Source organism: Scaptodrosophila lebanonensis, unplaced genomic scaffold (assembly GCF_003285725.1).
Source record: "Scaptodrosophila lebanonensis strain 11010-0011.00,11010-0021.00 unplaced genomic scaffold, SlebRS2 tig00001415-arrow-pilon, whole genome shotgun sequence".
Lineage (NCBI taxonomy): Eukaryota > Metazoa > Arthropoda > Insecta > Diptera > Drosophilidae > Scaptodrosophila > Scaptodrosophila lebanonensis.
Genome location: NW_022060742.1, coordinates 12283076 through 12355164, shown reverse-complemented (window position 1 = coordinate 12355164; position 72089 = coordinate 12283076). Strand labels below are relative to the sequence as shown.

Sequence of the window (72089 nt, the reverse complement as noted above, 5' to 3'; positions counted from 1 at the left end):
CCAAGTCTGACAGAATATGGAAGATGCATGTAGTAAATTGCTATATATATTTTGCTTGAATTAACAATCGACGCAGTACAAATGTTTTTACATAGAGATTTCTATTAAGATTTTATATAAATAGTATTATTTAAAGAATGACTTTTTTTAAATGCATGGAGAACAACTCCAAAATAAATAGAAGATAAAAAACAATGCATTAAATTTATTAAACATATTAATAAACTTCTGATATAAACAAAGTTAATGCTCGAGCGAGCTAATGGTAGTTTTGATAAATCTGGACCGCCAGTTGTTCGACTCGAAGGCCTAACCAGGCAAGGTCGTAATGATTGTGTTCCATGGGTTCATGGGAGTATTTACTCGTCTTTCTTTCCCGTTCCCGTCTTACGAAACGCAAAAATGTTACTAATATGGAGAATCTAACCACCAAATTTATTTATTTCTCGGATCATTTTTTTTTTTCAAGAACAGATGTTTGTTTGGTCACACTACAGATTTTGTATGAGAGATGATATTTAAAAGAATTTTGAATTCTTATTAAAATATTAAATCTAAATACTTGTATTGATTAAAGCTTTAAGAGAAAGTTTGTTCTGAAGAACACACAACAGTTATTATTTATGGTTTAGAAATATAACTTCAGATATGGGAATAAGAACTGAAGAACTTTAATGAAAAGCTTCTATGAAATTATTTACTGTCCAATAAATGACACTGAATTTTGATTAAGGTCTGCGAACATTTAATATGCTTATGTATATATGTACTTGGCCTTATCACATAGAAGCCTACTTAGCCTAAAATCGATTTTAAAATAGCTTGTGCCAAAGAGAACTTTATTTCTTATTACAAATTTTCGTCCTATTTATAAGCAATGACGAAAGTTACCTTGTGAACATAATATCTTATACTGCCACAATCTTGACTTCACCAAAAATGCCTTATTGCTTTCAAGTTAAGTCGAAAGATTTCCTTCTAGCACGTACACGCCCGCCACATATGTTTATGTGTGTGTGTGTGTGGGGGTGGTGCTGTAAGAAAATGGAAAACCATTTAGCCAATTTAAATGTTGTTCGAACAAGCATCAAAAAACAGCAAGAAGTAGAAACAGAAACAAAAACGCCAAGTAATGGCCAAACCACAAAATCAACAAGAAATTGCTAAGAAAAATGATGCAGAGGGCTGAGCTGCAAAAAGAAAAAAACGAAATGAAGGAAAGAAAGAAAAACTTGCGGTTTCCAACGCACAACATGCCAAAGCAGCAAATCACATGCTGCAGCACGTTAAATGTGTGGGCAAGGACGACAGGACACGCTCCTCGCATGCCAACGCATGCAGCACGCCGAGGCCATCCGCTATTCGCTTACTACTGCTACTGCTACTGCTGCTGCTGATGATGATGAGCAGACAGGCGGCAGCAGCAAAAGTAGAAGCAGAAGGAGCAGTGGATACAAACTGCAAACAGCAACAGATACCACGCAGAGCGTCTCGGCACGGGCTCAAGGACAGAGGCATGAGACAGTGCCAGTTCCAATGCCAGTACCAGTACCAGAGCCAGCCAGTCAGTCCGAGTGCGTTGCTTGCTTCTTCATTCTTTCTACACTTCACTTAATTAGATTGCGCTTTGGGTGCATGTTTACTTTTGCCGCACAGCATCAGCAGCAGCAACAGCAGAAGGATCAAACAAAAAACGAAAAAAAAACTTACAAGCAAATGTATCAAGGGAGAGAAATATTCGAAAGGCAACAAGCAGAATGAAAAGACAAGGAAAATGCTTGCGAAAATAGTTATAAAACACATTTGTGAGCGAAAGTGAAGAACAAACTGACTGTGTTCTATATTTCCAACTCAGGGTTTCATAACAAGAGCAACAACAATAACAACAACAACTACTTCTACTACTACGCCCCTAATAACACAATAATAATATTGTTGTGAAATTTTTTCCCCAAGGGGAGATCGTCTTTTATTTTAGTTTTTAATACGTCTTGAAGGCAACTACAGTTACATTGTTTTATCCTTTATTTAAGAGAATTATATACGGGATTAAAGTATTTCAAATATCCTCCAAAAATATTATTTCAAAAGTTAAACTTTATTATATCAAATACTTTAGTAATCAACAATAAAATATTCTCAATTACGATTTGAAACTCTGTTCTTCTTTTGAAAATGTGGTTGACATTCGTTAAGTTCATGTTGCTATAAAAAATGAGTGATGAATATTTTTGATATCTGAGTCCTATGTGCCAAATTACTCAACTTTTAAAAATAAAAATTTATTTTTACATCATTATTTATGAATAGGGCCAGTATTTGTTGTATTTCAGTTTTCAATATTGCTGCCCAAAACAAATTCAATATCCAAGCACTGATTTTTCAATAAAAATATTTTTATTTTGACAGACTGTAAATAATTTATGTAAGAAAATTAATATAAAAGAAAACAATTCAAGATTGCAGGAAAACCCTTACTAGTAAAAAGTTGATTTTTCAATATTAATATTGAATATTTTAAAAGACATAAATATATACAATAATAAATTATATACAATAGTTTATGTAAGAAAATTTATATAATTTATATTTTCAATAAAAAATATTGAATAGTTTGGCAGACAGTATATAATTAATATACAAAACTTACTTGTATATAAAAGAAAAGATGATGATGACCCTTACTTTTAAAATGTTGTAGGAATACCCTAGTGACCGATAACTGAGTTGCGAACGATAACTAAATAGCAATCGATGGCTAGGTGTGGTGACCAAAGATAGGTGATGATAAATTTGAAATTGAAGGAACTTTTAAACATAACTCATTCAAACCAGTCCACAAGTTTGAAGAACTTGATGTTACTTCTCAGAAGACTACTAATTTAATGAAATCAGAATTTGCTTACAAAGAAATGGCAATACAAGGTACATTTTTGATTTAGCTAGATTTACAATAACTGAAGTTTAAGTTTTAGTGAGCGAGACGCTAACCCCAAAAGAATAAGTTTGTTTCGTATAAAATAAATAAAATCTTTGTTGTACAAGTATGATCGAAAGCCTTCAATATAAATATTATAATAATAATTTTGAGCAAATATTTAAAAATGGCTTACATATATTTTATCAAAAAAAAAAAAAAAAGGTTTGACTGTCGTGAATTCTAATACAAATATCTTCTGTTGCTTTCTTTAGAAGTGCCTATTTAAGATAACATGTACAAATTTTTTCTGTGGTAAGTCATTTATTTATTTACATTTCATTGCATTCGACATTTCAAAAAGAAATAAATTTTGGCACATTTCTAATAATCAAACAAATATACCTCTTTCAATTTTTGTAAAGTAGAAGATAAACACATTCCTATTATATTCTTGTTAGTTTTATTTTCCATTTCAAAAACAGCATACAAGAGCAGTCATCACATGTAGTTCTAGTTGTTGTTGTTGTTGTGGAGGATGTTGTTGGTCCCCGCGGGCAACTTGCCTTGATTATGACAGTCAGTTTACATGCCACGACCACCAAGTCCCATGTCCGTTGTTGCTGTTGTTGTTGTTGCTGTAAGTGCTGTTGCTGCTTTTGTTGGTCAATGCTATAATTTGCTACATGGCTTGGGCGCGGACTTGGGCTTGTTGGCCATAACAAGGACATTTCTGTGGCATACACAATTGGGAATATGTTGAGGGGGGCGAGGACGGCGAGAACGATGACGGAGATGGAGACGACGGGAAAACAAGTCAAGAAATCTGTGCACTTGCTCGTTCGCCGCTTGATTTCTCTGTTTGTTTAAACTAACAATTTGGCTGGCTGGCCATTTAAATATCTATGTAGGTTTCAAGTGGGAGGGGAAGTCCCGACCACGTTCTCGCACGCGCCTTACCATGTTCTTGTGTAATTACTTTGGCACTGCACGGACGGATGAGCCGCCCAACTGACTTGTCTTGCCTGCCTGCCTGCCTGCCTGGCTTGCCAGCCTGATAGTTGAGTGATAAGTGTGGTATTTCTCATTGCTTTTGCCCGTTCCTGTTGCTGCTGTTGTAGTTGTTAGCTGGTTTGTTGGCCCGCACTGTGCGAACCACTCACTGGTGGCCAGAATATGCACGGCACATGTTCGCAGCTTTGCTAACTAACTAAGCTCTGAGGGTCGCGTTGGCGTTGTCGTAATTTTCTTAACGTTTGTGCTCGCTGTTTTATTTTCTATACATTTTTTGTCTGTTGTTTGGTCGTGGCCCAAATGTTACTCTAAATTGTTAATTACATTTTTTTCTCACATGTGGGAGAATGTGTGCCAGCTACCAAAATGCACGATACAAGGGCTGCAACATTTTTTATTTTTGGGAGTTCCTTGTTTTTAGCAAGCGGTTGGGGGTTTTTAGAACAGAGTTAGTTTCATGCCAGTCCTGTATAACCAGGAGCTTATTTAATATTATGTGCACATATGTATGTGTGTATTATTCGAAAGCGGTAGACGTTTCGCCAAAGAAAAGAATTAAACTTTGAGGAGCGTAATTTTGTTTCAAAACTTACATTTCTACATATCATTGCGTAGATTCTGTTACTTTACTTGTACAAGTAATTGCTAAGGAAGCAATATATATGTCTTTTTCAGATTTTCGAATATATCTATCCTTCTGGTACGATTTCGTACTTGATACTACGTCTACTAAGATATTGAGAAAGATTTAAGCTGTACTGAGGAAAATAAATTCCCAAAGATTCCGACAAGATGGGACGAGCCTAGCTTTTTCCCCAACAAAGGCTTTTCATGTACAATTAATCTTAACGGTGCCGATGCTTTTCCTTTTGCCAAATCTTTCGCCATAAATACTACAGGGCTTAAGGGAAATTTTAAAAGTATATTACGCAAATATTTGCGATTTGTTCGACACTAAATCAACAAAATATTAAAAGCTACCAAAGACCAACATATTAGTAGATGTTTTTGAAAACTTTGAAAGCTTATTGAAAACTAGCAGAGCGTCCTAAATATTAGGTAGTTATTGTTTATATTACATACAAGTATGTATTTGGTTACCAATTAAATTAAATAAAAATAAATATCGATTTATTTTCTATTTCTGCGCGCTATGAAGACATTTTTATTTATTGTAAGTATTCTGATCGTAATAGGGAACTTATCAAAATAAAACCGATAAGACATATTTGATTACCTGCCATCTACTTCCCGCATTTAAGTGAAAAAAAAAATATTTCAAGTGCTATCGACACAGCAATCAATCGACAATATTTAGATAAAGATTAACTGGCAAAGAGTTAGCTGCCTCTTAGTAAAAGGCCTTGGTGTTATTGGCCAACTCCAAACATTTTGCCGATTATTATTATATATTATACTATATATTAAATACATACATCATTTTGCAGAATTTGTCAATCTCTAAAAGCAATTTGGCAGGGAGATCGAACTAGCACGGAGAAAATAGGCGTAACGGGTTCAACTGCAACCTTTAATCAGAACTTGACGAAAATCTCAACTCTTCCTTATACACAGAAATAATTTGTGGATTTTAGAGTCATTGATAGAAATGACAAAAGAATTTGCCTCCATAAAAAATACATAAATAAATTAACGATAATTTTTTTGTTTATATATCTAAAGCAGAAGCTGTCTTTCACAGGAACTAAATGTTGTGTGTTTTTTATTCCAATTTAATGGATGTTTAATCTCACCATTTACTCATTACTTTACATCTTATTTATGTATTATTTATAGCATTTTTAAACAAAACTTATAGAAAGCTTTAACAAATAATTGAAAGCGAATAAGTCTATTGAAACCACAAATTAAAAGCAATCGCATGTGGACTTTATAGAATTTAAGTAAATGCAGACAGCCATAAAACGTGAAATATACGTTTTATTTTTTTCTTAACTGACAGCTGCCTCATATGCCATTTTGCTCTTTGTACAGGGAGTATCCGCGCTTAAAAACTCACACATTATCAGCCTGCGGCTAGTCCAAGATATACCAATAACCGAAAAAACAACAACAACACATTGTGGCAATTACAATAATCAACGCGCGTTTTAAGCAACGGGCTGTCGGACGATAAGCGATATATGTATTTATGTACGTATATATATATGCATGCTTGTATGTGGCAACAACAACAATTGTAAGTGGTCAGAGCCGAGCCCAAGTGTTGGAAATTTGGGCGTCGTTGTTTCGTCGTCAATCGGCTGCTTGTGGCTCACAGTAAACCGCGATTACAATGAGTTCGTATCCAGACAACTGAAAAAAAAAAAAAACAAACAGAACAGAACAACGCTTTTCTGAAGGGTGCTGGGAAAACTCACTTGTTGGATATATATCTAATATTTTTCATATCAAACCCGGTACCAGAAGGGTGAAAGGTCGATTGTGTGTAACAGGCTGCGGTAGGCGTGGCAAGCTTCATATTATAGACTCATACTAATGGGGCCAGACGAGTTGTTATAAAGCTATTAGACTGTCTTTTTTTACGCCCAAAAATTGGCTTCTAGAGCTTAATAGAAATCAATTTTTTATATGGAAGACAGGCTTTGTAGAACAACACTAGTATTAATATCTTAACCACATCTAAAATGCAAGATAGTGTTTAAGTGCCTTATCATATTCCCACATTTAATCAAAATCGGTTCACTATATCATGCAGTTGCCATAGAACAAATCAGGCAAAAATCACTCAGGGAAATAATTTTGTTTGTTTATTACGATATTGTTCATTAATATTTATACTCTATTATTAATATCTGACTATATGTATTTAAGCAACGTACTTAAACAGAATTTAATACCTAAGAAGTTAAAGAAGCAAAAGTTGCAGCATGTGTCGAATTTCAATAAATTTTTTGTTGATTTCCTGATTGTCTATATATATGCATTAAATTTTTTACACATTACTTTCGAGGACTGTCACGCTAAAATATTGGCTAATGATAATGATCTACTATAGCCAGAGAAGGTTTACTTGGAGTATTGTCTAGTTAAAAATACATTTGTTTCGAATACACACACAATTATATTATTGAAGAACCCACATGTTTTTGAATATATTTCGGCGGTACATATGGCCACGTCTTCTGTTAATTGTTCTTAACGCGTCTGCTTTACATCGTTCTTAACGATATGCGACAATTTTGACCCCAAGAGACCAATATACATACATACAGACACGCACATACAGACACGCACATGCATACACGCGCAGCTGCACATTACGCCACAAATTTATTTGGGTTGGGTCAAAATTTAAATATTTCGAGGCGACGTCAACACCAACAACGACAACAGCCGAAGTAGCGACTGATTTTTCGCGCTGCGATGAAAAAGTCGAAGAAGAAGACGCTAGAAGTGAACAATAACAGCAATAACAGCAACAACAGCACAACAACTACAACAAGAACAACATTAACAAATGAGTCGAATATCGATCGCTCGGTTTTGCTTGAGTGCCATGTGTTGATCGGTCGCTTGGTTGGTCTTGATCCATCCGTCCGTCCAATCGTCCGACGGTCCCACTTGCCTATTTGCCGTTGCTGCCTCTTCTGCTTTTGGTTTTTACTGCCAAATGTCGCCAAGAGGGGCACGCTTGCTTTCAGCTGCCCCCGCCCTCTTCCCCACACTTAGGTCCGCCCAGTATGACAATTGCTTCATCGGAACAAATGTTGGTTGAAATTATTTCCGCCACAATATTTTCGACTTGGTCTTGTTATTGACACAAACAACAACATTGCCGTTGTAGTTGTTGCTGTTGCTGTTTTCTGGATAACGTTTATACATTTTTATTGCCTGATTGACTTGAGTTGGGTTGGGTTGGTCATGGCCTGCGCTTCAATTAGGGTTCGTCGCTTTGCCTTGCCACATCACATTTCTACCGCCTTTTTTGGGTTTTGGGCTTATCGACACAGCGAACTGAATATCATGAAATGATGGAACGGGTAACAGCAACAGCAACAGTTACCGTCGTTATATCATCGTACATTATTATGCTTCTGACCTGTGTCAATATTTATAGACTTTATTTACAGCCAGACTTTCGTTCGTTTCTTGTATTTGCATTGAATTAGTGATTAATTTGCTGATAAGACGAATCGCATGCGCCACCAAACCCTAATTTTATATTCGTCGCAGCCAAGTGCTTCATACGTGGTTGTAGTCCCCGTAATATTCGAATAAATGAGCTCTGTTTTCAAAGAAAGATTCTCAATTATAATTGAAACTATAATCTGTAATAATTCGATTTCGAAAAACATTTTTTTATAAGATCGTGCTTCACTCTAAATAAATAGGATTATAATTATAAACTAACACACTCGAAAGCTTGTAGCGAATCTCTGGAGACTTTGATCTATGCCGTGTTCATTCCTTGCGATCTTACCTTATTAGTATTGCAAGTTAAAGGACAAATTGTAAACAGATCATTAAAAATAATTCAGGAAGTGCATTATAGGCGATTATCAGCTTTATAGCCTAATTATTATAATATAATTGAATTAAAAAATTACATAACTCTATTAAATTTTGAAAAATATAATATCTGAAACAACAAATGAAGAAAATTATTAAGATATTTTATTATTTTGACAATAATATAATGTACGTAAAGAAGTTTGATAATAAAATCTAAAATAAGGTTTAGGCATCATTAATCACTAAGTCAGTCAGAAGCTTTTTCCAGGATAAAAACTCAGATGAGACTAAGTTTGAAAATAAAATCTAAAATAAGGTTTTTGGATCATTAATCATTAAGCCAGACGGTAGCTTTTCCCAGGATAAAAACTCAGGCCATTGCCCCATTCACTTCGAACCAAAATTATTAAACAGAACGTGCTGTTTTTCAAAAAGAATTTTACCCTTAACTGTTGGCGCATTCACCAGACCTCTGTTTCATAACAATATATTCAATATTTATGGCTGAGCCATGTGTGAATCATAAAACACTTGATCTTTTCCTTAGTATACTTACGAGTTTTTGGCAGCGCTATCAAAATACGCATTATCTATTTGTTTTCATATAGTTCATGTCTATATGTATGTATATATGTAAGCTACAAAATTTGTTTAGAGGACTTATCAAGTTCAGAGTTCTTACTGCTTTAGTTCACATCAGAGGCGCAGAGACGAAGTCAATGCCCAAGTTTTCTGCTTCAACCAATTGACCAATTAACCGCGCATTATTGCCACACTACAGCCACATAAAAACACACTCGTAAATATGTATGTACATACTTGTATATACGAGTACATACATATGTATGTAAAGATGTGTATGAACATGAAATCGCTCGCACATAAAAATAAATTTAATCAGCAGTGGCAAACAAATTCCGCTTGAAACAAATTCAATTTGGCTTGAAAAAACAGAAACGCAACCGAGAGCTGAAGTCGCCGTCAGAGACTCGACGCGTCGCAAGAAGAGCGATAAACCAATGCCAGGCAGCAGAGAGCACAGACGGCAGACGTTGTTAGTCCCCCATGCACACTCTCTCTTTCCCTCTCTCTAACTATCTCTTGCTCAGTCAAGTAAGGGGGAGGCTGAGAGGCGACTCGGCCGAAGTCAAACGGGCCACTTGGAAAGACCTTTGCGGCTGCGTGCAACGGTTAACGGAAATGGCTGCTCAGCAATGCGCTCAATTGTTGCGGTTGTTGTTGTTGTTGTTCTTAGTATTGGTTGTATGTGTGTGTGTGTGTGAGTGTGGAGGCAGGGTGCGAGGGTGGGGTCTAAAATTTTTGCTACAGTGGCAGCAGAAATTATCATGACAACATTTGTGCGGGCACGTTGTTGTTGCTTGTATGTACATATAGTATATGTATATGTATTTATATACTCGCATATGTATGTATGTAATACATGTATGCATACTTCAGCGCATTTGCCACTGTCCAGAATACATTAATTGACACTTGGCCGGAAATAGTTCATTAGGCATAAATTACATACAGACAAAGCATTCTTTTCGCTATTTGCCCGAGTTCTGTTGCCGTTGGCTGCGATTATTGTTGTTGCTACTGTTGTTGTCGTCCGTCGATTATGTATTTACTAGATTTCGTCAGCAGCGGCTTAAATGCCTGGGGACGATTGTCGTCGCTTATCGGCTGCGAATGGGCAGAACAAAGCGTAGGGCGCAATAAACAGGCAAAACGTTGCAAGATACAAATGTTGGGCATTAAGGCAGGCGACAGACAATCCGACTTCCATGCATACATTACTACTTATATTCATGCATTAATACCTACATACATAAATGTAGAGTGCATTCTATCTCTATCACACTCGCACACTGCCAACATGTGTGATCCAAATGTTGCGATGTAAATAACTTGCATACAAGCCGCGGCAACTGAGACAACGAATGCGCCTGCGCCTGCGCGGGTGCCGATGCCGATGCCACTCATATGCTACAGTCAGACCCCTTAACGAGGAATGTGGAGATGCGACAAATTGCAATGCATTTGTTGAACACTGAAGTCTCAATAATATACGAGTATAAAAACGCTTCAACCAGCTATTCCCCGTTTCACAGCCAATTTTCACAAAATAGCTACCGTGTTCATAACCAGATTTCAAATATCTAATTTAGGGAAATTTAATAATAATATACATTAAAAAATATGTATTTCTTAAATTGTTGAGAATACAATATACTTGTAGAAATAAATAATTAATAATCATCATTATTATTATAATTATTTCTTGATATGTTTCATATGTAGAGTAATTATATAATAAACAGTAATTATATGAGTTTCTTTAAACATCTTTTATATGCCTACTAGAACTTCCGGGCTCAGAAGTACTTTTTAAAATGTTCATATTTAATATTCGATCCATTAAAGTTTATATAGCTTTAATACAGAAAATCGGCTACAGTTTTACTTTGAATCAATTCAAGGTACAATATAAACAAATTACGTACGAAAAATGTTTTCACATTACAAATGCTTACATTTCATTCAATAACAAATAATAACTTGAAAGTGTGTACAAAAATTAATAAAATTTGAAAATATTTGCATCTTCAAAAAAGTGTAAAATCTAGGATTTTACCAAACCGAAAAATTAAATAAAACAACATTTAAGAGGGAATCTAAGTCGAGTATTGTCGAGTTCTTTAAAAATTCTTATATGGATAAAAAAAGATGACAATACTTGTACTAATTTAAATTTTGATATTTAATGGATCAAAATTTATTGCTATGTACACGTATGAAAACCCGAGTAAAAAATATGGTTTTAATAAAAAGTTTCTTCTTCTAGAATGCTGAGTAATTAAAAGAATAGTTCGATGAAATATGTAATAATATTTTAAGGTTTGTCTAAAAGGATACACTTATCCTGCAGGAATAATTTGATTATCAGATTGGTTTGTTTTAGAAAAGTAGGACTGTGTGTGCGCATGTGTGTTCCAACATAGCCAGCTAAGATAATGAAGTGAACTTCGACACTGCTGTCAGAGCCAGGCAGGCGAACAAGGCAACAAGAATATGAGCAGCGAAAAGAAAATGTTAAAATGTAAAGCACTTACACATACACAAAAAACACTCACAAATACATGCTAACATGAGCGAAATGGGCATAACAATAAATTCAAGTAAAACGCAATTGAAACGGCCGAGCTACTTATGCGTCGCGCAGTTCTTACTTAAGCGGGCTCAAATGCGCTCCGTTTTCCCCCCTAACTCACACACACACTCACACATATATATATATATATACATACAGCCACACATCAACAGACATATATGTACATACACTGCCAGAATGCGAGCGCCCCTCTTCAAGAACGGCAAAGACGGCGGCAACAAAAATGAAATAAGTGCAACAATTGTTGGGTATGTCGAATGCGCTCGGACCGTCGAGCCATGTCGGCCCGGAGACGGCAACGACGGCGGCAGCGACGACTCTGCTCGAACAGCCGCAGTAGCCACAACAAAGTTGCTCTTAATGAAATGTAACCGATAGGCAGGCGGCCATTAACAATACGCTGAATGCGCTACAAAGCGCACAACTTTGGTGAAAAATTACCATGCAGTGCAGTCCTTGTAATGGTGAATGCAACGCGCCACAATGTGTGGCCGAATACCCTTTTTATTCCTTGCGTCGAATGTTTATACCCATCTTTACTTTGTAGTGTTGTTTAAATCCAAATCTATTGTGAGACAGGCAAAAAATGTACGCACAAATTTGTCAAATTTCACGTAGGTTATGGATTGTTAAGCCTACTTTTAAGCCTACTTGAAAAATAAGAGCACTTTGTGTGCAAATTATTTTCAGTCAAATATTTTGCTAACAAAGAATTTTTTCTTAAGTTGACCACATTAAATCGACAGTTTTATTATTATTTTTTGTTGTTGTGGTTATTATAATATAAATCGTCTTTTTGTTGAACATGCTCTTATTCTCAAGTTGTTAAAAAAATTGAGATAAATTTCAGATTTAAAATAAGATATATGTATACATATAAATAAATTAAATATTTATTATTTCGAACTTTAGTAGAGCCCCTAATATTCTTTGAAATTGTTAGTTATAGTTTACATCATTTTGTAAAACGAACACAACGAATAATTAAATTCAAATATTTTAGATCAACGTTTAATTTAACAAACTTCAGTGTAAACTGTTTGCTTATCTTATTATAAAATAAGCTACGTTAACTTTGGTCTGTAAAAACAGGACAATGATGTATGCTAGATGTATGTTTACATAATATACAATATCTACTAGAAAAATCGATTATCAGTTTTCGAATTAAAAATAATTGATACCTCAATTAAACCTAAAATAAACCTTAACATCATAATTGGTTTTTTTCTCTTTCGTATCTCCATCTGAGCTTTAAAAAATTTGTTTGTAGTCACCATTAATAAAATATAAAATACTTTGCTTTATAAGAGTATCTCATACTACATATAGATCTGATTGTCATGGCACCAATAATTCAAATTCGTATTTTCTGAATATTTCAGGGTATCACACTAACGGAACTATCCCATCGCCTAATAGCAACAACCGAAGCTCAATTCGCCAAGCTACAACGAAAATCGGTCGCGAGAACGCGTCGACGGATTTTTCAGTTACACACATTTTTGTGCTTTATGCGCTTCTGCTCGTGCGCTTATGTAGTGAGCCGCTTGTCCGTCGGTCTGTCGCTGTGTCGATCGGTCGAGCGATCTGCCTTTTGTGCTCGTTCTTTTGCTCGCTTTTACTTTCAGTTTGCTATACTCTATCATTAACGGAGCTTATTAGGCTTTGCAATGTTTCAATAAAATTCTTCACGTTTAGTTAAGATTGAAATTTGGTAAGCAAAAAAATAACACTTTCGACTCCTAAATTTAAACATTTTATGATAACTGGGTAAATTTTGAAGACTAAATTAATTTCAACTAATTTAAACCTAGGATTATCATTTATTTACCGTTAAACGAAAACTGTAACTATGTCGTGGGTAGAAGTCGTTAAGTGCCTGATATATGTATGTATGCATTTATATAATCTATAGGCATTATTATAAATCACTGAGCTTTTATAAAAGCGTGTTTACCTCTTAACTATTGTTCTTACATTTTGTTTGGATTAAACCACACCATTTATAGAGCATTTAGTAGTTGAGTAAAAGTTGGTGACAATTTCGTGATTGCAATTAAACGGCGTTTTTCCGTCTGAACGCCAACAGAGAGGGCCAAACTGTCTGGTGAGAAAGAGAGAGTGATCGACACGATAAGGAGGGAGTGGGAGTGGGAGCGGGCGCAGTGATGAGACAATGAGCCGCGTTTGACCCGACAACGGCAAGAATCCAACAACGTGCCTGCCTGGCCGACGAATAATCGGGACCGACCAACCGACGAGGCATCGTTGACGCCAACGCCAACGTCAGCGTCGGCGTAGCTACAAACGCGGCTTATGACGCTGACGCCGACAGCAGAGCTCGGCAGATAACGGGAAACGCTGCACACGTTCTGAATTAGCCCAGGCAAGGCGGTGAACTGCGGGCTATGGCTCTGGCCAGAGAGAGAGCTCTTGCCGCTGAGAGAGAATGAGCGTGATTTTGTTGCTGGCTCATTTCGCCTGCGCCTTCGACTTGGCTGGCTCGTCTACACATATAAGTGTATGTATGTTGGTGTGCGCGACCGCCTCTGCTATGCATGATGTGTCTGCCTGTGTGTACGTGCCTGTGTGTGTGTGAGTCGCGTTTCTGTTTTGGCTTTGGTTGCTGCTCGCCGCATGAAATGCGGGCTTGCTGCCGACGCTGTCGTCGCTGCGGTGGTTGTTATTTTTTTGGTTTTGGTTTTTAGTTGCTGTTTAAACTTGGTCGTGAGAGGGTAGTAGCCGCCGCCCCAGTTGATCTCGCTGGCAATCACCGTCTCTATACATATGATTGAATGTGTGTTTGTGTGTGTATGTGTGTGAAAAAGTGGAATTATTATTGGTGACAAAGTGTGCAAAAGTGTCATATAGGAAGAAGAAGAAGCACTTTCTAATAATCATATTGTTTATCGCTGCCCTACAAACTCTGCAAACATTAATCCCTACATACTGCAGCGCATATTGATGGCACCCGTTAGCAGTGCCAGCAACGCCGCCTCCGGCTCTCCGACCACCTCCTCGCTGCAAGATTTAAGCGCCGCTGCGGCTGCTATTGCTCTGGATATGAAGCCTAAGGTCGAGCTGGCTGCAGTGCCCACTCAGAAGATCAAAAAATGTGCGTAGACTATTAGAAAATTGCTACACTCAGAGAAAAAGAAATCAAAGCAAATCCGTTCGAAATCGAAAACACTTAATAATTTGTTTACAAATAATGAAAATACTTATTGGATGTGTCTAATTGTTTTTGAAATCGTGTTTTTCTCTGAGTGTATGTCACTTGCCCCCTAATCAATGACCCCTCGCAACTTATGCCCAACGTAATTACTATATTTTTCTCTCCCTGTATCTTTACGCTACCACTTGGCCATACAGTGGTGCGTCGCAATGCCTCCGACAAGCTAAAGCTCATACAAATGGTCCACGACAATCCCATATTGTGGGACTCGCGTCTGCCAAACTTTAAGGGCGCCGAGGAGGAGAAGAATCGTGCCTGGGAACACATTGGACGCGAGTTTAATGCGCCCGGACGTCGAGTGGCGCGTGCCTTCAAATCCTTACGCGAATCCTATCGTCGTGAATTGGCCCACGTCAAGATCATGGGCAATGGCTTTAAGCCCAAATGGAGTCTGTACGAAGCAATGGATTTTCTACGCGACGTCATCAGGGAAAGAAAGTGAGTAGAAAGAAAACGTATTTCATAATAATTTTTAATAACTAAGGATGCTTGCCATAAATATAGTATTTTTAATACGCAACAATTTTGAGCTGTTCGCAAGTTCATCACAAATTAGAGTGGTCCCAAAACTTTCATTTCAAATTTCCATTTATTGAAAATAAATTATGCTTCATGTTGATATTAAATTTTTTGTTTTAATATAAATTCAATTCAGTTTTAGTCAACCAAAGAGCTGAGAATATACTATATCTATAGATCAATCATTGTTATATTCTTGCTTCGATTAATTAAATAAGAAACTCTTATATAAATAGTGTATTACAGCACCCTTAAAAAACATAATTCGCAGACTTGACTTTTAAAATGTAACATTTATAAATCTAGTAGTTTTAGTGACATTAATTAGTGTTGATGTTTTCAATTATTTTAAATATTTTAAAATATATGTGAGGTAAGGTATAACAACCAATCCTATTAAAATTATTTACAAATCTTCAAAAATAAACATAAACCAACGATAGTTACTTGTATTTAGAAGGATTTCTATACGAGTACTTAATGGAAAATTGTTTGAACCCAAAAAGCTTACTTTCATACATTAAATACTTAATACATACCCAATCATGTTTTTATAAATCTATAACTCGTTGTTTAATCTGTAAAATATTATTAATTTGCCTGTGTGAGAGGAGCTTTATTTTCCAAAGTAGTCTATTTAAAAAGAACTTCGTACGATAACAAACACGATTATAATTATTTTATAGTCCTAATAATTTTCTTACTTCAAAATAAGGTCCAGCCTAATTGCACTTTCGTTTTCAATTTAGAGCTAAGTCGAATCTTCTGAATCATCTTGACCGTTTCATAAATTATTTTCAACTACCAGTCACCCGCTTCCTAAACACACTTATTTAGATTACATACATACAATTGTAAATATACGCAAGTAGTGCATGCATACATATGTATGTGCATACATACATATGTACACATGTAAATGGCTCATTACCCTTATTAAAAATGCCACAGCTTTATCGCCCTAATTCGAGTTACACTCGTCTGCCACCTGATTGAACAATTCAATCATCGAAATTATAACACTATGTACATACTATATATATATATAGTAGTGTATAGTATGTGTGTAGGTACTCATTTATTATCTATCTACGTAATTTGACTAAAACGTATTACGATGATAAATGTAAAACAAAGCGCCATTGAAGTGCAAAGTGCGGCTTGATTATGAATAACGGCTCTTGTTGTTTTGGCTTTAGTTTTTGTTCTGCACTTTTGTAGTTTGTTTTTTTTTTTTTGCACATGTGAATTAAGTACATACATACACACATCCAATATACATATATATGCATGTATATAAGTTTGTTTGTGCGTATTTTGGTTTTTGGTTTTGTCGTAATCCATAATTTTAACCTTGCCATTGTGTATGTTACGCTGCTTTATCGCCAGCCTTTGGGCTCGGCTTTGATTCATGCACTTTGTTTACCAAGCCAGTCAGTCGTCGACAGTAGTAGCAACAACAACAGCAACAGCAACAAGAATGATAACAACAAAGGGGCACAAATGAATTACAAAAGACAATTTTAATATGCAATTGAAAGTTTCAATTTTGTTTGTACAAAAATTGCGCGTGTCAGTACAAAAAGCAAAATACAGAGAGTGCTTCCTTAGCCCATGCTGTTGATGTTTTTGTTGTTGTTGGTGGTGGTGGTGCTTGTTGTTGTAGCTGTTGCTGATGAATCATCATTAGCGCTGTCAACGTTAGCTTTGTTCAAAGATCTGTTTGAAAATGAAATACATTTTAATGCGCCCTCGACTCTTATATACTGTGTAAAAACGGGTCAATACAAAACTCTTTCAAAATAAAATTTATTATATTATTATTTATTTTTTCTAGAGGGTATTCCTCCGTACTCAAAAATACTTAAATTGGTTACTTCATCGTAATTAAGATAGATGGTAGTAAGAATGATTTAAAAAAAATTTATATGAGGCATTATAAATAGAAAATCATTTAAATCGCAATATCGCCATAAACAAAAAATGATAGAAAATATATAAAATAAATACTAAGCTCGTGATAAACTTGATCTATAATTGGATAAGACAAGACTACACGCCAAGATTGGTGTCAATAGCTGACATAATTCTAAAGTTGTCGATGTTCATACAGTCACCCCTTTTTGCAGTTCATTTCACGCTTTAAACAGGGTATACAAACCTAGCAAAGTACGCAGGTAAAGCCTTTATATTTTCAGATGTCTTTGGATTCAGACAGTAAGAAACAGACTCGTGTCTATGCAACAGATGATTTTACATAATATCCACTCAGTCTCAGCACAGTGTCTTCTGACATTGTTACCCCAACTATTTGTTGCTAATTTTAATGTTTCTTCGAAAAGAGGCGCCTTGGCATTTATGGAGCTCAAGAGTGTCGACTAATGTGTTCTTGGAATTTTGCGTACCCTGGGTTAGGGGTAGGTTAGGGTCAGTGCTGATAATGCAAAGTTTGCGGACGGAATAATTATGGGTATGAGTCAAGCCTATGCTGCACAGAGCTCAAATCACTCAGAAACTAAGTGGCAAACAAATAGATAAGAATTCATACACACAAGCATATGCCCAGAGAAAGAAATTTAATCAATGACCGCCTCTTTCTAATTTCCCGTGTTATTACTTGAGCTATTAATGACTCATTAGAGGTAATTTATGTATGTCAAAGCAGGACCTTTAGCATGGAACACTCATCCTTTGGTTACTCATAGGAAAAAACTAACTATTGGATTGACTAATCCAGAAAAACTGTCGTATTTAATATTTTCGGTACAATTATTTATCAAGATAAACACCAAAATGTCGGGATCTGCTTGCAAATCACTGTGTTGATTAATACTTCACTGATAATGATATGATTTCTCCTTTATAAGGATGTAAAATAACATTTGAATTTGGATTTCGATAAAGTTATAAATAAGAACTCTCATTTATCTTATATTTCATATTTTGGTATTTATTTAAAAGTACACAAGTACAAAAGTAATCTAAATTTGAACACAATTCCTTGAAATAAGTTATTTAAAAAGTCTTTTTTAATATTAAAATATTATTTTTGAATAGATTTATTGTTTAAGACAATATCTATAATGATCTGTTTTAAAAAGTATCTACGTTTTAAAAACCATTTCAATTGCTTTGAAACTGGGGGAAAAACAGGTATAAAACTCTCTGAATAATTGTTTGACAAATTAACAGTAAAATTGGTATCAAGGGACCTTCTAATCCATCAAGCTGATCCTACCAAAACCTTTGATACCATCCACTAATACTAAGGTTTAAAAATACAGCAACAACAACCTTTCATTTAAAATGCAAACTTTATATATATTAGGAAAAATTGATCTCCATTTAAACCAAAAACCACTCCTGGGATTTTTCCATTATTTTATTGTGATGTCTACTTTATATTTACATTGATAAGCCTTGAGTTGCGCGTTTTTATACCCTGTACCCGTAGGGTAAAAAGGGTATATTAGGTTTGTGCAAAGTATGTAACATACAGAAGGAAGCATCTCCGACCCCATAAAGTATATATATTCTTGATCAGCATGACGAGAGAAATCGATCTAGACATGTCCGTCCGTCTGTCCGTCTGGATGAACGCAAGGATCTCAGAAACTATAAAAGCTAGAATACCCAAAGTTGGCATCCAGATTCTCCTAGGTAAGGACGAGTTTATTTTTTTTTTTTTTTAATTTTCCCCCCCTTCCCCCGCTGCAGAATTTCGTCAATAGCGTCCACATTTCAAAAGCTACCTAAACCAAACTTTGCACACATCATTTATAAATAATTATCTACTGTTGTTTAAAATTTCGCTCTTCTTCTTCCTCTTTTTGCTGCTGCTTTGGGCGCATATAATTCAGTGACGGAAGTTTACCTGGGTACAGGGTATTACACTGTCGGGCTTGCTCGACTGTAGCGTTCTCTCTTGTTTTTTCTTTCAAAACTCAATGCCGGGAATGACAAAAGGGTATGTACATGTACATATTATGTATGTATGGCTTGTTATAGGAATGGTCTTGTTCGTATCTGTCTTAAATAATGGAAATAAGGCAGTCGATTGTGGAGAATAAGTGTCAGTCCTTTAAGGCTAAATTCATTATGCTTTTATCGGCATCTTAATTGAGTTGATGTGGCTTCGGATAAAACTGGTGACCAATGACGGTTGTGAGTTATATTTAAAATCGATATAAATTTTTGTTCTTGATAGTTTATAACTTTTTAACTCGATAGGGATTCATACAATAATTTTTAATAATCTATTCTCATAATTTTAATATAATTTGACCATTTACGGCAAATCTTTACATAAGTGTTTATTTTTTTATGTAAATTTTTTTTCCATCATTAATTTTACTTTATTTACTTTTGATTTTGCATTGATAACTAAAAACACCATAAATATGTGTAGAAATGTCTGACTTTTTGTCTTCAAAATTGTTTAATTTTATCAGATTGACTTTCTAGAAAAATGTTAGTAAATTTGACCCGTAAAGGGGTAAAATAGTATTAGTAGTAGTACTGTACTCGTCTATCAGGCCAAACCCACTAGGTGGTGGCAGCTTCCTGGTACCTCGAATCATAATTTGGAATAGTCTGGTAGCTGGCGAGGTAAATGCAGAACAATATTAATATTAACGAGCATAATTTCGATATTTATACCTATTTGTGTCCATAACACATATATGGTCTGATTGAAAAAAGTGATAAGCTGAAGTTATGTTTTCGGGAACACTATTCAAGTCTAAAAGAGGGTGAGAAAGTTGTTAAGAGCTTCCAAGGATGATAATAAGTAGTGTATAAGCACGATATTCACCTATTGAATAAAACTGAAACACATTTTATGAAAGGTATAACCCGCACGGCGAAAACGTAAACTATCGTGTGTGTAATTATAATTAAAGAGCTCCCCCGTAACCCTTGATCAGTCATGCATACGGGTGCACAGGAGCTGGCCTATAGTAGATATTGTTCAATCCCGTCAATTTGCATATGCCAAACATTAAGACCAGCAAAATCTCAGCTCAGAAGAGTGAAAACATCTGCCAAATACAGAAATACTTGCTTGCACATACATACATACATACACATATGGACATACTCGTACATATGTCTATATCAGACGGAAAAAACCAATTCCAATTCCAACAAAAGAACGCGCAATAGTCCAGCGGACAAATGAAAGCGTCGTGATGCTGTCCATGACTCTTGTTGTTGTTGATGATGATGTTGTTGTGGCTTATATGTAGGAGCGTTGTACGTATGTATGTATGCATATGTACATATGTATGTGTGTAGTACTTTATGTACATATTTATATGAAATAAGGCCATTTCCTTTCAATTGACTGTACCCACATCGTGAACAGCAGCAACAACAGCGGCAGCAGCAGTAACAACAACTCTCGACGGCCCCGTTCGCGTCCGCTTCAATGTACATACACAGGCACACACATATTTAAATTTTTATTATTTTGAGCTGATAACAGACAACGGCCTGGCTATGGGCTACGACCAGAGAGTCACAGCCTCGCCAGCAGCTTGAGCCATAAAAACAGATCTCGTCGGCCCAGTCCAGCGAAAATTACACAAGCAATGTTGATGCTGCCGCCACTTGAACGTTAAAACGTTTTAGTCGTGCCTTCACGACATTTGTATATCCTATACCCACCCCTGTTATAAATATCTAATAAATATAAAATATGCTGCCGATATTGAAATGAACAAAAAACTTTTGTTACTAAGGAGGTAGTGTTTTTTTTTTGTATCTATCCTTTCTATGACAAGAACTTTAGATTAAAGTGAGGCAGATATTGTAATAAAAATGTTTTATTAAACACACAAGTTTTTCTACATGATGACAGTTATATCAATTAATGGGGCTATAAATGGTTTGCCATACACTTGCTACGCATATGGATAAGTCCTATTTACATATCAAGTTTGCTGTTCCTGGCTTTTAAGGTTCAAAAGTTATCCGCGTTCATACAGACAGACAAACGGACAAACGGAGACATCTTCATCGACGCCTCCTTGCTTAGACTTTCTAGTATTGCCTGGCACCCTTCGGGTACAGGGTATAAAAGAAAAGTGATGTGGAATGAAATGAAAACGCGACGAGGGAAGCTGCAAAAACCAGCGAAACATTTAAGCGTGTGGGCATGTGTGTGTGTGTGTAATCACTAATGTGGTGGTACTGATGCTGATGCTGGTGGTGGTGGTGGTGGTGATTGCTGCTCGCTGCTTGCTGCGGCTGCTGAGAGAGAGCGGCGAGAGTAGAAATGATAAATTAATGCATTGAGCGCAAATATGTATGACAATCAGCATACGAGTATGAGACTAACGAGTCGACCAAGTTTAGAACTGTAGATTAAAAATTGTGGCATGTCAAATATGATGGACTCATGTGTATATACATATGTATGTACATATTGTAAGTATATAATTCTGTAGGTGTGTGTGTGTGTGTGTGTGTGTGTGTGTGTGTGTGAGAGCGCAATTGTAATCAACAGCAAGTTGAGCAAAACACAAAAGCACTGGACTGGACCAGGGCTAAAAATATTGCGACCGAGAGTAGCACTAACGGGGTTGCTGGTGTATCTGCCACACACACTCACACACACATACACCATATGTGTCACGCTTATGATTTAATAAGCAAATGAGCTGAAAATTGATGAAATTGTTGTTGTGTTATTATTGTTGTTGTTGTTTTGAACGCGCGCTTCGGGTACGGCGGCCCCAACAAATCACAGCCGGGCCCAAGCCCAGAAATGCGCTAGTCTGCCACATTGCCACTTTGAATTGTGTTTGCGACGTTTTCTGAGGTTCTGAACTCGCATTTTAAAATGCTTTCGCATGTGCGTCACTCCACTCAATCGCCTGGGCATCGAATAATGGGCGTATACCCAATTTGCGTAATAGGTTTATTCATTTCACATTGCTTCATTTTCAAAGTGTTTATTATTTACTCAGACGATTAATTTAATTTGTTCTTTATTTAGTTATTTATTTCATTTATGATTTATGCCTACAATTCTATTGGATTTTTTAGACTTCAATGTGGTATTTATTGCAAAATTTATTGCCTCACAAAAACATTTGTTGTTCTTGTTAAAAAAGGCAAATAAGTTGAGGTCAGAGATTATAATTGCTTCATAATGTTAAGGGATAGTTTTTATTGCCACCCTATACCATATACTTGAAAAGTAAAAAAAGGGGGTATTGTGATCAATATCAAGAGGCGTGGCAAAGCTTTCCAAAGTATTAGCATCAATTTTTCATCACTCAACTGAGATATCTGTATCTGTCTTTATACACTTAGGGATCTCATGTAGTATGGGAACCAAAGTTGACAAAATTAAGATGCAGATTCTCTTTAGCCTGAAAAAAAAAAACAGTATTCAAATAAGCCATGGCAGATTCCAACAAGGTACGAAAAATATATTTCAACAGCAAAATGAGATAAGAAAAGTATCTGCTTCTGTCTGTATGAACTCAAGGAACTCAGGAAGTATGCGAGCTAGAGTCTCAAAAATTGAGCAGCAGGTTCTACTTAGCCTGAGAAACAGTTCACTCTATGCTTCGATCGCTACATATCCGCTGGCTGTCCTGTTCCGTGTGTGTTAAGAACTTGGTGTTCTATATTTTCTTACTAGACTAGTAATTCAAGAAGAAACTACAAAAGTTATTTTTTTTAGCGTAATCTGTAATTTAAACCAAAAAAAATTATACTTAGCCAAAAGATCATAAATTGTACTGTACATCATCTATATTAAACAAATAATGGTCGCCTTAAAAAAAAGAAATTGTTGTTCCGGAGAAAACATTTTATTGACCAACCTTATGTAGATCTCCTAAACTGAAAGCTGATAGGGAAGGAAAGAATGCTAATAATTTAAAAAATATAAAATTTAACTAATTTAACTAATATTTGTTAATCATGATCGCTATACTAAGTATATATGCTTAAATATTTTATTTTTTGTCCCTCAACTACAAATGTATTATTATTGTATTTTTATTCCCCACCCATGGAAATATTCAAAACTGTTTCAAATAAAAAATACAAACGAAACAAACAATTGCATATATACACACATAGTACGAGAAAATGTATACATGGATAAGTGTATATTTTCCAAAAATAGCACAAACGGTTTCAACCCCAAGAAGACATTGTCCTCTGCTCGTTGTAAGACGAAAAACGTGCTTTCGAACCCCAAAACAAAATTCGACACAAAACTACCAAAAACCATATTTTCCATTACTAATGCCACCGATGGCACGACTTGGCCTGTCCTGGCCCTGTGTCCTCTGTCCTATCGTGTTGGCTTCCTGCTGAAAAGAGCGACGCGTTTCCTACTCAAATTTCAAATGCATTTCCCAGCGCTCTCAGCAAACCGGCAGCTGCCCTTGGGTGCCTGAAAACGTGGCTATTTTTAGCACACAGCCCGAATATTCGAATGGGAATGCAGCAACAGAGCTCCAGTATTGTCACAAGCCTCGGCTTGGCCCATTAGAGGACCAGAACAGGCATGTCGAGCAGGTAGTTGACAATTGGAATGACACGTCGTCGTACAGCTGTAAAACGATATGCCAGGCCTGTCCATTTTCCATTTTTTCTCTAAAAATTTAATCACGGCCAAATGCATTTTCACATGTTTTCGAGCCTGCTGGTAAAATGTTTAAGCTGACAATACGCTTTATTTGCTTGCGACTTCTGTGGTTTGCGGATGGACGGTTCCTAGATTCTTTGGCTTATCAGTGTTTGCTTCCGCTAGACGAACCGTCTGTCAACCGTTCAGACCGGGACTGTTCAGTCTTTCCAAGTTCAGGCCTGTGGACAATTCTTTTTGATTGTACTCAGTTCGAGGCCTTTAATGCCGAACATAATGTCTTACATTTTATTTTTATCAACAGCTGCGGCTTGGTCGAGTTAGTGGTGACACAAGCGATTAGTTTTATAGTTTAGAGATATACATTATGAAACATATATGTAAAAATCGAAAGATAGGTACCAGGCATAACTTTGTAACTTTATAAAGAAAAAGCGATCGATGTCAACTGTTTTAAAGCGACAATTATGAGCAACTAGGATGTAAATGGAAACACTGTGAGTTCCGATTGATAAACAAGATAGATCTTAGCGCGAATAGGGGGAATAGTTACGATCGTTCTATTCGACAGTTTGAACATTTCTTTGGAAAATGGGTTAAAATTTTTTCCAAAAAGAAGCAAGATTTTTAAAATCATTCCATTTATTTTATTCCACAATTTTTCATACTACGGTTATTTAAAAAAAAACAAGCTCTAATTGAATTTTATTTATCATGTTTCTTAGACTCAACATTGTTTCTGAATAGCATTTATTTTCATTTTATCTAGATGGAACTAAAACGTCTAGCCGTGTGTACAGAACTTATCCAATTGTTGGCAGCTCTGATTGGCGCAACGCAACGATCCAATCTTGATCTTTAGCGATCTCTTTAAATCCTAAATAGTCAACCCAGGCTTCTCACTATAAAATATAGTGAGACCTATTTGTGAAAATATCATATCCGTTGTCGAATTTTTTGCATTTTCCAATTTATAAACGATACGTTGATAAATAGATCCAAGAACTCTCATATCTTCGCCTTAGTTCTAAATGAAAATAAGTAATAGTATAGTTGTTTAATCAATAAAGTTAAAGAGTATCGTTAATGACGGATCTTTTAAAGGTTTGAGAATCCTATAATAATTTGATTTCTTAAAATATTTTTTTAAGTTTATATTTCTGTACGAATGTTTATAATTTGTATACTTTTTCTTTGTATATTACTAAATTCTTATTCTCCCTCTTTCTCTGTCTTTACAGAGGCGGCTCACATGCCAGTGACTCGTTGACCACGGGCCTTACTCTCAGCGCTTTTGCTCAACACTTACACCACAACAACAACAATAATAATCTTGGCGCGGGCGCCAACAAATCCGCTCTTAAACTGGCGGCTTCTTCCTACTACGATACATCAGCTGCTGCGCTCAATCTCTCGAAAGGCTCGCCACTCAATATTGGCCACGACGATTTCTATTACCATGTGAAGCGGGAGCTGGATCTGTCCACTGGAGGTGGTGTTGGCGGTGGTGTTGGTGGGGACGGTGGTGCTGGAAGCAGTAGCGGCAGCAGCACTGGCCCTCTACCACAGCCAATGCCTGCACATCAAGCGCATCAGGCCCACAATGATAGTCGCGTCTCGTCCACCCGCAACGACAGCAGCGCCGCCCATCAGACCAGTTTCGATGACATGGATGACAATTCGTTGCGCAGTGGCGACGAAGATGGCGCCGTCGGTGGCAATGCCTCCGATGAGGTCGAGGAGCTGGAGGCCATCGATGCCGATTTTCCCTATCCGCTCATTTTGGACTCAAATTCGCCGCGCAGCTTATGCAATGGCAGCATGAATGGCGGTGGAGTTGCCGGTGGCGATGCATCCGGACGCAAACGTCGCCGCAAGGCGGGCGACGATGATGAGCAACCGGAGGTCGGCGATGATGCCGATGACTATGAGGATCAAATGCTGCAGCAGCATCGCCATTTGCGTCAGCAACAGAATGGAGCCGCTGGCGGTGGCGGTGGACTTGACTTGCCACCACCGCAAACGGTGCGTGAGGTGCTCAACTCCAAATTCTGTGGCTTCATATCGGCAAAGCTGAATAGCATGGAGGATTCGGAGGCGGACAATCTGATGAATCGCATACTCTTGCTACTCGTACAAATGCAGCAGGCTGAAGCTGCTAAATAGCTATCAGGCCTAGCATTATTATATATTTTTAGAAATATCAATCGATATAGTAGCTGCTGGGTGGTCTCAACGGGTCCTGGTTAGTTTAAATAGCAAAAAGCTCACTATATACACACACACATTGATGTAGCGGCTCAAAGCAAAATGCTAAACAAAATAATGAAACATTATTTCCTTGCCATTTTCTTTTTTTTAACACTTTATTCTTGCCATACACATTTTCTTCAATGCCAAATTTGTGCCATACCAAAAAAAAAAAGAATGAAAAATATTTCAACTATTGCCACAACAGCTAGCAATGTAGAACCAAATGTAGCGCTCCAAAGTTCAAAGATATACAAAAAAAAAAAAAACCATTACACATACTACACAAAGTTCTGTAAAGCTATTCCAAAACTTAGTTGCCAAAAAGAAAAAAGAACAAAAAGACATAAAGGATGTTAGCAATAAATGAGATTTAGTCTATTATTAAACGTTTATCTAGTTGTAAACTCAACCTGAAGGAAAAATACAAGGTTAAACTAAATATATAAGTAATGCATTATTACATACAAACGAGAATATACTCCATTATAATGAAGCTCGAAAATCGCAAGTAAATTCGAAATTTTCACCCATTAATATACAAGAACTGCATTCTATATTTTGTTAAGATTTTCGAAACGTCTCATCACATAAACAATAACTCGTAGTCGTAGACATTTTTTAAGTTGCTCTGAGAAAAGAAGAAAAACTGATTACTTTTTATTTAGAGTTTACCGAACATGCTCTTAATTTTTATTATTATTATTTTTTCTTAAGCAAAAAGTAATAAATCAATTGAAATCTTGCCAATGCGAACAGAATATAATTTTATAAGTTTCACACACATATATTCATAGATATATTATTAGAGCTTAATATTTAGTTTACAGAAGTTTATGAACCAGAACATTTTCTTTTCTGCTATACATAATTTTTTCTCTCCGATCGTTTACAAAGCGTTGTAAATATTATTAATGTTTTCTCATTAAAAAACAAAAACGTTTAATAAACAAATTATATGCAACCCCATGTATATTTTTAATAAAATATTTTAATTTTAATGGAAACTTAACGGCATACCTGATCTTTATTTCCCAATCCGGCGATTTTCATTTGAATATCGAATCACTGTCGATCTTTAACTGAGTTTTTGTGGGAAATATCTGATAAATATCTTTTTTTTTAATCTTTATTCTTTATATAAGATCTGTCCTAGGTTGGACAGTTTTTAAATTGTATGATAAACGTTGACGTTTTTGTAATCATGCTCTATTCTTGTCATGATGATTGCGGCGTGATTCGAACCTACTCAAGGAACAAAATGACAATTGTGACATTCCTCACTGAGCTATGCCAGGCTCCATAGACGATATCGAATTAAAATATATCAGGAATCACACAATATGAGTTTAGTTCAGAGTAAGCTCTCTCTGTTCGAACCACCAGAAACATAATCGATTTAGGAGTTCTCATAAACTTTATGAATTGTTCAAAACAGGACAGATCTCAGCTAAAGACTAACACGAAAAAAATATAAACTATAATAATAGAATAGTTTTGAAAAATATTCCCATTGGCAACAGTTTCATTCTTGCTACCAATTTCTTAAGTTTAATTTGTTTAGCAGAAATTTAATTTGAAACTGACGCAGAAGAAGAAGAAGAGGAGAAGTGCAAAATAGGGCATTTGCCATTGAATCAATCAAAACGTAGTCCCAGCAGGGCAGCCAGACAAGCAGCAATACAAACCAAACATTTGATGGCCTCAAATCTTGCTTGCTACCCCACAGTCGTTTGTCCTGGCCATGGTCATTGAACTCGGCGCCGTGTTTCAGCTGCCTCGAAGCATCCGTGGCGGCATCCCTTAACCAGCAGCAGCATCAGCGTTTGTTCCCGCTCTACCAAGGCTAAAAATAAGCAAAGAAGTTAGAACACAGAAAAACCAGTTTTTAGCAATTTTCCGCGCATGCGCGACGCAAATATTTGCAGCCCTAGGTAGTAGTCGACCAGGCTCAGTATAGGTTGGCTTGTGTGTCTGTCTGTGTATGCGTGTGTGTGAGTGTGTGTGTTAGGGTTGTTTATTGTCTTGACGCCGCTTCGCGTCGTTACCTTACAGCCTCTCGCTGTTCCATATTGTTCTCAGGCCCCTCTGCGCCCGCGCGCTCGTTCATTCATGAGTGCGCCTGTGCGTCGATTTGTCTGCCTTGCTTGCCCCGAGTGTACGAGTAAATGCTATTGTGGCTCTCTCTGCATGTGTGTGTGTCTGTGTGTGTGCTTAAGTTGGTCTATATCGTTTTTGGCATGCCCATATCTGGTTACCCTCATCCGCGTCCTGTGTTCCCTGCCCGCTTACTGGCGCATGCGTTCAAGTTCTTGCCGGCTTATCTTTTGTCTATTTGTTGTTGGTGTTGTTGTTGTTGTTGTTGTCTCTCGACTGGTTTTTATGACGCATTTCAACTAATGGTTTCGTTGTTTTTTCGTTATTGTCTTGTTAAGGGTTTTTACAACCATCTCATTGAGGCGACAGCTTCTGCGTGACATCTGGCCAGATGTGTGCGTTCGTCATGGTCCATGTGAAAAATGATGATATAGAGATTTGGGAGATACGAGTGTGTGTATGTTAATCATTTGGCGTATTTAATGGGATGGTCAAAATTGTGTAAAATTTTAAACATTCCCTTGTCATTGATAGGTATCGCACAAGAGTGATTACTCTGCCAACGCCGATACTGAGTCCCAGCCTAATTGAATATTAATTGAAAGATTTGAAGTGAACGAAATAGATTGTTGAGTTCTTAAATTAACAAAACTCGAAATGGTAACCGTAAAATTTGCATAAAAATATTGTACTGGAGACAAAATTAGTGTAAATATGCGAAATAACAATTTAAAGAATATTTTTGGAAAACATAATAAAGAAAAATAAAAGAATTTATGAAAACAAAAAGTTATGATTGAATATTCTTTTATACTAACCAGTTCGACTCTGGAATACAATATACGTAAGCAACAAAAACAAAACTGATTGTTGAGTTCTTTATTTTACAAAACCCGAAAAAATTGTCGTCAAATTTAATTTAACATAAGAGTTGCCAAGAAACAATATTTTAAATATTATTTTTAGAAATTATAATAAATTTTATTTTTGGGAATTTGTGAAAACAAAAAGTTATGATTGAATGCCCTTTTATATTAACCAGTTCGACTCTGGAATACACTAAACATATACAACAAAAAACGAAACTGATTGTTAAATTCTTAATTTTACAAAACTGGAGATGAAATTAGTGCAAACATAAGAGCTGTCAAGAAACAATATTTAAAATATTATTTTTAGAAAATATAATAAATTTTATTTTTGGGAAAAAACAAAAAAAAACAAAAAGTTATGATTGAATGTTCTTCTATATTAACAGACTCCAGATTCCAGTTCGACTTTGGAATACACTAAACGTAAACAATAAGAAAATGCCATTGAAGAAATATGTATAAATCGCGTCAGAAGACGAATTTCAGTTTAATGTGCGGAATATTTTATTTTATTTGGGATTTGACTGAAAGACTTGTAAGTGGAATAACTACATACAATTTTTAAGCCTACTGTCAACTATAATTTGTCCTTTTTACAAATGATTTTGTAAATTTTTAAAGAGGTTATTCAGAGTCCTTCCATTCCCTAGCCACCGTGAAGCTTTCACAGTATATCGTATATATCAAAATTTTTTTGTATTTTCCAAATCGTTTTAGTTATTCTTACGACTTTTAAGTCAAACATTATGTGTGAGCATTTGTTTTAGGCAATAAGATGAACATTAAAAAGAGCTCAGAAAAGGAAATTATGGACTAAGCCAAATTTGTTACTTTAAAGGTAAACGTTTGCTCTTCCTTCCAATTACAATTGACTTTCCCTCATTTTATGTGTATGTATATTATGCAGCTTCTGGAAACCAGTTCTTCAAAATCCCATTTATTTGTATATTTCACTAAGCTTGGTCTCACAAAACAACCTTTTCAAATTTAGGCGAAATTTCTCAAAATTGTATTCTCATTTAATTCACACTACTCGAACGGCAAGTATACAATTTGAATAAACAAGGAACTAAACAGAAACGACCCTAACACTGACTCTGATTTCCAATAAGAAATCGTGGTAACATGAAGTTCCCCACTTGCGGCCGTAAAGACAGCTCCGACCATGAATATGAATTCAAAGAAACCGTATCGTGGACCGTGGCAAAGACCGGTTCCGCACATAAGCATCACCATCATTTAGAAGAGGGTCGACGGTATTGCGAACTAGACGAAGAAGGCAACTTGCGTTGTCGCAAGCTGACGACATACGAGACCAAACTGGAGGAGGACATTGAGAGTTTACAGGATGCCCTCTTCACAATGACCTCGCACTATTCGCGAATACAGTTTCGTCTGCGGCAGATAACGAATTCTACGGGCTCCGAGCGTTGTAATCTTCTAAGGGAACTGGAACGCATAACATGCGAGGGCCTCGATGGCAGAATGGGTCTGGAAGAGATGCCCAGCCTAGAGTGTGACGCTAAGAGTATGGGGAATGTACGTCTCAAGCAGCGCAAGATCATCAGTCAGCTACGGGGAAAACTAAAGGACCTGGCCACAGAATCGCAGGGTTGCTTTGAGACGGATGAGGGTGACGGCTGCTACGGTTTGACGCGTCGCGGCAAATATAACGATATAAGCATTCGAAAGGAGGGACAGGATGGAGGAGATGAAGCCGATACGACTGTTACAATTGACGAGTATGGAAATATGACGCCACCCAGCGGCAAGGGCTGTATGTGCTGTACGTGTCAGAAGAGATTGGAGCGCATGGAGCAAGATCTCACAGAAGCCCGTCCATACAAAGAGCCAGTTAAGCGTTATCTCCCCGAGACCTGGCAAAAAGACATTCCGGACAAGCATAAGAAAAAGAAGTCCAAGTCTAAGTCCAGAGCCAAGTCAAAGTCACGTGGTGTTGGCGGAGGTTTCAAAACAGACAAGCTTTGCGGCCGAGACTGCATTTGTACTAAAGCGAAACCATCTGTCTCCTCCATTCCAAAATCATCTCACTCCACAGTGCGGGGCTATCCTACCACATCTTATTCAACAGTTCGTAACTCGAAGAGTTCACATAATTCAAAAGCTTCTAATGCCTCAAAGCCAGCAAATCTATTTGGAATTAGTGGCTTTCCCAGACCATTTAATTCCTTTCTTCAACAAAATGCTACTCGGAATTCGAATGACAAGAACAGCAAACAGTCCAAGTCTTCCTCCGGCTACTACAGTCCACTACGAACACCTAGTGCCCATTCTCGCGCCACTCGAGCAAGCAGCCATTCCCATATCGCCCCAGCTGGCAGCCATTCTCATGGCACTGGAGTTGGCAGCCATTCTCATGGCAGTCGAGCAAGCAGCCGCTCTCATATCGCCCGAGCTGGTAGCCATTCTCATGGCGCTCGAACTAGCAGCCACGCTCGCTTTGCTCAAGTGAATAACTATTCGCGCGGAAATTTCCAAAATTCCACAACGAATGCTAAACAGTGTCCTTGTAGTGCACGTCGTGGCCCTGTTTCGAATGGTCGTAGTTACGTACCCCATGGCCGTCTAATTGCCAATTCTCTGCAGCCGAGGGACAGCGATCGTCGAACATATAGTCAGGCTTCAAAGACTGGCCTCAATAGGGTGCCTAATGCAGAGCGTCAACCACTTGACCAGCCTGGCCAACCGAATGCTTGTGGATGCCCGGGTACCTGTAAACCAAACCCTGATAACGCGCTCCTTCATGATCTTAAGTGCCAGTGTTGTGTGTGCAAGAAACGAATAAAAGAAGATAACCTTACAGGACTTCAGCGCAGCCAATCGGATATAGGCCCCATTTATGGAAACCGTGAAACGAAATCACAAGCGAATTTTTTGATGGAGAGACCACTTATTGTTGAAAAGGCACCCGATGTTTCCAATTCCAGAGATACGTTGAAGTAAGATGTCGTAAGACTAAGATTGAAATTGTAATATTAGTTTAGCTTAAAGCACTTTCAATTGCGTACAAAACTCATATTGAAAGTGTTTTAAACTAGGTTAGGATTATGCTTTCAATGCATGTAGGATGTTCAAAAATACTTATGTTTTTAATAAAAGGCAGGAAATCACTCACCAGTTTGAAGTATTTATAAGTGATTTATTTGGTTATGTACTATAATACACTAGGTAAAAAGTTGTGCTAATTGTTATTATTTATATTCTCGAGTTTTAAGCTGAATGATTTGGTTTAAAAAATAAGTAAAGTGCCTTTAGGCCTCAAGTGCTCAAGCGAAACCATATCAGCAAGTGGAGGATAATGTCCGTATAGCATTAATTAACTTATTAATCTAATACGTAACTATTTACTCCCTACTAGTAGAATAGTAATATTAGGATTGACATATCGGAGGTAAAAAACAAGAAGCCCTTTGAAGTCCAGTGTGAACAAAGGTATTTGAGATATGAACAGACTTCCTAAAACGAACTATGTAGATCTCGAGAACTACAAATTAAATAATGGATCATTTATTCAATTTTTTTTTAAATTACTACAGAGACAAGAGACAAGCAATCACTTCGGTGCCTCGTCTTTACGAATGCTATTTCAAGTAAAAACTGTCAAAACATAAAAAATACATGAGACAATAAAGATAGATCAAATAATATGATATGTGACACTTCGGGGCTAACAGATATGTAAGGACAATGCAGTATCACTTTAGTTTGACAATAAAAATGTTTGTCGCACACCATAGACAGACTGCTCGAAGCCAAAATTATTTTTAGGCGATTTTGTGGCAAATCTGGAAAACGATAACAATCCACAATTATTATCTTGAAGGTCAAGCTTGCACTGTACTCGTAAAATAATATATCCGAAAAAATGTTAATTAGCTAAGTCAAGTAATTGCTGGCTATTTGAAGTGTTGTTTTCTGACGTGTAAATATCTGACGATCAGAAAATCTGATGATTTTTTACCATATCTGTCATTTTTAGATAATTATTATTAAAGCAATCGCATTTTATAATGCTAATGATTTTAGAAACCTTAACAAATTAAAGAAAAATGGGAGAAAGATAGAAACTTGACAATATATCAAAGTGTGCTTTAATGAAAAATAGTGTTGTTTTTGCAATAGATTTTTTATAATCTGTTGTTTCAACATAATTTTTAACTATACAAGCACTAAAAAAGGCTTCACACTCCTTTTGGTACTTTGATGCAGTCATTTTATTGAGCAAAAACAACTATAGTACTTATTTGTCGACTTGTACTAAGCAGTACATGTATTTAGTCTCTATACCCTGTGGAATTTGCGCGTGCAACATGCCTAAAAATTGTGAGTTGTAATCAATGCGCCAGTAGCCGATTCCACCCCACCACTCCTCTTCTACCCGCTGGCCACAAACAAAGCAGCCGCGGGGCGCCAAAGCACAACACTAACCAAATTTCATGTATCCAAAGATTTCGCCATGTTGCACGAATTGATTTAGCTGCTGTTGCCATCGTAGCACCTGCACCTGCACCCGGCTATTCAAGCTTTTGTGGGGCACTCAAATGCAGGCCGTGCGATAGGCAGGCGGGAGACGGCAGACGGCGGACATCGGTCGACGGACATTGCAGCCCGTCCCATGGGGCAACCAGTCGCCAATGCCCGCGTATTGTAAGCGGATGAACATGAAAACTATATAAGATTTTAGGCAAATGTGTGAGAGCATGGGCGGGTATAAATCTGTGTGGGTGCATGTGTGTATGTGTGTGTATCTGTGTGTGTAAGTGTGCGTGTGGGCTTGTCTGTCTTGTTGAGCACGCAATGCAGCGTGCTCTGTCGGATTTTGTTTAAAAGCTGATTACAGTAAATACCACTTAAGTGAAATAAGAAAATGTTTCCTCTTTTAATTGTTAAGCATAACGCATTTCTACAAGTTTAATCAATCTACCTTTATTTTCCGAACCTGGTCTAACGAAAATGTAGTATTCTATTTTTTTTTTTAAAGAAAATGCTTTATATTTCTCTGTTGTTTTTTTTTTTTTTTTAATTTTTGACTTCTTGAAGTTTACAAATAGTTAATGAAATTTGTACGTTTAAGTCTGCAGTCTAAAAAGTTGCTTTAGAAATAATTAATTTGCATTAGTCTATAGGAAAAAATGTTCAGCTTTTTATTGATAAGGGGTTTCAATTTTGAAGAAGACAGAAAACCTAGAAGAATTAGAAAACCTAGAAAAAAGCATAAATAGCATAAGATAGTACCGAAAGAGGTATTTTTAACCTTTGTAATGACTAGCGTAATAACTTAAAAGTAATCTGTTACTTGTAACGCTAGGATAAGTTAATAATAATAAATAATAATAAATAAAAAAAAGAAAGCTTATTATCTGTCCCTCGCATAAAGCAGATCTATTTTCGTCTATTATGTAGTTTCTTATTTTTAAATTATTTTTTAAACGCTTAACTTTAGCTTATTTATGTACATAAATATATATATATTATTAGCCCATTAAATTATGCTCATTTGTTCATCAGTCGCTCATATATTTCATCCGCACAGATTGCAGAGACTGTACATGTATGTATGTTTTCATGCTATATCCTTATATATCTATAAGGGGTCGTCTAGTTTGGAATATTTAAAAAAATATTGGTAGAATATACATATATAATTTTTAATGGTTATTTTAAAGTTACATCGGAACTGATAGATATACCTATACTATAGTTTATTTTATTTATTATATCAACAAATAATGCTGTCAATACAGTTTACTAATATTGAGTTATAATTTAAAGCTTAAAAAATAAGAAAGCCTCAAAAATACCAAATGAAACAAATTATTTTAAGTACATTAATCGACCTAAATTTTGGAACTAGCACTACTATTATTCCGATACATATAGTACTTAATTGTTTGGCTTTATGAGTACAAATCTGTTATTTATTTACATGAACTTTTTACTCCTAATGACCTATGGAATGCTTAAAAAGAATGAATCTTAAGTTTTTATTTAAAAATTTGTGCATATATTTAAACTAAAAGCAATAGTGCTGGCCAGTGTCTACTGTATTAGCTTTTTACAGCTCCCCAGTGTTTTTCGTTGCATACTTTTTGGCGGGCAAACATTTAACAATAAAAACAGAAATTGTAACTTAAAGTAAATCCAATCAGTGACTCATAAGTGGGCCTTTCGACCATCCCCCGCTCGCCACTCAACCCTAACAAGCCCTTGGCTCTTTACTTGAGTTGCTAATTTTGGGCGCCATCTTACACTTCAGCCACCTTGGGCGATGGCGTGCCATGCCGGCCGGCCGGCATTGTTGGGGCAGGTTCGTGTGCCCAGCAGTTGCCTTCTGGCTTTCGCACTTCGTTCTCGTTGCCGGCGTCGACATCATCGTCGGTGCATTTCCTTGCCTTGCTCTGCCTTCCCTTGTCCGGCCTCTCCTCACCTCGCCCAGCCACGCGTCTCTGGCTCGTAAATCATGAGAGAGTTCGTGTGGCGCTTGTGAGTGTTTTTGGTGTGTTTGTTAGAGTGTGTGTGTTGTGAGTTGGTTTGGCGCCGCATAAAAATGACATTTCGAAACGTCAGCTGTCAGCAGTTTGTGGCTTTGAAAAGTGGAGCATACTCGTACAAGTGTTGGTGTGCGAGTTGTAGGTGCGAGAGAGTGTCGGAGAGAGTTTGAGAGCGAGAGCGGGAGCGGGAGCAGGCGCAGATGTGTAGGAGCCATGGAAGTTTTATAGCAACTTCGGCGAAACGTTTTGGCATTAAGGAACACTGGAAGTTTTATAGCAGAATTGCTCATTTAAGAGCGTAGTTTGTTTATTTAAGAGCAGCAGTGGAAAGCCCTTTATTTGCCGCAAATCACTTAAATTATGTTTCTTATTCTTTTGTTGTTGCAACGTGCCATTGCTTTGCTTTTGGGAATTCTGTCGAATTTTTAGGTAAGTTGCAGAAAATATTCAAGACCATGTATATTTTTTTTAATGATTTTAACAGTAAAGCTGTTAATGAGTAATGTTTTTTTTTTTAAAGTGGTAAGGAAAATGATTTTATGACATAATTTTAAAAGGGATATTTATTTAACAAATTTATGCTTGTTAAACAAAATTGTTGATTATTCATTAAAGCTATGTTCTCCATTGACAATATTGAAATTATGTTACTTTTTTATATTACTTACATGACAGAATTCAGTCTTACTAGAAGGGAATTACAAATCGTTCTACAAAGTATTTCAATTTTTTATGTATATATATACTAATGAACACAGTTATTTATAACAATCTTAGGATATTTTCTTCTACTAGCAAAAAAAAGCTATTGTTTCAAAAAAGAACTGAGAAAAATAGAAAAAATAAACGAAAAGAAACTCTGCACAACAAAATACCTCATTAATTAATTTCTTTAAATAATTTATAATAGTTAATACAGAATAGTTTATAGATAGGCATAATTAAAATTAAATACATATATAAACATGTTTTCAATTTGGCGTCAGTTTTCATATGTAGTCTTATATTCCATTTCCGGGCATTTCTTTTTCTTTTTGGGCATAAACTTAACGTTCAATTATTGTTTTTATTCTTCTATGTTCTTTTATATTAACAAATAAGCCCGAAAATTTTAGAACCTAATGCAGTTGAGTTTCCAAATAAATAAATAAATAAATAAATATGTAAGAATCGTATAGTTGAAGCTACTAAGTAAAATAAAATGAAAAAATATGCAATGATGATTTGAAGAATTAGGTATAGGAGTTTTTTTTTTAATTATTGGCTTTTAATAGTCGATTGATAAAGGTTTTCGGAGCAAATTCATAATTTTTTATTCCATGAGTTTAAAGAAATTTTTTTGTGATTACCAGAATTCAGATTATTTTTATTTGCATATTCTCATTCGATTGTTTTCATTTGTAAATAATTATTTATTGGAACCAATATATATGAGTCTGTGGCCATCCGAACCACCATCTCAGGTGCCGGCTGACAAGTAAATGCTTTGCCACTATGGGACTCTCAACTAACGTGGCCACTTCCAGTGCATCTGGCATAAAAGTGCAACAGCTCGTGGCACATGCCATAAAAAAAGTGCTCAGAGCGGCAAACGGAAATGCACTGCTCTCTGAGCGACTATAATCATTCACTTCGGCCAAGAACGGCCGTGCACAGCAACAGCAGGCAATGTGCATAATATTAATAGTAATAATATAAACAAATACTGTGCGAATGTACAAATAAACAAATGCACATTTCAACGTAAGAGCCAAAATGCAGTTAGTAATGCTATACAATTTTTGGCATGCATTTAAAAATGAAATGTAAATATTGCGTATACGACCCATTGCCAATGGCTGTCTGGCTGCTTATCTCAACATCATAATGAGCCAAAACACACATCGTACATTGAGCGGAACACTTTGGAATGGGTCGGCAAGCAAATCACGAAGCACCATGTGCCAAATGGGAGTGTGTCTGTGTGTGTTTGTGTGTGAGCCTTATTTGCTTTGCTGCTTCTGCTTCTGCTGCTGCTGCTGCTGGTGTTCGGCAACGCATTGGAAGCCTTTCGCCAGTTGCCTGACTGTCTGACGACCGCTGTTCCGACGACCGCTGCACAAGAACTCGCAGCGAATTTCGAGCTATGTGCACTTTTCATCAGTTGCAAACGAACGATTTAAGCGTTGAGTTCAACGGGTGCGCTAAACGATTTATATTACGTATACGCTGCAGCCGAACTAAAAACGAGAAATTCTCTAAAGTTCATCTTCGAAGCATAACGCGAAAGTTTACACCTGATCTTTGTGTGCGTGTGTGCGTGTGTGCGTGTCTACGTGTGTGTACATATGCAGATGTTTGTGTTTGCTTGCGAGTGAACTTGAGGTGAACGCCTTAAAGCTCATTAGCGTTTAGACCGCATTACGCTCGCTAAACAACACTTTAAGCCTTGGCTTTTATATTTAGGGCTTAACGTCGCTAATCGTCACGCGTGTTTTGCCGTGCAAAGTTCTTTATCAAACCAACTCGAAAATTTCACGCAACACACTCACACACTCGCAAACACAATAACATTCACATTTGGTGCGGCCGTGCGTGTACGGGCGTGTGTGGGCGTTTGTAGGCGTTTGTGTGCGCCAGTTTTCCGTCTCTGACCAAACTGGCAGCTGTTAGCAATACTTAGTTTTTCCGTTAGCCAGCGCGAGCTATTTTCCCTTGACATGGTGCGTATTTGCAAATGATGATTTGTCAGAGAAACTTGTACTAATATCGACATTGGTACAATATTTTGAAGTTGCTAATTCTGTTGTTGGTTTATATACATCTGTATATCTGCAGTAGCTATACATAGGTTGACATTAAGTATTTAAATAAAATAAGGCTGCTCTCTTAAATAATAGCTCAATTATCTGTTTGTTTTGAATTCGTAAAATGTATGGCCAGTTGTGGAAGCAGAACAAAACAGACTTTGCTTTAAATTAAAATTAGTATGTTATTAGGCATTAGTACTACTAGACACTTTCGCAATGCATAGCCTTATTTTCTTGTTTATTTAATAATAATAACAATTTGATTGCGAAAATGTATCGAATTGGCAGATTAAAAGTGCATTAAGTGCCCATTTAAATCAGATGATTTTACGAATTTTGTGTATTTGGCATTCATCTCTTCTATACACGTATATGTATAGATTTTATTTATAGTTCAATTAATGAACGACACTATGAGACATCTTTTTAAAATAAATTAAATTTCAAAGAAATTGTGGTTTATTTCTCTTTAGCTATTAGATAAACAAATGGAAATGTGCAGTCCAGAATATTCGTACTTTTCATTTATGTTTAAAAATGCTTATGGAAGCATTAGATTAAATTTTATAAAATAAATAAATAATACGTTTTATTGAATTTTTAGTAATTAGGAATTTATAAGCGGAGGAAACCAAGCTGTTTATTTTTATTATGTTTCTGCATTAAATGAACAGAAAGTAATAAATGAATAAACCAATAAAGAGTATAAAATGAGCAAAAATAAAAAACAAAAATTAATAAACAAAATAGCTGTAGTTTTATGGCTCCGGCGCCACAAATAAAAGCTGTTAGGAAAATTAAACTTTTGGGAAATTAGATTAATGGGTAAACAAACAGTTGCCAGCTGCTGCTGCATTCCCACATGCTAGATATGCTTTAAATAAATCAATAAATATATGTAAATATATATTGCAATAAAACCAACGTGTGTGTGTCATAAAATCTAAACACTTTTAATCTTCCGCTTCATTCAATGTCAAGTCAAATCAAATCAGAGAAATATCAATTTCATCCAACAAGTGTCGCATTTATTTACCGGTAAGTGCTAATTTAAATTAATATTGTTCCATATAGTCTTACATAGTCGTAGACGTAGGCATGCGTATGTGGTTGATTATGAAGTGTTAAATGAAATTACAAATTAAGGAAGTGTTGTTAGTGTGTTTTCATTTTACTGTTGGCATTTAAATCTATTTCATCATAGAAATTGTATGAAGAAAATGTATGATTTTCTTTTTAATGCTGAAAATGCGAAAGCATGAAATATATTTTCTGAACTTATGGCATTTATGCAATTAATTGCCGAAAAAAAGAAAAAGTTTGTTTAACTGCAAGCTGTGAGATGAACAAGTAGGTTTGCGAGATTGAATTGAGATAAATTGTAGACATATCTTTCTGTTTAAGTTGAAATGTTTTGTAAACAAAAACGCCTTTTAAAGGTTCAGCAGAAATCAAAGGCAGACAATTTTATTAAAAGAGCAAATTATTCTGGTCAGAAAAGCAGCTCAGTTATTAATTTGTTTATTTTAGTAGAACTGCAAATTAAATGAAATTTGTTGTTTGCAGTCTACCAGACAGGATAAATAGTGAAAAATTTCAATTCATTTTTTAAATTCCTGTATTTACTTTCAAGTTAACTTTCTTTTCAAGTGAAATAAATAAAAATTGAAACCGAAAAATAAATTATTAAGTGCCTGAAATAGTATTTCTACCGTACAGTATCCCTTGTTATTTCCAGAAGAGCCCAGATTAGACAAGAAAGAGATGTGTGTGTTTGTTTAAAGTGACGCTTCCAAATATCATTTATAAGCAATTATAAGTTTAATTATAAATTTATTAAATAAATATTTCTAAGTGCTTATTTTATAATATTTACAACTGTTACGTGCAAAAATGCTTTAACATTAAATTAAGCAAAGAATAATATTTAGAAATGTACGTAGCGTACAATTGTATTATCCGGTTAAAATCATGAAACATAATCCAACACAGGTCAGATCTCCAGTAAAGAATAACGAAAAAACGTTGATTTGACTTCCAAGTTCTTATTCTCAAATGTTTCAATTACTATTGCTAAAATATATGATCGAAATCCTTTAAATTTAAACTGAATTAATGAAATACTTGCAGTAAAAAAAACTTACTAAACTCAAAGTTAGACTCAAGCATAAAACGTTGATTGAAATACTTACAGCAGTTGGCAGTGGCCCAGCTGTGAGTGCCTAATAGAAATACTCACCTGAACATTGGAAATAAGCGAGCGCATAAACTATATTAAAATACTTTACGAAAGCAGCGAAGTATGCAACGCGTTTCCAGTTGCAATTGGTGTGCAATGCAGAAAAGTTTTGCAGTGAGTCAGCGAATCAGTCAGTCAATCAGTCAATCAGTCAGTAAGTCGGTCAGTCAATCATTCAGCGAAACAAATAAACAAACAAACAAATAGACAGAGAAAAAATGCGGCCATCAAGTAAATTGCAAAAGTACGGAAAGTATTTTAATTAAACACAAATAAAATGCAAGCTGTAAAAAATGTGCAGCATGCTTTTGAGCAGCAGGAAATGCTTTTGAAAACTAAATGCTTATTCTTAATTGCAATACTCGAAGTAAGCTTGTATGTTTGTTTGCTAAACTGCAGCATTCGATTGTCGTTGTTACTCCCACGCCGGAAATGCTAAGAGCTCCGTTGAGGCAACCTGAAGATATGCCGCCTCTCCAGCTGAAGTGCGAATTGAATGCCGCCGCGTCACTCAAGTGGAAAAGCGCTTCAAGACGTTATGGTGTAGAGTGGGCAAAAGCCATTGTTAGTCTATCTACGACACTAGGAAGATTAAATGCCCTTTTTTTTTAGCCATGTTTAAGTAAGGAACAGCTGGTCTTACAAGCACTTTAAGGTAGTTCGAATGCTCAAATTCAGAATTAATATGCATTTTAATTTATTATTGAATAATTTTTAATTATGATTGGAATAATTTACGGCCAGACTTTGATCATATAAGGTAATGCTATTTTGCTATTTATTCTAATACAAAAAAATAAAGCATTTCTTTGACTTCTCGAATTTCCGACTTACAACTTATTAAGACTCTAAAAAGTAAACAAATATTTTTGAGAAAGATAGCCTTTCCATGGAAACTACCCAGTTGATTATTTTAAGCTTGGATATGTTTTATGTCTAGAATAAAATACCAAATTCTAAGAAAAGGCAGGTAGCTGGTTAAATAGCTTTTCTCAACTTTACACAATTTTGAAATTAATTTCAGCCTATTTATAATTGCCTTCCATTCCGGGTTAACTTTCAATTTCAATTTCAATATGTTTTATTTTCATAATTTTTAAACCACATAAAAAACTTCATTTCTAAGCTCCACCTAAAATTAGAAAAATGTATGCAATCTTGGCTTTTGTAAGATGCCACTACTTAAGTAGTGTCCTTTTAGGATAGGCCAAAAATAAAGCAACAATTTAAAAAAAATTTAATTGTATAAATTAAATTGATTTTCAACATTTCATTTAATATGATCTCCTCTTATCCAACAAAAAATTGACACAAATCAAAAAGAATCGACAAAATGTTCCCTTTAAGTGACAAAACTCTTTGCAATATCTGGCTAGGGTATACAACACAAAAGATGATGGAAAAGATGCAGCTGTTAGTACAATGCGAACAGTTGCAACAACAATAGCAACTAGCGTTGCAAAGCTGCAGCTTTCTTTTGTCTGGGGGAAATTGAAAAGAAATTGTGACATTGGGCGGCATTATGAAAAGCGGGCGAAAATGTGTGAAAGAAATTGATATGGCTAAATGCTTTGGGATGGGGATATTGTATATATCTGCTTTGTGAGTTCAGGTATGCTTTAAATCGGCTTCGTTTAGAACTGAACTGAAGGCTTTTTTCGTTCTTTTCGTTTTACTGTTTAACTTTTCTAACATGTGAGATTTATGGAGAACTATTTCAATATAAGTACGAAGAGATGATTAGCTATCAAAGCGTCATATTATTTTTGAAAAGTTTGTATTTTTAAACAAATTTCGAGCCTGGAAATTAAAATATAACACATAAGGAATTAAAATTAAGTAAAATTCTTTCCGTACAAGTTTGTATTTTTTTTAAAGTTTTATAATTTCAACTGAAAAATGTCTGCTTTAATAATATTTGGATGTTGTCTTTCGAGACTGGAAATTAAAGTGTTACTGATTAAGAATTAAATAAAAGTAAAATTCCTTTCATAAACATTTTCTTTAATTTGCTTAGTTTCTTAAAGTTTAATTCTTATTTGTGTAAAACTTTATGTTTGCAATTTCTGCAGTTTTTTAAACGCTTAACTTATAAATGGGGCTCTTCTAAGTTCTCGTATAAGCCGAAATCAAAAGCAATGCACACTTCTGACATAAACATATATTATATATTAAATATTGGGTTGAAAAGTCCTCATCGAAGCAAACGAGAGCAGACAGACCCTAAAATCTATGATCGTTTATGTTAGTTTTACAATCAAATGAGAAAACATGAATTATCAAGAAGCGTGTTCTAAACATAAATGACACTCTAAAGTTTGTTGTCCTTTGTTAGGATTCCTGAGTAACTGTTGACCCCTTACTTACCCCTAACCCTGTTATAAAAACTTTTCCAGACTCTTACTCTTCTCTATACGCTTTCCACATACGAAAACGAAACAGCTTCCAATACGTTATGTGTGGCTCAAATTTTCAAGGCATGTACTCATAATTTATGTTGTTGTTTTTCTTAAATTTTGATTAATCGAGCAGTGTTTTCGTGATATTTATGACTCTAGCTTGCAATACATTGCCGAGCTGCGTCCCTCCTCGGTCCCACACACTCAACTCAACTCAATTGCCTGTTTCCAAATACAAAAGCAATTTCGTTGGGCTGCGTGCCAAACGCTAAAAATCGATTTGCATAGAATAGGAAAAAAAGAAACGAAAATGAAAAACGACAAAAAATTACAATACATGCATAAAAAGCCAAACATCAACAAGAATTGGACGTTCAATGGCGGTTAGTAAGCCCCTTTCGATTTGTAGTAATTATTGGTCGTTAGTAGCGAAAATTCGTGGTTGAAAGCAAGTCGTTTTGTGGCGTACATTTTAGCCATTGTAGCCACCCGCCTCCGCGACTCGTACCCAGCAATTATTGCACATTGATGTGGCATACTTTGCGGCGACTTGGAGGCACGAACGCCGCCCTCAAAACTAATGCTTTTTTGAAATAACAATAAATATTATTGACATGCAAAAATGCCACAAAATGTCGGAAAATATTTATTACACGCTGCTGCATTTCACTTAATATTTGTAGTCCACTTTTTAGCTATAATTACCGCTAATTGATTGTTGTTGGCGGTGTTTGAGCTGCTTTTGGTTTTTTTTTTTGTATTTCTCCAACTGCATTGCGTTCGATTATTATTTGTTTTACGTGCGGCCGCAATTATTTAAATAATTTTGAATGACGCCATTGCGATAGGATTGCGTGCCAGCTAAATGTTTATTAGATACGCCTAAAAGCCCGCTTTAATTTAGTATTTTGTGTTCTGTTTTTTTTTCTTGTTAGCCTTTGCTTATGGAGGGTATTTAATTGAAATTCGTGTTGACGTTTTTATGGCTTCTCTGTGCGGTTATGGTGCATTTTGTTGTTGTCGGTTTAGGCTTTCAGTTTTAGTTTTTACAATGAATTCACATTTAAAATCGTTACCCTCATTCATACACATTTGCGAATATCGCAGTCTATTTATTCAAATTTATTGGCTTTGGTTATTTGGGTTGTCGGGTTAAGCGGTTGGCGTTTTAAATATCAATAAATGGCCAGCATGTGCTGCCATGGATTATTTTTCGTTTTCCGAAAATTGCATGTGCACTATTTTAGAATATAGCCCGAATCGATGGCCTGTTTAAAGAGAGCGTAGACGAACGGGCGTATGATATTATTTATTTAATTATTAGAGTGATTACGGTATAAAAAGTTAATGAGGGAGGTTGGTATTTCTAAACACACATTAAGCATGCTTAGTATTTTATGGTCATTAGCCAATTTTTGCTTTGACCATATAAAATACTATAAAATATTTATATAAATTAGCGATATTTGGCTATGCATTGAAAATAAAATTCAGACAGCCTATATGGTTATAAGAATAAGCATATTCATGTGTGTATATAAATGATGTAGAAATATTACGCTATTATAATGTTAGAAACTGTTTTAAATTTAAATTTCCGGAAATGTCTACAAATTTAGAAGTCTTTTTTTGCCTATATCTGCGGAAATTGTATATATTTTAGCCAATTTCAAAACAATTTTCAATCTAAGCTTAAAAATGCATAATTTTAGTTTAAAATCAAGCCAAAATGAATCTCCCAATTAACAACCGATCAGCCGTCTAATTAGATATGTATTAAAACAAAAAACACACATTCTTTGCCATTTTTTTTCAATTATTTAAAACTCTACTCTGAATGCTTTTTGGGCTCGACTTTCTTCTGTTTATTTAAAAAATAAAATACTAATATGTGGGCCCAACGTAGTGTGTCCGAATATTTAGTTGCTCCATTTACTGTATAGATAGGCGAATTAATAATTTTTAAGTAAATCTCTAAAGTAGTCCAAGATCATAATCGCAACTTGTAAACAATAAATAAACATTGCTAAACAACATGCCTGCCTAGTTGCTAAAAGTTTATATTTATGAAAATTATCGCAACACAATCAAAAAAACTGTGAAATAATATTTTCTTGTTTGAACTGTTGACATTTTAAAAATAAATTATAATTTTTTGCGACCTCTTTAGAGTACAACGGCTGCTGACAGAGTTTGCGGCTTTATGGCCTCATTCGAGCGTTACAGTTTTAGCCTCATACCCCAAAAAAAAGTAGTCCAACTCTGAACAACAGCCATCTTTTTTTTTGCGCTAGAAATGTATGTATAGCTCGACTGTTTTTCCTTTTTGCTCGCCTGTGTTCGTTTTTTAAAAGGGTATTATTAAAAAACCGCAAAATGCGATGAGTAAGCGAGCGCATCAATACAGTATGGGTGTAGGCATCGTATGACAGGCCCAAAAAAGCGCCGCTAGGTAGGCTACACTATACGAGTACATTGCGTGTGCGACGGGCTCGACAACTCGAGTCGCTTTAGCGCATTTGTGCCCAGCGGGCGGGCGGACTGGCGGGCTGGCGGGCTGGCGCTTGTGTAGAGCCAGGCCCATGAAAGTGGCGCATAAAAGCGCGTAAGCGTATTATTAATGGCATGTGTATGCTGGCCGGCCAGTCGCCACAGAAACGTAAGTTCGCCATTGCGCATAATTCACGAAACAAACATGTTTGCAAAAGTTGTGCAAATTGTTCGCCAAAATGAAATGAAAGTTTTACAAATTTACAAAATATCAGATCGACTACCATATGGATTATACCGTACACGCATTCATTTTTATAGCGAATTTAAAAAGAGTCAATGGAAGCTTAAATTATGATTTAAAGTTTTAGAATTGAATTTTTCTACCTGTGTGTATTTTTCTTAAAATTGTGGATAACAGAACTTTGTGGAATTTTCATGCAAATTTAAAATTTAAAATGAACAGATGTGTGCAGTTTGTTGTCTAATTTAGTACTGAAGTTATTTTGTAAATAATTATATTTCCCTGGTGCTATTTCTTTTATTCAACAATTAAATAGCATAAATTTCTTAAGTCCACCACATTTACGAACTTCTTGTCATAAAGCATTATTATTGTTGTAAACAAAATAATATAAAATTAATTTTTTAAGAAACAGGTAACTCCAATTGATGTATGGATCGTTAGGACGATGATGAACATTTCAGTGATAATATTCTGTAAGCATTTTGGATGAAACAAAAAATCAATTTCTATATCACATTTCGAATGCGATCGAATAAACTTTATTATTTGTATTGAGATTTCATTGAAAATAGTAATACAAATAATGAAGTAAATGAGTGTCAAAGGAATTTTCTAAAATATATAAGTAGGGAGAGACCTAAACGAATTTTCTATAACATCTGGAAAGTGAAATGTTAGTGGAATTCGTTTAAAGCGATTTTGGTAACTTTTTTCAATATTTTTCATTCAATTCCGAATAGAATCATGATTCTATAATGTCAGGCGCTGCAGAATCGTAAAAAAATATTTCTAAATCTGACACATTCAATGGAAGACAAATGTAAAAATTCGAACGAATTTCTTAAGATAACAACGTGTTTCAGGATTTCTGAAATATTATTCAAGATTATTTTCTATGATGCAGTCGAGGGAGCCCACCTAAGCGATTCCGATTAAATAAAATTCCAAAATGCTGTCAAAAATATTCTCCAAAACGATATGATATGTGAATTTTTGGCCTGGTAGGTAATGCTGTGGTGTTTATGTGCGCGTGCGGTTTCAATTGTGCGGGAGAATCCTTGCGGCTGGGCAGATGTGGCCCCTGGCACAGTTCATATTTACTGTTATGTCGATTTGGCCAACACTGCGAGCTGGCTATGCAAGGCCTACTCCACTCATATCTGCCTGCTACGCTGTAGTTTTTAATAAAAAACCATTATTGGTTGTTCTCACTCCCCATCTGTGTGTGTGTGTGTGTGTGTGTGTGTGCGTGTACGAGTGTGTGTTGCATACTTTCTGGCATGAAATTAAATTTTAGCTTGTCAGCGGCGTTGTGTGTGTGAGTGTGCGTCTCTCTCTCTCTGTGTGTGTGTGTGTGAGTGTGGTGTTTTGGCGCTGATTTTACGCTTGATATATCAACGCGTTCATTTTTCACTTTGGCTTTCGAAAATATTTGCCAAAGTGTTTAATTAATAAAATTGTTGAAAATGCAATAAAAATTAATTGCTACGCTTTGACTTCTTCCTGTGTGTTGGCTTGAGTGTGTGCCTAAAAGGGGGGTTTACACAGGTTCGCCTGTATGTTTGCCTATGGTTGTATGTTTGTGGATGCTTTTGTTTTCAATGCATGTACAGTAACGGTTTGGCTTTCATTCAACGTTTATTTGGAAAACTCGTTGAAATCAGTTCGTTTCGTTACAATAGATTTGTGCACTCAAATCTTTGAATTATTTGATTCGAACTTGCACAAAATTTTACTAACTGTGTGCGCTCAAAAGAGTTGTTATTAGAAATACAAAATGAAATTGGCTAATTTTTGAAGAATTGAAGTGCATTTTTTGTATTGTAGGATATACTAAAAAGTCTGAACAGCATTATAGGTTGAAAAGAAGACATGTTGTGACCGATTTAAATCGATATACATAGCTTCTACTTCCATGTACACCGATAACTTTTTATCATTAGTTTATTACAATTACCTCATTCTTTTATAAAGCTGTTATAGAAACAGTCTGTGTAAAATTACCCTCAGCAGGAAAAACATTTTTATTAGTGACGATATCGCAACCAAATTTTGTTTTTAAAAGTTTTTAATAATATAACTTTTTGGGACTTAAATTGAAATCGATATAGGTGAGGGCTTCAAACTTTGGGCGGTTTACGTTCTTCCAGTTGTCCTAGAAGTTCTTAGAGTATGGAAGCGAGAGGCTGGTTGGTAGGCCTCTAACGCAAAGCATTGAACATCTCAGAAATCTGAGAAGAATACTTTTTTTGTTGTGGGATGCAATTTATTTGTCTTAAGGATGCTCTTGTATCACAATCGATTGGAAAGTATTTCAAGGTTCCTGAATGTTGCTTTTCTGTTGGGGTGTTCGGTCCAGAGTTTGTTTGTTGGGCCAACTAACTTGCTCGATTATACGATAAAGCTGCCTAGTAACTACAATTGTGCTGCTTAGGTGAATGAACTGCGCTGTTCTGCTTCCGTTTCTGATGCTACAGTATTAATATTTCTGATGAGAGACCATACAGAAAGTACATCACATAAACAATCAACACTTTTTCCATCTTCGTCCTTCTATAGCCACATTGTGTAAACTATCCATCTCTGCTCTTGCCATTAATATTTGCTTTTATTTGTTTTACTTTTCTCTGCATCGTACAAATTGAATGTTACACTACCCCTTGCGAAATAAGTAAGCAACATGATTTGCCAAAAACCTAAAGTTCAAGTCCAACTTTTGTGGAACCAATTACTGGAGCGAGACGCCCAATGTTCTTGTGGGTGGGTGCTTTTGTTGTTGTTGTTTTGTTGTGCGCTAGGCAACCCCATAATTTCCGTTTTGATTAATGAATGTTGAAATGTCGAAAATTGTTTGTTGACTGCGAGAGCAAGCGTCGGGCAGCAACAACAACAACTCAAACAGCAAAAACAACAGCAAGCCACGTGTGTAGTTGTTATTGTTGTTAGCCCCCATATGTAAGTGGTTCAAATCAACAACAATAACAACAGTAACAACAACAACAAATAAGAACAAGCAGCAACGAAAGAGTGCAGGGCATAAATGTCAAATATCAATCAAAATCGCACATTAACAAACTGGACTCTCGACTCCCCGAAACGGAAGTTACGTTTTGTTCCTTGAGCCAGGTTAATTGATTGTCGAAGGTGTTGAAAGGGGCAAAAAGGTATTCAGTGTGGGTGTACGGCGGCTATTTACGTTGAGTTGAGTGCCCTCGAGCATGACTTTAAGTTGAAGTTTTGGCTTTAGGCGCAACCACAACACAAAGTCGATATAAGCATTAACCTGCAATTTGTTTAAACGCGCATTTTATCAATGCCAACAACCACTAACCAACCTACTCTAATAAGTAAGTATAGCATATACAAGTATGTCTAAAAGCACATTTTGTACACAAATTATAGTGTGTTGGCGTATTTTTGTTTTGTTTTTTTTTTTTTTATAGCTTTTCCCATCGCCTGCTTGCACTCAGAAGCCTTGCATGTCAATGCAGAATATCCAACAAAAACAGGCGAACATTCCACTTTTTTGCACTTCCAACCCCACAATGCAATCCTTCAACCACACAGACCAGCGTTGTCTAAAATTTAGCTAGCATGAAAAGTTAAAACACTTTTCTTCTTCCTCCTCCTCCACCTCGTTTTTTTTCCAAATATTTAATTGAACTGCACACGCCCATGAAATTTATATATCCAAATACAACTATCTATGCACACAATGCTGGTTCAAATTGTGGAGAGTTTAGTTCAATGTCTGGCCAAGTTTTATGGCAGTTGGTTGGGTTTTCGGGTGTACGCCTACGCATTGTGTTCAACATGATGCCAGGCTGGGGTTAAGCATAAACAAAAAAGTTGGTAAATTGTTTTAAACAGTGTTGGGTTAACAGTTCCCCAACAATCCATGGCATTGATAAAGAGTTGTATTTTAGTTTAGTGTAAGAGCTATTGCTGTAGAAGTCATGTTGAAAATTATTTTAAATGAAAAACCTTACCAAGCTTTTTGAAATTGTTTGTGTGTCAGTCAAGCGAAGGACATTGAATAAAGTTTTGTATAGATTTAAAGGCGATGCATTGGCTCTACTCCCTATTGAGCTGTGTTGGAAAACACTTTGGCTTTAAGCGCGTCTTGCAAATATTGCGCCAGGAGGCTTGCCAATAGCCTTTACTTCCTCGGACAGTCAAAAAATACCTTCTTCCGAAAGCAGCTGACCTTAATTGATCATTCTATTAGGCCTTTGTCAGGGTACTCCCAGGCTATGCCTTCTCTCACAATTCAAAAAGTGCTAGTAGATTTTTATAGGTTGGGTAAACTTATTTTCTACCGTCTCTATCGTGTTTTCTGGTCGATACACTAATTTATAGCCTGAAATAATTACGTGTGATTTCATCAGAAACCACTAAACTTCTCATAACACAAGTATGTATTCAGGAGTAGCCGGGCTGGAACCCTTTTATGAGAAAGAACCCTTTTCATCCTCGATTGTACTTTGCTTTTGCCATGAGCGTCTTTTTTTTACTTAAGTGTGTACTATGGTAAAACTTTAATACTCACGCACGATTCATACTGGACTGTTTTTGAAGCTAAGGTCCGTGAAGGCAGCATTAAATGGGACTTTATTGCAGGTTCAACATAGCAGGACTAAAAGAGGATACTTCTATTTTATTGACAGCTAAGAAGCTCATTGAACATCAACTCCAAACTCGATCAGTATTCTTGTTATTGATTTGGTACCTAAATTGTGGTCCAAAAATATATATATTTATAAATTTTGACGTAAATGTATTGTCAGGGGAGCTTAATTTTTTTATTACTTGTGCTACAAAAATAGTTGCTGACTAATTATCCACCAATCAGTCTCTATAGTGTACTCTCAATAAATATTTAAAAGCTGTGGAATAAAAAGAAAAGGCTCATTCCATATCTTTACGGCTTGAACGATGAAAAACGCTTCAAAAATCTCAAATTATATACACACATATTTTTTTATTCACTTAATAGCGATTATTCATTTTACAAAAAGCCCAAATCGGTACCAAAATGAACCGTTCCTTTAGTTTCGGTCTTGAAGCACAAAATTTAAGCCCTGATGTAAAATTTGAAGCCACAGAACTTTACTTCACATACACACACACACACATATGGATACACACATACGTGCAGGCATGTGCTTTAACTGCCACATCACCTTGAGCACATTTCCATTTCACATGCCCAACTCTATGTTACCTCACCAATATTTTCTAATTTCCATCTCCTTCCCTTTGTGTGCGGCGCGTTTAGAAAATGCGCTGCATATTTGCCGCACATACCGAAAATGTTTGTTTCCCTGCCTTAAAACTGGTGTATAAAAAAGTTGCCTTAGTAAACAATGCAGAAAAAAAACCTTAAAAACCGACAGCAAGAAAAATGTTTGAAATTCCACGCAAAAGTATGCAACGAAAATTTTTTTGGCTAGACATTTGCGTAGCCATGGAAGGAAGTAAAAACAACAACAACAATAACAGAACTGGCGGAAGTTGTACGCAAAGACAATGACTAAGCATACAACGGGGAGCAGTAGACGAATGCCCAGACACCCACACGCGCACACATATACAGACACACACACACACACACACGCACGGACATACAGACACGCACACGCATATTCACATCTCATATGGATATGGAAACCACAGACGGGTGGCAACGCCAACAATATGCATACAATGCAGAACCACAGATAAAGTTTCATTCTTTTTTATTTGTTCCAACATTTGTTGTTGCTCTTGTTGGTGTTTTTTTGCTGAAAAGTTTCGGGCCAGAAACCGGTAGACGAATGCAACTACAATGCATTCAAAAAGCTGGCTATTAGTTGCACGGTACAATATCGTTAAATTGGACTTTCCGGAAAGCCAACTAGCAGTTTTTGTTGTTATAATACAAACTATTTTGTTGTATTTTATTTTTGTTGTGTAATATTATACTCTGTGTACAAATATGACACTGAATTATGCCATTAAATCAAGCGGGTGTTTCGAAGGAGGCAAATCTTTTGATCAACCAGCGCATTTGATTAGACTTTTCTGGATATTTGGTAAAGTGCAATCGAAGAAGGTAGACAAGTGGATAAATGCAATTGTATATAAGCTCCTTATGTACTTGTATACAAGTATACACCGTGTATGCTAAAGCGCCGAAAAATTGCAAGAGAAAAATCTACAACTGCACAGCTATGCTTGGATTTCAAGAGATTTTTTTTTTACCTTAAGATAATATCAAGAGCACAGAAAAGACTAGTCCGTTTAAATTTAAACAAAAAACTAAATAATAACTAAAATTAATCAAATGCATGCAATGTCAATATAATACTAAAGTTCTTTCCAGAAAAGAGATTATTTTTCTTCTTTGAAATTTAAAGAAAGAATTAGTCTACGGAAGGGATTCGAAATGGATTTTGATGAATAAATATACCTACATTGGTTTAATTTAATCTTAAAAGGATATACTGAAATAGTTCGTTCCTGGTGTAGAGCATTATTTTTTAATGAAAAACATACATTTTTTTACATTCAGCTATAAATTATTGGTCCATTAATAGTAACATATCGATATACTTTTGGTCTTAGTTTTGTATATGTTTTGTGTCAGTTTATATTATTAGGTTTTTACCAATCTTGTTTGATTATTTTTATTACATTATTATCATTTTCTTATAATAATAATATAAGATATTGTTATTTAATTAAAATTTCTTATGCTGCATTTGATAATTGTGTTCTCGCTTGTTTTAAAATGTCATTTGAATATATTGGTTATTAACAAAAACTAGTTTATAAACATAAAATATTTGCAATATATTTAATATTGAAATGTAGTATTTTTCTGAAAATGTTTTAGCAGAAGGTTTATAGCCATTCATGAAATTAAAAAGACGAACTGAATTGAATTTATTTTAAATAAAATAGAAGAAAGATATGTCGATAATCTTTCCAAAGAGGCAATATTATGAGATGCTTACATCAGACGTTAAATTATGTAAAGATTTTGTTATTAAAAGAATGTTTTAAGTATTTCATCACTTAGTGTAACTTAGTTTAAAATTTTTTAAGTTCATTTTTATTTGGTGGTTAAGAAAAATTAATCATTCTACTTGAATAGAACAATCATCAGAACTTATTAAAAATATATTTTTGAACCTTAACAGACGCTAATAAGAACTATTATTATTATACCCTTTACCCGAAGGATAAAAGTTTTTAATAGGCAGAAGTAAAAATCTCCAGTATATATTCATATTCCTTATCAGCATAATGATAAAAATCGATTTAGGCACGTCCGTCCGTCCTTTGGATTGGACTATGTGATATTGTCTTTGAGATACGACAATCAGTCTTTTCTTTTGATGTGGTTGACAATTAAGGAATATAAAAGTTTTATCCAGAAATTCGGTTGTATTTTGTCTCGTTTTTTGATGTCTGAAGTATTCAGATTTTACTGTATTTATATGTGTGTGAACCTATGTGTGGGTGGCGTAAGCCGTCAGGTGAAATAAAAACATTCTTAAGTCTTGTGATGAACATTTAAACTGCAATGGCCTGTAACAACACGCTTGCTCAACATCTCAACATTTCACTTTCTCTCTACTTTCCTATTGCCCATTTACACCCCTTTTTCTATCCTTCTCTGTGTGTATGTGTGTGTATGTTTTTCTTGCTGTAGTCCTTACAGCCTCCTCTTTTATTCATGACCGGCATTTTGGCCGCATTCGCATGCAACTCTATTCATATTTCTCTAGCTTTCTCTCTCTGTCTCTCTCTCTCTCTCTCTATCTTTGTATGTGCTCTGGGCTTAGCACAAATGAATTTTCTTCTTTCTGACAACTGCATTCCCATACCTTTTTGCTAGGCGTGGCATTTAGTGCGCCTTTGGCCTTCAACTTGCACACAAATTTACGCTGAGGCCAGGACCTTCAGTTTTCCTGCTCATCTGCTTCCTTGTTTCACACTTGTCTTTCACTTTAGCTTTTCAGTTGCTGGCAACTCAACTTCAACTCACTTTGGTTCTACATATATTATTCAGTCTACGAGCACATGAAATTACTTTACTGAGAAAATTATTACTTAAAATATCCTTGCAGGTACTTTTTAATTCATAAACTTTACTTAAATGAAAGCTATTTTAAATTAACGAAAGCCGCATGCACATTAGTATAGAATATATATACAAACTTTATTGGTGTGTCTTATTAGCGGATAATTTTACTAATATTATATTTACACTAGATTAAGTAACTTTTTAACTGATAAGACGTGCCTTTTTAAAGTTGTGCCTTTGTGTTTTGCTCTATTAACCATTACATTTGCCTCGCACACCTATTAACATTTATTATTATGGCTACAAAATAATTCAGTATGAGATGAGTTCATGAACCAGAATTGTTGATTGCAAATGCTAATCCAAAGTCATCAAAAGCATCAACGTTTCGTTATGTCCTCAATTCAATTTAAATTTTTCTATCAATATTTTCCTAACTTCCTAATCACAACGTTTTTATTTCACCTTTAAATTAAATGCTAAACGATAAGAAAATAAAGACCTGAGAACTGCAAAAGGAAATTAAAACTTAGTGTGACCCTTAAAAAGATGATGTCAGAAAAAAGATGAGCCAAAACACGTCCAGTCCAGCATTAAATACTTTTTCAACATCTGGGGTAGATGTTGTCATTGATTTTATTTAATTTTTTTTGTAGTGAAATATTTTAGTTATTTATTTTAAATGAAATAATATAATTATGCTTCGTTTATCGCCTGTCAACATTTTTCATCATAAAGTGCTAATAAAAGTGCAGAGCAACAAGAAAAAAAGATGAATTATACTTTATACATTAATACGAGTTAGTGTACAAAATATATAAATGCTCGTATTGTAGGCTTCAAATGATTAACATTCCATGCCGGTTTCCTATAAATGTGCATTGTCATTTTATTGTCGAACCGAATTTTTTTTTAATTACTTAACGGAAATGCCCAACATCAAAGGTGTTGCTCCATTGACTGTCTCCCCAATACCTTGATTGCGCCTGCCGACCATATTCATAATTAATTTATTATGCATCCTTTTAATGTGCTACGTATTAATATAAATAAATAAATTCATATGATTGTTGTCTGTCTATCTATCTGTGTGAATGTATGTATGAGTGTGTGTGTGTGTTTGTGTGTATGTGGTGGCAATTATTAATTTATATGCGAGTTGCAGTTCAGTAAAGAAAAAAGATTGCCTGATGAACAGTTTAATTGTTTCCATGGCGGTGTGTAAAATGCCTCGCCTGTCAGCAGTTTGTTATAATCAGTTGTCGATGTCATCTCATATTGATTGACAAAGTTAATAAACTGCCAATGAGTTATTAAAAAAATGCCTTTAAAAATTAAAGTATTCAGCGTAATCGATTATATGTACTTATAGACTTATAGAAGCATATAGAATCGAACGGGACCAACTCTATGTGTGTCTATACGAGTCTGTGTGTTCGTGCATTAAAAAAAACTTGTCCTTTCTTCGACTTAGGAGAATCTGGATACCAAGTTTGTTTATTATAGCGATTATTATTTCCGAGATTCTTGCGTTTATACAAATGAATGAACAGTCAGAAACAAGAATATAATATATGAACTCTGTGGGGTCTGCTTCCTGATCCAAAGAATACTTAAATACTTATGACCCAGTGGTGTAAAATCGTACGTTTAGGAACTATTTTTAATGTGAGTTAACGCTGAGTTACGTCTGATATATGTATTTAAAAGAGTTTACTATCCACTCATGCCATACTAGTTTTTTGACATCGGTCAAGGCAAATACTGCAGACACAGAAAGAAAAATTCGATAAAGTGAGAACAAATTAAATTAAAAAATTAAACTAGAGAAAATAAAAGCAACGAAAATTATGAAGGGATTAAATAGAAAATATAAGAAATATAAATATAAGATTGCCTTCATCAAGGCATATTATTATAATTGAACTCCTCCTAGGAGAAAAATTGCCACAGAACAATTATGAAAATACATCCAAGAAACTAGAAGTAACCGAATTCCAAGCAATTCTAATAGTTTGTAATTCTTAAATTATTGAGTGTAGATACAGATAAAAGATCGTCAAATTTAATTTAAATACAAAAAATACGGAACATATTTGATGGTGTCGATTATGCCTGCCTATTATACTTGTACATTTTCTTGGATTTGCAATCCACTCCTGCAAATATAATCGCATTATAATCGCAAATATGTTTCCCCAATTTGCAATTCCGTTTCATTAATCTTCCCCCTTAAAAGGTAGCCATTCATATGCTATTCATATACTTTCGTTCAAAGCACAACTATTAAGCCTGACACTCACTCATCTAAATATCAGTTGGCAGAACTTTATGGAACTGTTTCGGCCAATTTAGTCCAACAGCCGTTACCCACCATTAATATTTATTTATGCGCCAATCATTTAGAGCACGCGCCGCCAATAAACTCGACACCACGGTATAAGAAACAACAACAGTTAGGTTTTGAGGCAACCCAACCTAAGCATTTTCCTAATAAAGTGCATAAATTTAAATTATGCAAAAACCACAACAACAACAATAGCAACTAGAACATGGCCAACCAAACATTTTGTTGGTGTCTGAACAACAACTTATAACAAATTACCAAAACATAAATCAACAAATAACCAAATAAATGACACAAATATAATTTTTATGTGGGGAAAGACACAAAAACTTGCCGCAACGTTCAAAGTTTTCGCGGCCGTCGCTCTCTCTGTTCCTTTGCGGGGGTGTGCTTGGCTGTGTGTGTGTTTTTGTATTATATAAAGAGATAAAAACCCATTAGATTTTCTAATAAATAGCGGCATTAACTAAACATAATGAGCACTTAAGTGCGCACTTCCGTTACCCAACCATGGGCAGAACAGCGAAGCAACAAAAGCCAGGACAACCAGCCCGTTGCTTGTCCCTATACTGTGTATTCGAACTTCCTGTGGGTGGCTTCTTGTATACAGAGATATCCGCATATCTGCGTATTTGTGTCACCACTAGTGCGTCTTAGCGCTGCTTTAAGTGTTTCCTAATTTACTACAAAAAGGACAAAAAACAAGTGGCAGAGCTAGGATCAAATCTCAACGACTACGGAATGTTCTGAATTCGTGAAAGGATATTTTTGAATCTAATTTAAATTAAATCAATTTTTTTAATGAGATGGAATGTTAGTGGCAAATTTGTAACGTAAGCGAAAAAATATGAAATGGTATTGTTTGTTATATTGTCTTAATAATATTGTAGACCGGCAAATATATTGATTTTAATTTAATTTGTAGATCTGAAAATGAAATGATTTTAAGGGGATTGGTAAAATTGTTGAGGGTTTTGTAGTTTTTGAGTTTCGTATTTATAAAAACAGCTGAATCTTACCATCTCTCTTTTTTATATTTCTTCATTATATTTTTATTTCTAATTAAAAGCACTTCGAAACCTTCCAAACATAACGTTTAAATATACCCATGAAAATTTGATGATATTCAGATATATTGCAGTTTTGATTTCCAGCCCCATTCCAAAAATTTTAATGTGTCTTGAAAGATATTCTTTGAACTGTATCTTACTTTCCAAGTCGATCCATTTTTCAGACTCAAATTCGCAGACCTTTGGTTGAATAGCAGCGCTCAACTAACAATAAGACATATAGCTTTGTTGTTTCAAATATAAGATCTTGAGAAGTTATAATCAACACATCTCGTAGAATTTTAAGATTGAATTTGAAAGTGTCATTCGAAAATATTATTAATAGTTAGTATAATGTTCTGCACTAAATTAATAACAATTATTTAAAAATCTGATTTTTTTGTTTCAATATAATCGAAAACTATAATAATGCCTAATTCAAAAATTGGTTTTCGATTCTGTGATTGTTTTCTCTGTATCATCATTCGATTAAGTTTTATATTCTGTTAGGAAACATTTAAAGGATAAAAATAATCGTGCATCGCCACATCGTAAAGTCTATAACTTAACATACTCGAATTCCCAAAAACTTTAAAATTCTCGCATATTTTCCTTCTCCAATATAGTGGCATTGCATCCACTTGTATTCATTTATTCATCCAAGAATATTATTATTATTATAAATCCTATTATCCATTAGATTAAGCTTAAAGTTACGCCGCTTAGATATCTAAGCATATGTGCAATTTTAAATGAAAAGAAACACTCGCCTATCTTTTTATAAACCGTTGTGAGTTACAGACTTTTAACAAATTAACCGTTTTTTAATTAATATGCGATATTATTTTGTAGTATTAAATTTTTAAATAAAATAACGAATTTTCCACTTCTTAGTTGCCTCACAAAGGCTTCTTTACTCATCTTCTATAAGTACAAAGCGCATTGATGTTCAACCAAAGTCCCCATTACATGCAACGTATTGCTTTAATAAACTGATGAGCTTTTCAACACTGACCTCTAGGGTATATGCAAACGAAAAAAAAGAAGAAAATCTGTCCTATATTCTATCTTGTCTGTGTGGTTTGCGCTCGCCGCGTGTGGCGGCCTTGGCCATTTTCATTTGTGGCAGCGAAACGGATATTAAGGACATTAAATGTACATTATTCATTTGGTTGTGTTTGTCGTTGTTTGTGTGTCCAAAAAGTTCAAGCCAAGACCTTGGCACATTAGACAAGCGCAGTGGAAACGCCCCGCAGCAGTTAGCCGGCATATTAAAGACATTTTGGTGAACAATCACGTGACTTGGCGGGGCGTTACGCATACGCCCCGTTTGCAGCATGTGATGATCAACGTAAAATGAGTAATTGCCAACATGTTTCGGCGCATTTATTGTTGCCACACACACACACACACTCACACGCACACGGACACGCACACATTTTCATTAATGAGCGCTCTGTGTGTGAGCTTTTATGCTGATATGTGCACATTTTTATGTTTAATCATTTTTGCGCGCATTCTGTTATTTTTTTTTTATTACCTTTTGCCTCGCACATAATTTTTCTTGTTTTCGCTCATTTTCTTTGGTCAGTAAAAACATATTCGAATGCCAGCAACAAAAACAAAAACAGGAACTGGAACAACAATGCTCACAAATTACAAAATCGTGACTAGCGTAAATTTTCGTTCTGTGCCTCACATTTGTTGTTGTTGTCGTTGTTGTGGTTGTTGGCGGCCATTCGGGAGCCATCATCATCTGCTCAAGTAGCCGGTAATTTTTGAGCGGTTATTAGTTTAAATGGCCTGGCCTAAACATCATTGGGCTTGATGGTCTTGTATTGTTAGCACAAATGCCGCAAATTTGTTGTAAATGCTTTCTGTACGTTCTTTTGAATGCCTGTTAGGAAACATTAGTATTTCGATTTACAAAAGAAGTTGCAAGAGTTGAAGAGTTAAAAATAGGAGGAAATGTAGAGACTTGTTTGTGGGAAAACTAAGTCATTTGGCATCAAATAAAAGCAATGCAATATCAATAGATATTTAGAATTTATTATTTATTGACTGGACAATTAAAAAAAAATCATAATCATATCTAAATTCGATTTAAAAACAAAAAGAAACAAAATGACAAAAAAACGGCACGAAAGGAAAAATATTAATTAACAAAAGATGAAAGAATAAAATGAAAAAATGGCAAGTCATGTGCTTCTCAACATCCTGTTAGCATTTTTGTTAAAAGTACTATGACATGTTTGTCGAAAAACAGGTCATTTGGCATCAAGTAAAATCAATGCAATATAAATAGATATTTTACTATTTATTGATGGTACAATTTTTCAAATAACGAATTCGATTTAAAAACAACAAGAAGCAAACTGACAAACAAAAAGCACGATAAAAAGAAAATAAATTGATAAAGAATTCAAAAATGGCAAGACATGTCCCTCAACATCCTGTGCGCATGTTTGTTAAGGGTTTTATTTGACTAAAAATTCAATAACTGATTTATGTGCCAACAAATTTAGCAGTTTGCTGAAGCCCTTATTATGTTGCTAAAATTACGAGTATTTCCGGTCTGTCATTTTCCTTTCAACGTGCCTGGTAAAAGTCAAATTTGAATAAAAGTCTAATTACTTTTTGTTTTTTATAATTTGTTCAACTAAACTGTTCAAATTGTGCGCAATCATTGGAACGCCGCAGTAATAAGTTGGAAACGCTTCATTAGTAACTTGACAGGTCGTGTTGATAAGACAAAAATGTTTTCAGACTAGTTATTACCCAAGTTATTGACCTGCTAAGCATAGAGGCAAAATAAATAATATATACTATAATAAAATTTCAAGTCTAATGAAATTGGCTAGTTATTAATATGGAAAAACTTTGGCTTTTGGTTGAAAAAAAAAAAACAACAAAATATTGATGCAATTTTCGCGAAATCCGACAAACTCGTGTGCAAATTATTATTATTATTTAATTTGAACTAAACGGAATTAGATTTTATTACCGATTTAATGCTATAAATCTGTGTAATTGTACGCAAGATTGTAAACTATCTCTGTTTGTCTTTCTTGGGGAAGGGATGGCCATAGCCTCTGTAATTGTAAGTATGTATATAAGTATAGTGAATATTCACTATTTATTGAGTTCAATAATCTGCATACAAATTTTAAAATAGCCCATTTTCCTAAAAAAAATGGTGTTGAAACTGTGATTGGTTTATTAAGCATTAATATCTATAGCCAATAGTTTTTTTTTGTATTAGTGGACTTCAATCAAATGGCATTTAAATCCAGACAAACAGCATTGCAAAATAAATTCATTTTATGTTCAATGCCAACCAAATATCGACATAAAATATTAGCAATGGCAAAAGTTCAAACATGGCATGGAAGTAAGCAAAATGCAAAAATTATTTCAAACACAAAGCCAAAATATAAAAAAAAAACACACATAGAAAAAGCAAAAAAACATACAAATAAAAGATACAATTTACCAAGTTAAATAAACAAAATAGATGTGCATGTACGGACGATGCACGGAATACATATGTGTATAGTATGTAATATAAACAAGAGAGAACGCTACAGTCGAGCAAGCCCGACAGTGAAATACCCTGTACCCAGGTAAGCTTCCGACACTGAGGTATATGCGCCCATAGCAGAAGCAAAAAGAGGAAGAAGAAGAGCGAACTTGTTGCTCAAGTTTGTGGGGGTTGTACTGGCGAGAATTTGTTTCGCTAATAACTTTTCCTAGAATTGACCGAATTGGATAAACAACAGTATATAATTATATGTAAATTATGTGTGTAAAGTTTCGTTAAGGTAGCATTTGAAATGTGGACGCTGTTGACGAAATTCTGTAGTGGGGGAAGGGGGGAAATTAAAAAAAAAAAAACACGTCCTTTCTCGGACCTAGGAGAATCTGGATGCCAACTTTGGTTATTCTAGCTTTTATAGTTTCTGAGATCCTTGCGTTCATCCAGACGGACGGACAGACGGACGCACAGACGGACGGACATGTTTAGATCGATTTCTCTCGTCATGCTGATTCAGAATATATATAAAGTATGGGATCGGAGATGCTTCCTTCTGCATGTTACATACTTTGCACAAACCTAATATACCCTTTTTACCCTACGGGTACAGGGTATAAAAATAAGAAAGGCAAACTTTTAAGACAGCACTTGGGCGGGCGGATAGCAACAACAATAACCAAATAGTGGCAGCCATGTAATGCTCAGACATATCTATGTATATATGGTATCTAGTATGGTAGGAAGGCAAACGACGGCTGCTTTGAGCAAATGAAATCGAAACCGGAAATGGCAGACAGGCAGCATAGCTCACACACACACACACACACACACACATACAGAAACATAGAAACAGAAATACAAACAAACAAATGGCAACCTGTGTCTGTACGCTTTCCACACTTGAATTGCTGCTCATTCAAGATTCATGCACATGGCCATGCTTCCAGCAACTGTTCCATCTGATGGACTAACTGACAGAGGGACAGACTGAGTGACAGATACGTCAGTAGCGTTCGCTGCGGTCTGCGCCTTTGGCAATATCGTCAACGTTCTCCTCGATATTCAAATATTTTCTGTTGACAGATTTCACAATTTTCCACTTTCATACCTTTTTGGCTGTTAGCCATGCCAAAACACAAGAATTTCCTTTTACTTATTGTTCATTCTGTTACAGCTTCTTTTATATATATGTATGTATGTATATGTATGCTCCTACCTACTTACATACTATACATATGCATGTTAGGAGGTGTATGTTGGTTTATTTGTATGGCTGTCTACTTGTCTGCACTTTGCTTTTGTTTCGCTTCTTGCCGTTGCTATTTCCTTGGTAGCCAAATTGGAAAAGCTCATTGGGCGCAGGTATATATATCTATATCTTTTCACTGAAGCGCGACGGCGGGAGTGGGCGCAGAAGAATCGTGTGACTTGTGCCGTCGCTTTTGCTTTGTTGAACAATTGATGTGTAAAAGTTTGATTAGATTTGTTGAGTGTGTGGCCTTAAAATAGGCGCTTCGTATTCCTAAGACTTTAAACTGGGAACGTGTTTAAGGTGAAAATCAATAACCTTGCCATCCCTATTTTTAATTCAATTTTATAAATCAACCACGTCCAAATACTTTGCAAAAAGTTCTAGTTCTTTTAGGAGTTCTAGAATAGAACACTGAATGGATGTGCTTAACTTGCTTAAAGTGAGAAAATATTTGTAATTAGTAGTATTTCCATGATAATATATTCCCACAAACACGATATCCTTTGCGGATTTTAATTACGGACTTTAAAAAGGGGGAAATGGGCTCCAAAGCTTGAAAAAATAATATTAATTTTACATTCATTTTATTAGTAATAAACTTTGTATTTATTTTTTGGTTTTGGAAATTTCGAATTCTAGTTAACTTAACTTGGTTTGTACTTATAAATTAAATAAATAAAGCAAATAAAATAAACTGCTTAGTAGGTTCTTTGAAATTCATTCAATTCATTAGAAGAAATAAATAAAATAATATACTCGTACATATGAATTCACATTTTAAATATAAATAAATAAATTAATATACTATAAATTATGTATATATCTCACAAGCAGACATGCTATAAACTCTACATCCTATACAAGTCATTAATCAGCTGTCGTCGAGTAAACACGTCAATGGCAAGAAGCTAGGAATGAGCCGGCTTGAATATTTTAAACTTTAAGAACAAGCCTTAATGGATCAAACGAACTCTTATATTTTTAATATAACTTCATTAAAATATACCTTTTCATAACATATCCCATTTATATATTGTATAAGTGGACCAAATATTATTGCCTAATTGTACAGCTCTTAATTCTAGAAATTACTTGCCTTGAATATAACTACGTATTATAGATTTATATTTGTACATATATACGCGTGAACAAATATAGTATTTATTGTAAATCCTGGCACTTTTCCACCATCACCTAATATTAAGAAATTTAATATTAATAATGTAATTCCTCATAAAAGAAAGGATTTATAATAAAATTAAAATCATTCTCTGAAAGTTGAGTTATTTTTTAAATGAAATATATATACATATTGTTTGTTTATTGTTTTCCGTGTGTTTATAAATCACGTTGTCCAGAAAAATGTATTGATTTTATGGTGGCGCTTGATATCTGGATGCGGAAGCAAATTGACATTCGCGAAATTAATAGAAGAATCGTAAATAGCTTTCATGAGATTAGACACATAATTGGTAAATCGCATTGACGCACAGTCAACCAAAGAGATGGACAGCTGGAATCGATTTTTTCCGCTTACAATTGGTCAGCTGTGTCCATAAATCAAACCACAGACAAATGAGTAGAATAAGAATCATAGTAGACTGGTTAGCCAAATGGACAATTAGACTGATTGATAAGCTCATTCGAGTAGTCACAATGCACACTGTTCTGTTACACTAATGTAATAGGAAATTATATATACTATAACAGTATATTAAAAGTTAAAAATATATTAAAACTTGAGATTTAATTTTTGCTGGGAAATTGCAAGGATAGATTTGGTTTTTCTCTTTTAAAATGAAATGAACTTGTAAGATGGTTGCAATGGTTTCTTCAAATGTTTAAAAACTCACTTAATTGTTTTTACCCATTTAGGGGTTGTCTTTAATATGATAATGCTACGAGTATGCTATAACTTGTTGATAGGAATGCAAAGTGACTTTGTAGCATAAATATAGACATACATTAAATTAGTGTCTACCCAATTTGTTCATTGTTAAAAAACCAAAATCTCCCTCCATTATTTTTTAATAATAATTTGGCAACAATATAATGTAAAATTACATTCATTTTCACATTTCCTATTTTTCTTAGATTGCAATTATTTCGTAATAGTAGAGTAAGTAGTATACCTCCGATTTAAATGAATATCACATAATGATTTGAAGTAATACATTTAATTATTTTCTATATTAATTTTATTGTTATTATTACAATATCTTCCTTGATGTGTTTTGAACTCTAGCTCGCAGCAAAGAAATTAAAATATTTTCAAACAATGCAGTTCCTAAGGAAAATATCAAAAATAGTCACCAAAGTTGTAGACTTCAAGTATTGCTTCGACCTCACATTTTCCCCATTTGTGAGTAGTAATTTGTTGCATATAAACGCTCTTTGTTCATTTCAGCTTAAAATACAAATGTAGTTGGATAGTTCTACCTAATAAAAGACACATACTCGTATACTATATTTTTCATTCATTGTAGAAATAAGACAATTTTTGCAGCTCACTTCAGACTTTTGTGTCAGGCGAAGAACAAATTATATATTCTTGTGGCGTTTCCGGACACTATTGAGTAGAGAGCTGGTCAGTGTGCGGCTGTCAGGTGTCAAAATGTTGCAGTCAATGAGTTTTCTGTCTCTTACACTTTTGGCCAACCACATCCGCAGCCGCATTCGCCGCAGTTATCGCACGTTTTTTGTCTGCCAATGTTGGTGATGACGATGGAGATAGTATCTTCATTTTTGCTCGCACGCTGCCCAGGCCAAAGCCGAAGCAGCTGTTCTTTATCGCACTCTTTTCTCAAGACAGTCGAAAGACAGCCTCCTTGAAGTCTATGCGGCTAAGCCGCTGGGCCGGCGCAACAATCCATAAACGAACAAATTGCCTGAAAATCAATTTTGTTAGCGGTGGCTACTTTTGTATCTTTTTGTGAGGCGGTGACGACGACTCTTTTTGGCTACGGCACTTGGCTTTTATTCTTTGTGTGGTTTTGTTATTTGGCGTTGATGCGACTCCTCTTTGAGTGTCTGCCTGTCCGTCTGCCTGTCTGTCTGTCGGTTTGTCGATCCTTTTTTGACTAGCCATGTGTACTTGTATGTGTGCGTGTTTTTTTGTGTGTTGTTGGGAGTGGCATTTGGCATAAGTAGCTCGTTTTATGTGGTCTGCAGCGAGTGCGAAATTTATGCACATGTTTTTCTCATGCCCCCACATTGGCTTATTGTTAGATGTGTGAGAAATGGCTTTGAATGCCTTTTCTTATTAAGTGCCGGCGTGTTTTTGTCAATTATGTCCAAGGGCTGGTGGATTGCTTTAAAGTGTAAAGGAATTCGTTTTATAATTTTGAATGCAAGCTGCTTTTCAACTAAATTGGAATTTTACACTGAATTTTTTTAATACTAATACCTGCATAGAGACCATCAGGTTGATAACGAAAATCAATGCGAGTCATCATGACCCACATGCAATGGCAGTTTTAAGTTTAAGTTTAAATTTGAAAATTTGAAAAAGAATTCTAATCGGGGTCGACAATATTGATCGCATTCGGAATAAGCTTTTTTCTAAAACCAGAGAAAACTAGGTAGGAATCTAACTCGAAATGAAAGGAGCAAAGTTGAACTTGTTATAATAGCTCTTAGTTTCATTTGTATTATCTCCATTTATTGTATTTGATGAATTTTAATCTAAACTGTTCAAAGAGTGACTTCTAAAATGCATAATTGAAGAATATTTATGATAAATTTCATACATATTTTCTGTCTATGTTAGGAGGTGTATCTTGTAGGTGTATTAACTTTCTGAACAAACTGCTGATCATTGTAAGAAATCAATCCGAAATGGAGCTCTGGTCATTTGAAAGTATTGAAAGTTCAGTAGTAAATAATTATATACATTTGAACAAAGACACTGAATTATTATTAAAATAATTACAATTCAAAAAAAGAAACACGTAAATTTTTAAATAAATTATATTTTATTTACATTGTAAATGAAATTTGTTATGTACTTATAATATAAATCAGAATACTTAACATTTAATTATTATTATAATAATAATTACAATTCAAAACAAATGAAGGGGTACATTTTGAAATAAATGATAATTTATTTGTATTGAAAATGAGATTTGTTATGTACTTATAATATAAATAAGAAGTGTGTGCTTCAAGCAGTTGCCATTTGTAGTCAATGCGACTCGATCTGACCCGCAGCCCTTCAGCCATTGACCTCAAGTGGAGTTCGCAAAACCTTAACCGCAGCCGCAGCAATGCAAATCAGTCGCTGTCCTCAAGCACACAATGCGAGTAGAAATAATATAAGAAAAAAATAAAATATAAAGCAATTCTTTTTCTATGGTTTTATTGATTGGATTTTCTTTGGCTGCAAGCTTTTGTTAAACAAACAATGGCGCGTTGCACAAATTGAAATTGAATTTCTAATGCAAACTCTCAAGGCGAACTTTGAACTTGTGTCGGTTAATTGAAATGCCAGACTCAATCAAACAATATCAATAAAATGCTGTTTTCTTTTCGCTTTGTGACTAAATAATGTAATCGTGGGAAGAAAGTAAATCAACAGCAGGCCACAACGCACTAATCGTCGGATCGATCGATCAATCAATCAATCAATCAATCAATCAATCAATCAATCAGTGCATCAGTTGGCTGCTTAGATTTGCCAATGAAATGCAACAGCAGAACACGAAATCGCCCACACAGAGAACGTCAAGTCATTTAATTTGTATGCAATTTTGACCACAAACATTTGTTAATTGACCACAGACACACACACACACACACACACGCAAATGTAAATCGTATTGCGTACAAACATGCATATATATGTACATACATATATAAAGGTGTGTGCAAGTGTGTGTGTGTGTGTGTGTGTATCTGTGTGTGGCACACAAACAACTAAATCAAATAATTAATTATGTACGCTCAGTTGCATTCAGAGCTGCAGGAAACGCTTCGCCAACTGCCAGCTAAATTATGCCAACTAGCTGGCTGGCTGGTTGCTGGTTGGTTGGTCGGCTGACTGGCCTGGCTGTTGGCTTTCTCCCACTTCCGGTTAGTTGGTCCGCTGGCTGTCCGCTTGCCACGCTTAAGTGCCGATAATTGCTCACCTTTGGTCAGGCATCAGCGTCGGTGGCGTCACCAGCTGCCAGTTGCCAGTCCCCAACTGTACTCTTGTCCTATCGTCCTGTTTCCCTGTTGTCCTGTCGTCCAGCTCGGCTCGTTGCTTTGCAGTGGGCTGCGAAATCTCTAAAGTCAGTACACAACATCGACGTGTAATCAAATGACATTTAAGTGACATTTAGAGCTTAATCGTTAAGCGACTCGCATCGAGGCATTGTTTGGCCACTGCGGGCCGGCTTCGCTTAATTGCCAGTCTGCGACACCGTGGAGTGTTTAAGTTGACGGCATGCGGCATCTAAGGATCATAATGCAATGTGTCGGCCTCCAATAGACAAACATTCGATGAATAATTATCAGCGACCATAATCCCATTGCATGGATTGCACTCGTAAATTAATCAATCAATTGCAATTCGATGCAACCATCAAGCTTTCAACTATAAGGTTTTAACATTAAAAAGGGTAGATTTATGGTTTTTTGCATTTTTTCTTTTAGAATTCCGAAAGTAGGAACTACTTTTTCTTAGTGCATATAGAAAATCTGATGTATATTTTGTGCTTTTTGTTCTACAAATATGTCCAATAAATGTTAATAATTCTCCACATTTTCTTCTCAAAAGTGATTCCATATTTTAATTAAAAGTAGGAGATCAAATTGAAACTGAAATGTACTTCTTTTGCTTCATACATGGTTATAGATTCGATTTCATTTCACAATTTGTAGTGTGAATGATGAGATATCCTTATACTTATTATACACAAAGGATGAATTGAGCGAAAAAATATAAGAACCATTGACGTAAAGTATACAACATCTTATTCCTTTTTAATACGTGGATAAAAGAAATTGAAAACGATATTTTATAATAAATACAGCTGTATTATAATGTATAAAAATATTTGCATCTACCTTTTTTCAAGAAAGATGCAATATTTGTAAACATTCTTATACATACATATATCTTTGTTTATCAGTTTTGTTTAAATTTGGTTCCTGAATGAAAATTAAATAATTCAGAGGAAATATTACAATCTTAGCAAAAAATAGCTTGATAAATAAATTTATTATTAGAGCAAGCAATTACAAATGTTCCTTTTGAAGCATTGTTTTTTTTGCAATTAAATTTTTGATTTAAAAATTTGAAAAAATATGTACACATATATATAAATATATCTATAGCTCGAAAACAATTAAATATTAAGTATTAGTATTATATTTAAGATATTAAATTAAAGAAATTATTAAAGCCTTAAAGCCTTAAATGCTAGAAAAGTAGCTAGAGAAATAAAGTTAGTCTCCATCATATGTCTACCGTATTTGGAACTCATATGAAGACAGCATGAGAAGTAGCGTCGCAACGTCGTTAAGCATTTTACAAGTTTGCAATTAATGCTTCTTTTTGGCCATTGTTTGAGCATGCTCATAAAATTTTCCAGCACATACGTGACAATAATTACAAAACGGCAAGAGAGATAAAAAAAGCGAAGCCATAAAACTAGCAAAGTAAGGAATAAAAAAAGGAACAGGCAAAAATGGACAACAGCAGCAGCAGCAGCAAACAAGCGCAAAGCCGTCAAGCCATTGGGGGAGAGGGGCGAGTTGGAGGCTCCACCGAGCCGGTGGCAACTATGCGCCGTTTGGTAGCCACTCTCTCGTTACGTGGCCGCTGACATAAACTACAAATGGCGCAACATGGCAGCGCCGACGTTGTGGCATATAAAAATGCAGCACCGGCGACAGTGGCAAAATAAAATGAAGGATAACAAGGATTTACATTATATGCCGGCCACGATGACAACAGAGGAGCATGCGAGGGCTCTGGCTGTGGCTTTTATGGCAAGAACATTGCAGGCGTGGCAAAATTAAAATGGCTCGTAAATGCCAAAAGGCAGCTAGAAAAGTAGTTGTGCTGCTTCGCTCTCTCGCAGGCGTGCTGACATTGATGGCGGTTAGGACTAGACCTAAAATGATCCCCCGGCGAAGGAACAGGACCAAGTCTCGGCAGAATTCATTAAGTCAAGGCGAACAATTTTTGCTTATGCGAGGCATTTCATTTACTTACACACATTTTATTTTTTTAATTGAAAACTAGCTGCGGCAGCTGTCGCCATTTGGAGACTGGGCCACGCCCCCGCATCGAAACGAACTGACATATGCCACAGAGTGATTAATCAAAAGCCCTCCATCCAATGATAAACTTTCAAGCATTGCATGTTGGTGGTTGTGCTTGCTTGTGCTCTGCCAGCAATAAAAACCACATTCATTTATTAAATTCCAAGCGCCAAAAATATACGTACGAGTATACGCTGCAAAAACATAAGCAAACGAAAACGATAGCTATCAATCAAAGCCAGCTAGGCAGCCAGGCAGCCTGCCATCCTGGCAGCCAACCAGCCATCGAGCCATCGAGCCATTCAGCCAGCGGGAAATGGAAATTTTTTGGGGGTTGCTGCCGCCTTAAAGTAGTGACAAATTTTTCAATTTAATAAGTGCTGGCCGCTTGCCGAGCGATTCAAGCATATGATGCTCATCGATTTTCCCTTTTCGCATATCCTATCCCAGCCTAAGCTCAAGAAATGTCCGCCAACTGCCCCACCCAGACAACTCAACTCATCTCATCTCATCTCGTCCCAACTCAACTCAACTCAACTCAACTCAACTGGAGTGTCGCCACTTGGCATTCAAAGCTGTGCGGCACGTAGCCAACTGCGTTGACTTTTTGCACGCACTGTGTGCAGAAATCAAGTCTGGCTAAATAAAAACAGCAACAACCAGCAGCGGCCAGGATATGGAATGTTGACGTGGACGTGCAACGCACTCGAGCGGGCAAAACACTTTAAAAGCTGACGCCAACGCCAACGCTCACGCCCCCCAACTTGTTTGCATGCTTTTAGGCGCAAAATGCCAAGCAAATTTTATTATTTGTTGCTGTGGCTGTGAAAACTTGACAAAATTGATGTAACAGATTTTGTTTGCTTGTCGTAGTGCCAAGAAAAATTCCAACAACTACAGCTATTCGCCATTGTAGTACATATTGTGCTCCTCAATGGCATTGTAATTTTTACGGTTTGCTCAGATCTTTAGAGCTGATAGAATTTTTCTTGTTTACAAATTGTGTGACTGATGATTATGATGACGATGTTGTTGATGTGGTTGCGGTTGCTGATGATGAAAAGTTTTAGATTAGTTTTTGCCAAAGCGCCTGTAGTGTGGTGTTATATGTAGTTGAAATGGTTGTTCAGAAATTAGTAGACACTTTTAGTCAGAGATAGTAATGCATACAACATTTAAAATGCTTTGATATCGCAACAAAATGTTAACCTAACATTTGGCATCTACTTTAATATCAAATGTTTATCTAATCATTTAATTGTTTTGTGAAAAAATTTAATAATAAGCAACTATGCCGCTGTAAATGGCAGCTTATTAATTAAATTAAACAATCTGTAAAAACGGACGGGGGTATTAAAAAAAAAACGAAAAAAAAAACAAAAAAAAAAAAAAAAAATTAAAAGGCTAATAGAGATTCAAATAGTTGCAAGATATCATAAAAATAAATTCGAATTTTTTCTGGCAATTCGAATCGTGTAGAAAAGGTCCGCTAAAATAATTGTACTAGTATTTGCTTGATCGAAATAAGGCTGTCTTTGATTGTATGGAGAAAGAACAAATAGAAAATTTAAAAAGCATCCCAAAAAAATATATATAAAAAACGTGTTAATTAAACAGAATAGCTTTCGTTTATAATCAAACTTCTACAACACGTGATTTGCAGAGTTTGTTGTTGAATTAAATACAAATGCAGCTCACAGATACGTACAAAGATCTTGAAGATATTTGTGCTTCCTTGCAAGGTTCGCGGCTCTTTAGCGCCTTTAACTAGTTAAAATACATATTATACAGGACATTTGCTATATACTGAAATGTTATTCTTGGATACAAAATTCATATAAAAACTATAGTACATAAAATTAAAAAAAGATTTATCTAAATGAAATTTGTAATGTAATTCATTAACTGCTGACTGTTTCGTATTTTCGTTGTGACTGTGTTGTGTTGATGGGAACAATATATTACAATTCAATTCCGGTTTTTAAGTATCTGCTATTTTAACGTTAAAAAATTAACTTAAATTATTTTTATTTATTTATTAACAGTTCGGCTGCAATGTAAAATGTACAGGCGAACAAATATTTAGCTATAGCTACGAGGCCTTAAGCTACTTAAATTAAAAAAATATTCATTACATACTTTTTTCTCTTTCAGGTGAGTGCTTTATGGTGCACGGCAAATCTTTCATTGGCTTAGTAAGTAGACTAATATTATTGAAATCTTAAATGATGTATAGTATTTCAAATTAATAATATAAATAAATGTTCACAGGCTGAGTGAGTATTTAAAAAATACATATTGTACAACTAATTGACATAATTATTCGTGTGAAAACATTTTCTAATCAAACTTGTTGAAGTTGCCCGAGCATAAAGGACAAATAAAATGAAAAAAAGTATAATTACTGCATAGTTTTCAGTAAAAAATGCTCATTCCAATGGTGTCTTTTGTGAAAGGTCTTCCTTGACAGAACTCTGCACAGTATTTAGCTTAGAAGTTTTCCAGTCAAGGATAATAAACTGTATTCAACGTTGAAATTCTATTTTCTTGGGGCGTTCATTTAATTACATTCAGATTTAAAAAAAATTGTTTTATGATTAAACGGGTTTATTACCATTTAATGCAATTATATCGATACTTTTATTGTAATTGTAATTAAAAGATGTTTAGTGTTCAAATACATAAATGAGCTTTGTAATAATGCTTTCAACACAAATCCCTTACATTGCA

At 35.3% G+C, this 72089-nt stretch overlaps 2 protein-coding genes and 1 long non-coding RNA gene across 3 annotated transcripts; all 3 read left to right on the top strand.

The window, feature by feature from the left end:
* The first annotated feature begins 14324 nt into the window (after positions 1 to 14324).
* On the top strand, positions 14325 to 26823 carry LOC115632487. The gene is made up of 3 exons (XM_030529665.1): positions 14325 to 14700; positions 14958 to 15258; positions 25195 to 26823. Exons 1-3 carry the CDS (start codon positions 14550 to 14552, stop codon positions 26117 to 26119), a joined length of 1377 nt encoding a protein of 458 aa, XP_030385525.1. The 5' UTR covers positions 14325 to 14549; the 3' UTR covers positions 26120 to 26823.
* A 2835-nt stretch (positions 26824 to 29658) lies between these two features.
* On the top strand, positions 29659 to 30220 carry LOC115632684. The gene is made up of 3 exons (XR_003996302.1): positions 29659 to 29707; positions 29890 to 30010; positions 30080 to 30220. It is a non-coding gene; the product is annotated as an uncharacterized LOC115632684 (long non-coding RNA).
* A 15-nt stretch (positions 30221 to 30235) lies between these two features.
* On the top strand, positions 30236 to 32320 carry LOC115632683. Its single transcript, XM_030529919.1, has one exon. It carries the CDS (start codon positions 30298 to 30300, stop codon positions 32134 to 32136), a length of 1839 nt encoding a protein of 612 aa, XP_030385779.1. The 5' UTR covers positions 30236 to 30297; the 3' UTR covers positions 32137 to 32320.
* The last annotated feature ends 39769 nt before the right edge of the window (positions 32321 to 72089 follow it).

Bases quoted from the DNA above. Each gene is read 5' to 3' on its own strand.
- LOC115632487 (XM_030529665.1), top strand. From the start codon at position 14,550: ATGGCACCCGTTAGCAGTGCCAGCAACGCCGCCTCCGGCTCTCCGACC. The intron at 14,701-14,957 runs GTGCGTAGACTA...TTGGCCATACAG, and splicing joins CACTCAGAAGATCAAAAAAT to TGGTGCGTCGCAATGCCTCC. The intron at 15,259-25,194 runs GTGAGTAGAAAG...CTGTCTTTACAG, and splicing joins GACGTCATCAGGGAAAGAAA to AGGCGGCTCACATGCCAGTG.
- LOC115632683 (XM_030529919.1), top strand. From the start codon at position 30,298: ATGAAGTTCCCCACTTGCGGCCGTAAAGACAGCTCCGACCATGAATAT.